The sequence below is a fragment of the Oncorhynchus masou genome, unplaced genomic scaffold (assembly GCF_036934945.1).
Source record: "Oncorhynchus masou masou isolate Uvic2021 unplaced genomic scaffold, UVic_Omas_1.1 unplaced_scaffold_1051, whole genome shotgun sequence".
Lineage (NCBI taxonomy): Eukaryota > Metazoa > Chordata > Actinopteri > Salmoniformes > Salmonidae > Oncorhynchus > Oncorhynchus masou.
The window spans coordinates 152,223-224,311 of NW_027000215.1; the positions used below are offsets into that span (position 1 = coordinate 152,223).

Below are 72,089 nucleotides of genomic sequence, written 5' to 3' on the forward strand. Positions count from 1 at the left end.
CCCCACTATGTGGTGTGGTATTATGTGGTGTGGTACCACCACTGCAGAAACACAGGGATAAGGCGATCCTTCTCTACCACACCCACAGAAATAAAGGGATAAGCCACCAACAGTTCTGAGATTTCCATACCCAGCTACAACATTTTCCGTCAAGATAGAACTGCCAAGGGGGAGGAGTTGCAATCTACTGCAGAGAGAGTCTGGCCATGCCTTCCGCCTGGCTACTCCAACCTCTGCCAACAGCTCCGCCCCCCCGCAGCTACTCGCCCAAGCCTCTCCAGGTTCTCCTTTACCCAAATCCAGATAGCAGATGTTCTGAAAGAGCTGCAAAACCTGGACCCGTACAAATCAGCTGGGCTTGACAATCTGGACCCTCTATTTCTGAAACTATCCGCCGCCATTGTCGCAACCCCTATTACCAGCCTGTTCAACCTCTCTTTCATATCGTCTGAGATTCCCAAGGATTGGAAAGCTGCCGCAGTCATCCCCCTCTTCAAAGGGGGAGACACCCTGGACCCAAACTGCTACAGACCGATATCCATCCTGCCCTGCCTATCTAAGGTCTTTGAAAGCTCAGTAAACAAACAGGTCACTGACCATCTCGAATCCCACCATACCTTCTCCGCTGTGCAATCCGGTTTCCGAGCAGGTCACAGGTGCACCTCAGCCACGCTCAAGGTACTAAACGATATCATAACCACCATCGATAAAAAACTACTGTGCAGCCGTCTTCATCGACCTGGCCAAGGCTTTCGATTCTGTCAATCACCATATTCTTATCGGCAGACTCAGGAGCCTCGGTTTTTCTGATGACTGTCTTGCCTGGTTCACCAACTACTTTGCAGACAGAGTTCAGTGTGTCAAATTGGAGGGCATGCTGTCCGGTCCTCTGGCAGTCTCTATGGGGGTGCCACAAGGTTCAATTCTCGGGCCGACTCTTTTCTCTGTATATATCAATGATGTTGCTCTTGCTGCGGGTGATTCCCTGATCCACCTCTATGCAGACGACACCATTCTATATACTTCCGGCCCATCCTTGGACACTGTGCAGTCAAACCTCCAAACAAGCTTCAATGCCATACAACACTCCTTCCGTGGCCTCCACCTGCTCTTAAACGCTAGTAAAACCAAATGCATGCTTTTCAACCGTTCGCTGACTGCACCCGCCCGCCTGACTAGCATCACCACCCTGGATGGTTCCGACCTTGAATATGTGAACATCTATAAGTACCTAGGTGTCTGGCTAGACTGTAAACTCTCCTTCCAGACTCATATTAAACATCTCCAATCGAAAATCAAACCTAGAGTCGGCTTTCTATTCCGCAACAAAGCCTCCTTCACTCATGCCGCCAAACTTACTCTAGTAAAACTGACTATCCTACCTATCCTCGACTTCGGCGATGTCATCTACAACATAGCTTCCAACACTCTACTCAGACTGCATCCAATTTGCTATCACAGTGCCATCCGTTTTGTCACCAAATCACCTTATACCACCCACCACTGCGACCTGTATGCTCTAGTCGGCTGGCCCTCGCTACATATTCGTCGCCACACCCACTGGCTCCAGGTCAACTACAAGTCCATGCTAGGTAAAGCTCCGCCTTATCTCAGTTCATTGGTCACGATGGCAACACCCACCCGTTGCACACGTTCCAGCAGGTATATCTCACTGACCATCCCCAAAGCCAACACCTCATTTGGCCGGCTTTCCTTCCAGTTCTCTGCTGCCAGAGACTGGAACGAATTGCAAAAATCGCTGAAGTTGGAGACTTTTATTTCCCTCACCAACTTTAAACATCAACTATCTGAGCAGCTAACCGATCGCTGCAGATGTACATAGTCCATCTGTAAATAGGCCACCCAATCTACCTACCTCATCCCCATACTGTTTTTATTTTATTTACTTTTCTGCTCTTTTGCACGCCAGTATCTCTACTTGCACATCATCATCTGCTCATTTATCACTCCAGTGTTAATCTGCTAAATTGTAATTATTCGCTCCTATCTCATGCCTTTTGCACACACTGTATATAGACTTTATTTTTTCTACTGTGTCATTGACTTGTTTGTGTTATTGTCTTGTTAATTGTTTACTCCATGTGTAACTCTGTCACACTGCTTTGCTTTATCTTGGTCAGGTCGCAGTTGCAAATGAGAACTTGTTCTCAACTGGCCTACCTGGTTAAATTAAAACAATCTTACCCAAATGCATGATGGGGGTCTGCCACGACTTCTGGACCCAGCACCCCCCACCTGACGCCCATGATGCCCAGCCCCTCATCGCTAAACAATGGTGAGCCACAGAGGTAGAGGGGGGGGACTTCTCTTCTAAACATCGAACATTCAAATAAAATCTAGTGCATGATGTTGATTGATTGTATATAGTATGATGAAGTGAACATAGTTCATATGTAAAAAGAAAAACCATCTTATATCTTACTAACTATAAAATATATTAACTTCCATTGTGAATTTAAACCAACGTAAGGAGTAATGAATCAAATAGAGAAACAGTGGTCAGACACTGACAGTAGATGTATTTTTCTCAACCTTGTGTTTCAGCAGTACTGATGATAGCCAGAAGGGGGCAGACAGAACACAGCTCAAAAAGAGACGCTGGTGTCGCAACAGCTGCCTTGGCCTGTTTCTGTTCCTGGTCGTGATGATGACTGTGGTCATCCTGGAAGTTGACCTCAAAGAACAGATCTCACCTTCAACAACCAAGCCAGCAGCAAACATGTCCCGAGGACCGTACCATGTACAATACCCACATGAGTACTCCTTCATCCTGGATGAGCCAGAGAAATGCCGGGAGCAGAACCCCTTCCTGGTTCTGATGGTGCCAGTGGCGCCCTATAACAGGGAGGCCCGTGAGGCCGTCCGCAGGACTTGGGGCAGTGAGAGGCAGGTACTGGGCAAAGAGGTCCGTCTGTTCTTCCTGCTGGGACTGCCCAGTGGAGAGGAGACAGAGCAGCTCCAGGAGAAGGTGCTGCAGGAGAGCAAAGAGCACCAGGATCTGCTGCAGAGCAACTTCATAGACAGCTACAAAAACCTGACCATCAAGACCATGGTGATGATGGAGTGGCTGAGCTCTCGCTGCCCCAACGCCTCCTACGCCATGAAGATCGACTCAGACATGTTCCTCAACGTGAACACCTTGGTCAACATGCTGCTTCACGCTCCAACGCAAAACTACATGACTGGACTAGTGGCCCGATGGGGAGCTGTTCTAAGAGACCGTAACTCCAAATGGTACCTTCCAAAGGATGTGTTTCCTGAACCAGTATACCCACCTTATGCTCTGGGTCTGGGCTATGTCTTCACCTTAGACCTCCCCAGGAAGCTGGTGGAGGCGTCCAGGCATGTTAAAGCCGTCTACATAGAGGATGTGTATCTGGGACTGTGTATGAGACACCTGGGCATCCGGCCTACTGACCCCCCCAGTGGAAACCTTTTTCAGGGGTATGCAGGAGCCCAGGACCGCTGTCACTACATGGCTGTTATCACGACCATCCTCGACACTCCTCAGGAGCTTCTGGACATATGGAGAAACTTGCACCAACCTGGGCCTGTCTGTTATTGAAAACAACACTCTGGGAAAGACAAATAGCCTTGAGGTTAGAGCGTTGGGCCAATAACCCAAAAGGGTGATGGTTCCAATCCCAGAGCTGACAAAATGGCAAATCTGTCACTGTGTCTTTGAGCAAGCACTTAACCCCAGTGCTCCATGGGAGCTGGACAATGGTGTCCCTCACCGGGACCTCGCTCCCTGTGGTTGTCTTGTTTGAGCTGTGACTTTCTCTTGGATGCTTTTCTCTGGGTGTGGTAGAGAGGGATTATCTCTGTGTTTCTGTGGGTGTGGTAGAGAAGGGTCACATTATCTCTGTGTTTCTGTGGGTGTGGTAGAGAAGGGTCACATTATCTCTGTGTTTCTGTGGGTGTGGTAGAGAAGGGTCACCTTATCTCTGTGTTTCTGTGGGTGTGGTAGAGAAGGGTCACCTTATCTCTGTCTTTCTGTGGGTGTGTAGAGAAGGGTCACATTTTCTGTGTTTCTGTGGGTGTGGTAGAGAAGGGTCACATTATCTCTTGTGTTTCTGCAGTGGTGGAAAAGGTACTCAATCATCATACTTGAGTAAAAGTAAAGATACCTTAATAGAAAATGACTCAAGTAAATGTGAAAGTCCCCCAGTAAAATATGACTTGAGTAAATGTCTAAATGTATTTGGATATAAATGTACTTTTTACTTTTGATAGCAAAGCATAAGTATAAATCAATTCAAATTCCTTATATTAAGCAAACCAGACGGCACTGTTTTCTAGTTTGTTTTAATTTTTCCAACACTGAGACATCATTTACAGATAGCCAGGGGCACACTCAACACTGAGACATCATTTACAGATGCACACTCCAACACTGAGACATCATTTACAGATAGCCAGGGGCACACTCCAACACTGAGACATCATTTACAGATAGCCAGGGGCACACTCCAACACTGAGACATCATTTACAGATAGCCAGGGGGACATCACAGATAGCCAGGGCACACTCCAACACTGAGACATCATTTACAGATACACACACTCCAACACTGAGACATCATTTACAGATAGCCAGGGACACACTCCAACACTCAGACATCATTTACAGATAGCCAGGCACACGCCAACACTCAGACATCATTTACAGATAGCCAGGGTCACACTCCAACACTCAGACATCATTTACAGATAGCCAGGGACACACTCCAACACTGAGACATCATTTACAGATAGCCAGGGACACACTCCAACACTGAGACATCATTTACAGATAGGGACACACTCCAACACTGAGACATCATTTACAGATAGAGGGACACACCCCAACACTGAGACATCATTTACAAACAAAGCATTTTTCAAGTGAGTCCTCCAGATTTGGGATGTTCTCTTGATAGTTGTGTGAATTGGACCATTTTCATTTTGGGTGTCAGGGGGAAATGTATGGAGTCAAAATAACATTATTTTCTTTAGGAATGTGGTGAAGTAAAAGTAAAAGTTGTCAAAAATGACCATATTAGAGACACATATTTCCCTCAGATTACACAGACCCACAAAGAATTTGAAAACAAATCCAATTTTTGGTGATGGAGGTAAACCCAGGCCCCGCGTGTCCCCAGGCACCCTCATTTGTTGACGTCTGTGATCGAAAAAACCTTGGTTTCATGTCAACATCAGAAGCCTCCTCCCTAAGTTTTTTTTTTACTCACTACTTTAGCACACTCTGCCAACCCTGATGTCCTTGCCGTGTCTGAATCCTGGCTTAGGAAGGCCACCAACAATTCTGAGATTTCCATACCCAGCTGCAACATTTTCCATCAAGATAGAACTGCCAAAGGGGGAGGAGTTTCAATCTACTGCAGAGAGAGTCTGCAAAGTTCTCATACTTTCCAGGTCTATACCCAAACAATTTGAACTTCTAATTTTAAAAATTAACCTCTCCAGAAATAAGTCTCTCACTGTTGCCGCCTGCTATCGACCCCCATCCGCTCCCAGCTGTGCCCTGGACACCATTTGTGAATTGATCGCGCCCCATCCAGCTTCAGAGTTCGTTCTGTTAGGTGACCTAAACTGGGATATGCTTAACACGCCGTCAGTCCTCCAATCTAAGTTAGATGCCCTCCAATCTCACACAAATCATCAAGGAACCCACCAGGTACAACCCTAAATCCATAAACATGGGCTCCCTCATAGACATTATCCTGACCAATTTGCCCTCCAAATACACCTCCGCTGTTTTCAATCAGGATCTCAGCAATCCCTGCCTCATTGCCTGTACCCGCTATGGGTCCGCGGTCAAACGACCACCCCTCATCACTGTCAAACGCTCCCTAAAACACTTCTGCGAGCAGGCCTTTCTAATTGACCTGGCCCGGGTATCCTGGAAGGATATTGACCTCATCCCGTCAGTCGAGGATGCCTGGTCGTTCTTTAAAAGTAATTTCCTCGCCATCTTAGATAAACATGCCCTGTTCAAAAAATGCAGAACTAAGAACCGAGATAGCACTTGGTTCCCCCAGACCTGACTGCCCTTGACCAGCACAAAAACATCCTGTGGCGGACTGCCATAGCATCGAATAGTCCCCACGATATGCAACTGTTCAGGGAAGTCAGGAACCAATACACGCAGTCAGTCAGGAGAGCAAAGGCCAGCTTTTTCAAGCAAAAATTCGCACCCTGTAGCTCTAACTCCAAAAGGTTTTGGGACACTGTAAAGTCCATGGAGAACAAGAGCACCTCCTCCCAGCTGCCCACTGCACTGAGGCTAGGTAACACGGTCACCACTGATAAATCCATGATAATCAAAAATGTCAATAAGCATTTCTCAACAGCTGGCCATGCCTTCCTCCTGGCTCCTCCAACCCCGGCCAACAGCTCCGCCCCCCGCAGCTACTCGCCCAAGCGAGACAGCAGATGTTCTGAAAGCGCTGCAAAACCTGGACCCATACAAATCAGCTGGGCTAGACAATCTGGACCCTCTTTTTCTAAAACTATCCACTGCCATTGTTGCAACCCCTATTACCAGCCTGTTCAATCACCTTCGTTTCGTCTGAGATCCCTAAAGATTAGAAAGCTGCCGTGGTCATCCCCCTCTTCAAAGGGGTGACACCCTAGACCCAAACTGCTACAGACCTATATCCATCCTGCCTTGCCTATCTAAAGTCTTCGAAAGCCAAGTTAATAAACAGATCACTGACCATTTCGAATCCCACCGTACCTTCTCTGCTGTGCAATCTGGCTTCCGAGACGGTTACAGGTGCACCTCAACCACGCTCAAGGTACTAAACGATATCATAACCGCCATCGAGAAAAGACAGTACTGTGCAGCCGGTGATCGACTCTGTCTATCACCGTATTCTTATAGGCAGACTCAATAGCCTTGGTTTTTCTAATTACTGCCTCGCCTGGTTCACCAACTACTTTGCAGACAGAGGTCAGTGTGTCAAATCGGAGGGCATGTTGTCCGGACCTCTGGCAGTCTCTATGGGGGTACCACAGGGTTCAATTCTCGGGCCGACTCTTTTCTCTGTATATATCAATGATGTCGCTCTTGCTGCGGGTGATTCCCTGTTCCACCTCTACACAGACGACACCATTCTGTATACTTCTGGCCCTTCCTTGGACACTGTGCTAACTAACCTCCAAACGAGCTTCAATGCCATACAACACTCCTTCCGTGGCCTCCAACTGCTCTAAAACGCTAGTAAAACCAAATGCATGCTTTTTCAACCGTTCGCTGCCCACACCCGCCCGACTAGCATCACCATCCTGGATGGTTCCGACCTAGAATATGTGAACCACTATAAATACCTAGGTGTCTGGCTAGACTGTAAACTCTCCTTCCAGACTCATATTAAACATCTCCAATCCAAAATCAAATTGAGAATTGGCTATCTAATTCGCAAAAAAGCCTCCTTCACTCACGCCGCCAAACTTACCCTAGTAAAACTGACTATCCTACCGATCCTCGACTTCGGCGATGTCATCTACAAAATAGCTTCCAACACTCTACTCAGCAAATTGGATGCAGTCTATCACAGTGCCATCCGTTTTGTCACCAAATCACCTTATACCACCCACCACTGCAACCTGTATGCTCTAGTCGGCTGGCCCTCGCTACATATTCGTCGCCAGACCCACTGGCTCCAGGTCATCTATAAGTCTATGCTAGGTAAAGCCCAGCCTTATCTCAGTTCACTGGTCATGATAACAACACCCACCCGTAGCACACGCTCCAGCAGGTTTATCTCACTGATCATCCCCAAAGCCAACACCTCATTTGGCCAGCTTTCCTTCCAGTTCTCTGCTGCCAGAGACTGGAACGAATTGCAAAAATCGCTGAAGTTGGAGACTTTTATTTCCCTCACCAACTTTAAGCATCAACTATCTGAGCAGCTAACCGATCGCTGCAGCTGTACATAGTCCATCTGTAAATAGGCCACCCAATCTACCTACCTCATCCCCATACTGTTTTTATTTTATTTACTTTTCTGCTCTTTTGCACGCCAGTATCTCTACTTGCACATCATCATCTGCTCATTTATCACTCCAGTGTTAATCTACTAAATTGTAATGATTTGCTCCTATCTCATGCCTTTTGCACACACTGTATATAGACTTTCTTTTTTCTACTGTGTCATTGACTTGTTTGTGTTATTGTCTTGTTTATTGTTTACTCCATGTGTAACTCTGTCACACTGCTTTGCTTTATCTTGATCAGGTCGCAGTTGCAAATGAGAACTTGTTCTCAACTGGCCTACCTGGTTAAATAAAGGTGATCTGGTCTACCTGGTTAAATAAAGGTGATCTGGTCTACCTGGTTAAATAAAGGTGATCTGGCCTACCTGGTTAAATAAAGGTGATCTGGTTTACCTGGTTAAATAAAGGTGATCTGGCCTACCTGGTTAAATAAAGGTGATCTGGTCTACCTGGTTAAATAAAGGTGATCTGGCCTACCTGGTTAAATAAAGGTGATCTGGTCTACCTGCTTAAATAACGGTCATCTGGTCTACCTCTTAAATAAAGGTATCTGGTCTACCTGGTTAAATAAAGGTGATCTGGTCTACCTGGTTAAATAAAGGTGATCTGGCCTACCTGGTTAAATAAAGGTGATCTGGTCTACCTGGTTAAATAAAGGTCATCTGGTCTACCTGCTTAAATAAAGGTCATCTGGTCTACCTGGTTAAATAAAGGTGATCTGGTCTACCTGGTTAAATAAAGGTGATCTGGCCTACCTGGTTAAATAAAGGTGATCTGGTCTACCTGGTTAAATAAAGGTGATCTGGTCTACCTGGTTAAATAAAGTTGATCTGGTCTACCTGGTTTCAATAAAGTTGATCTGGTCTACCTGGTTAAATAAAGGTGATCTGGTCTACCTGGTTAAATAAAGGTGAAATAAAACAATTAATACAAATACCTGGTTAAATATGAAATAAACAATTATACAAATATATATATAGTCTCTGGTCAAAAACAGTGTCCTATATAGTTTATATAATTTGTACTACCATTAAATGTCAGTTATTGTGAAAAACGGAGTTTAAAATGCTCTTGGCTGAGGTGTATGTAAACTGTACATTTGAGCAGCATACAGGACAAACAAACTGGTTCAATGTTGGTTTAGTGGAAAAATATTAAAACGGACTACAGGCAATGTATTGGAAAACTTCTAACAGATTTTTTCTTAAAATACCAGAAAAGTAAGATTGCTAATATTTCTAAAATCATAATATGTACGTCTTCATGACAGAAGTTAAAAGATATTATATCCCAGTATCTTCTGTGATCTCTTTTTCTCTCTCAGACACACACAGGTGATATAGGAGGTTGTAAATGTTGACATTGACGGTGATAAGTACTATTGTTGATATTTAGTTCAAGGTCTTAAAAGTCCGGCTTGTGTTCTGTTTGTAACACTCAATGACACATCACTGACAGAAGGAAACGGTTACCATGAGAGTGAAGCCAACAACACAGGAAGCCACAGAGAAAGCAGCTGTGCTACTGACATGCTGAGACCCATAAAGTCAGACAGCAGCCCTCCCACCGATGCTCCGCCCAATGCCAATCAACCTTCAGAGACGGAAGAGAAAGTGATAAATCTCACTGGCTCTTTTTCCTGGCTCATTTGAAGTCAACGAAATGAGCAGAACAGACCCAGCTACTATCGCAATTGGTGTTTATGGGAGAACTACCCCTTAAGCAGAGCCTGGAACGGTGACCAACGTAAATGGACAACGGTAAACAGCGTCTTCATTTACCTGAAACGTAATAAAGCCCTTTTTTTTTTAACATAGTCGTTGACATTCAGAGAGCTGACATTCTGAGCCTCAGGTTGTTAGAATAACTTATCTCTGTCAGACTTTTATACACCCTCTTTGATACAATCTTACCCAAATGCATGATGGGGTCTGCCACAACTTCTGGACCCAGCGCCCCCACCTGATGCCCATGATGCCCAGCCCCTCATCGCTAAACAATGGTGAGCCACAGAGGGAGAGGGGTGGGAGGGGGGGGACTTCTCTTCTAAACATCGAACATTCAAATAAAATCTAGTGCATGATGTTGATTGATTGTATATAGTATGATGAAGTGAACATAGTTCATATGTAAAAAGAAAAACCATCTTATATCTTACTAACTATAAAATATATTAACTTCCATTGTGAATTTAAACCAACGTAAGGAGTAATGAATCAAATAGAGAAACAGTGGTCAGACACTGACAGTAGATGTATTTTTCTCAACCTTGTGTTTCAGCAGTACTGATGATAGCCAGAAGGGGGCAGACAGAACACAGCTCAAAAAGAGACGCTGGTGTCGCAACAGCTGCCTTGGCCTGTTTCTGTTCCTGGTCGTGATGATGACTGTGGTCATCCTGGAAGTTGACCTCAAAGAACAGATCTCACCTTCAACAACCAAGCCAGCAGCAAACATGTCCCGAGGACCGTACCATGTACAATACCCACATGAGTACTCCTTCATCCTGGATGAGCCAGAGAAATGCCGGGAGCAGAACCCCTTCCTGGTTCTGATGGTGCCAGTGGCGCCCTATAACAGGGAGGCCCGTGAGGCCGTCCGCAGGACTTGGGGCAGTGAGAGGCAGGTACTGGGCAGAGAGGTCCGTCTGTTCTTCCTGCTGGGACTGCCCAGTGGAGAGGAGACAGAGCAGCTCCAGGAGAAGGTGCTGCAGGAGAGCAAAGAGCACCAGGATCTGCTGCAGAGCAACTTCATAGACAGCTACAAAAACCTGACCATCAAGACCATGGTGATGATGGAGTGGCTGAGCTCTCGATGCCCCAACGCCTCCTACGCCATGAAGATCGACTCAGACATGTTCCTCAACGTGAACACCTTGGTCAACATGCTTCTTCACGCTCCAACGCAAAACTACATGACTGGACTAGTGGCCCGATGGGGAGCTGTTCTAAGAGACCGTAACTCCAAATGGTACCTTCCAAAGGAGGTGTTTCCTGAACCAGTATACCCACCTTATGCTCTGGGCCTGGGCTATGTCTTCACCTTAGACCTCCCCAGGAAGCTGGTGGAGGCGTCCAGGCATGTTAAAGCCGTCTACATAGAGGATGTGTATCTGGGACTGTGTATGAGACACCTGGGCATCCGGCCTACTGACCCCCCAGTGGAAACCTTTTTCAGGGGTATGCAGGAGCCCAGGACCGCTGTCACTACATGGCTGTTATCACGACCATCCTCGACACTCCTCAGGAGCTTCTGGACATATGGAGAAACTTGCACCAACCTGGGCCTGTCTGTTATTGAAAACAACACTCTGGGAAAGACAAATAGCCTTGAGGTTAGAGCGTTGGGCCAATAACCCAAAAGGGTGATGGTTCCAATCCCAGAGCTGACAAAATGGCAAATCTGTCACTGTGCCTTTGAGCAAGCACTTAACCCCAGTGCTCCATGGGAGCTGGACAATGGTGTCCCTCACCGGGACCTCGCTCCCTGTGGGTGTCTTGTTTGAGCTGTGACTTTCTATTGGATGCTTTTCTCTGGGTGTGGTAGAGAGGGATTGCCTTATCTCTGTGTTTCTGTGGGTGTGGTAGAGAAGGGTCACCTTATCTCTGTGTTTCTGGGGGTGTGGAGAAGGGTCACCTTATCCCTGTGTTTCTGTGGGTGTGGTAGAGAAGGGTCACCTTATCTCTGTGTTTCTGTAAATGTGTAGAGAAGGGTCCCCTTATCTCTGTGTTTCTGTGGGTGTGGTAAAGGGTCTAAATTATTCTGTGTTTCTGTGGGTTTTCACATTATCTCTGTGTTTCTTGGGTGTGCAGAAGGGTCACCTTATCCCTGTGTTTCTGTGGGTGTGGTAAGAAGGGTCACCTTACCAGAAGGGTCACATTATCTCTGTGTTTCTGTGGGTGTGGTAGAGAAGGGTCACATTATCTCTGTGTTTCTGGGGGTGTGGTAGAGAAGGGTCACCTTATCTCTGTCCAACTGGGGGTGTACAGTAGAAGGGTCACACTCCTTATCTCTGTGTTTACAGAGAAGGGTCACATTATCTCTGTGTTTCAACACTTATCTCTGTGTTTCAGATGGGTGTGGACACACTCCAAGGGTCACATTATCTCTGTTTACAGATAGAGAAGGGTCACACTCAACACTGAGACATCATTTACAGATAGCCAGTGGTGGCAGGTACTAATCAATACTGAGAAATAAAGATTCCTTAATAGAAAATGACTCAGGTGAAAGTCCCCCAGTAAAATATGACTTGAGTAAATGTCTAAAAGTATTTGGATATAAATGTACTTTTTACTTTTGATAGCAAAGCATAAGTATAAATCAATTCAAATTCCTTATATTAAGCAAACCAGACGGCACTGTTTTCTAGTTTGTTTTAATTTACAGATAGCCAGGGACACACTCCAACACTGAGACATCATTTACAGATAGCCAGGGGCACACTCCAACACTGAGACATCATTTACAGATAGCCAGGGACACACTCCAACACTGAGACATCATTTACAGATAGCCAGGGACACACTCCAACACTGAGACATCATTTACAGATAGCCAGGGTCACACTCCAACACTGAGACATCATTTACAGATAGCCAGGGGCACACTCCAACACTGAGACATCATTTACAAACAAAGCATTTGTGTCAAGTGAGTCCTCCAGATCAGAGGCAGTAGGAATGACCAGGGATGTTCTCTTGATAGTTGTGTGAATTGGACCATTTTCCTTTTGGGTGTCAGGGGGAAATGTATGGAGTCAAAATAGCATTATTTTCTTTAGGAATGTGGTGAAGTAAAAGTAAAAGTTGTCAAAAATGACCATATTAGAGACACATATTTCCCTCAGATTACACAGACCCACAAAGAATTTGAAAACAAATCCAATTTTTGGTGATGGAGGTAAACCCAGGCCCCGCGTGTCCCCAGGAACCCTCATTTGTTGACGTCTGTGATCGAAAAAACCTTGGTTTCATGTCAACATCAGAAGCCTCCTCCCTAAGTTATTTTTTTACTCACTACTTTAGCACACTCTGCCAACCCTGATGTCCTTGCCGTGTCTGAATCCTGGCTTAGGAAGGCCACCAACAATTCTGAGATTTCCATACCCAGCTACAACATTTTCCATCAAGATAGAACTGCCAAAGGGGGAGGAGTTTCAATCTACTGCAGAGAGAGTCTGCAAAGTTCTCATACTTTCCAGGTCTATACCCAAACAGTTTGAACTTCTAATTTTAAAAATTAACCTCTCCAGAAATAAGTCTCTCACTGTTGCCGCCTGCTATCGACCCCCATCCGCTCCCAGCTGTGCCCTGGACACCATTTGTGAATTGATCGCGCCCCATCCAGCTTCAGAGTTCATTCTGTTAGGTGACCTAAACTGGGATATGCTTAACACGCCGTCAGTCCTCCAATCTAAGTTAGATGCCCTCCAATCTCACACAAATCATCAAGGAACCCACCAGGTACAACCCTAAATCCATAAACATGGGCTCCCTCATAGACATTATCCTGACCAATTTGCCCTCCAAATACACCTCCGCTGTTTTCAATCAGGATCTCAGCAATCCCTGCCTCATTGCCTGTACCCGCTATGGGTCCGCGGTCAAACGACCACCCCTCATCACTGTCAAACGCTCCCTAAAACACTTCTGCGAGCAGGCCTTTCTAATTGACCTGGCCCGGGTATCCTGGAAGGATATTGACCTCATCCCGTCAGTCGAGGATGCCTGGTCGTTCTTTAAAAGTAATTTCTTACCATCTTAGATAAACATGCCCTGTTCAAAAAATGCAGAACTAAGAACCGAGATAGCACTTGGTTCCCTCCAGACCTGACTGCCCTTGACCAGCACAAAAACATCCTGTGGCGGACTGCCATAGCATCGAATAGTCCCCACGATATGCAACTGTTCAGGGAAGTCAGGAACCAATACACGCAGTCAGTCAGGAGAGCAAAGGCCAGCTTTTTCAAGCAAAAATCGCACCCTGTAGCTCTAACTCCAAAAGGTTTTGGGACACTGTAAAGTCCATGGAGAACAAGAGCACCTCCTCCCAGCTGCCCACTGCACTGAGGCTAGGTAACACGAGATCCACTGATAAATCCATGATAATCAAAAATGTCAATAAGCATTTCTCAACAGCTGGCCATGCCTTCCTCCTGGCTCCTCCAACCCCGGCCAACAGCTCCGGGGCCCAAGCGAGACAGATGTTCTGAAAGCGCTGCAAAACCTGGACCCGTACAAATCAGCTGGGCTAGACAAGACCCTTTATCTAAAACATCCACTGCCATTGTTGCAACCCCTATACCAGCCTGTTATCAAGTCTGAGATCCCTAAAGATTAGAAAGCTGCCGTGGTCATCCCCCTCTTCAAAGGGGGTTAGACCCAAATACAGAAATCCATCCTGCCTTGATCACTGACCATTAATAAACAGATCACTGACCCCATCCCCGTACCTTCTCTGCTGTGCAATCTGGCTTCCGAGACGGTTACAGGTGCACCTCAACCACGCTCAAGGTACTAAACGATATCATAACCGCCATCGAGAAAAGACAGTACTGTGCAGCGGTGAACTCTGTCAATCACCGTATTCTTATAGGCAGACTCAATAGCCTTGGTTTTTCTAATTACTGCCTCGCCTGGTTCACCAACTACTTTGCAGACAGAGGTCAGTGTGTCAAATCGGAGGGCATGTTGTCCGGACCTCTGGCAGTCTCTATGGGGGTACCACAGGGTTCAATTCTCGGGCCGACTCTTTTCTCTGTATATATCAATGATGTCGCTCTTGCTGCGGGTGATTCCCTGTTCCACCTCTACACAGACGACACCATTCTGTATACTTCTGGCCCTTCCTTGGACACTGTGCTAACTAACCTCCAAACGAGCTTCAATGCCATACAACACTCCTTCCGTGGCCTCCAACTGCTCTAAAACGCTAGTAAAACCAAATGCATGCTTTTTCAACCGTTCGCTGCCCACACCCGCCCGACTAGCATCACCATCCTGGATGGTTCCGACCTAGAATATGTGAACCACTATAAATACCTAGGTGTCTGGCTAGACTGTAAACTCTCCTTCCAGACTCATATTAAACATCTCCAATCCAAAATCAAATTGAGAATTGGCTATCTAATTCGCAAAAAAGCCTCCTTCACTCACGCCGCCAAACTTACCCTAGTAAAACTGACTATCCTACCGATCCTCGACTTCGGCGATGTCATCTACAAAATAGCTTCCAACACTCTACTCAGGAAATTGGATGCAGTCTATCACAGTGCCATCCGTTTTGTCACCAAATCACCTTATACCACCCACCACTGCAACCTGTATGCTCTAGTCGGCTGGCCCTCGCTACATATTCGTCGCCAGACCCACTGGCTCCAGGTCATCTATAAGTCTATGCTAGGTAAAGCCCAGCCTTATCTCAGTTCACTGGTCATGATAACAACACCCACCCGTAGCACACGCTCCAGCAGGTTTATCTCACTGATCATCCCCAAAGCCAACACCTCATTTGGCCAGCTTTCCTTCCAGTTCTCTGCTGCCAGAGACTGGAACGAATTGCAAAAATCGCTGAAGTTGGAGACTTTTATTTCCCTCACCAACTTTAAGCATCAACTATCTGAGCAGCTAACCGATCGCTGCAGCTGTACATAGTCCATCTGTAAATAGGCCACCCAATCTACCTACCTCATCCCCATACTGTTTTTATTTTATTTACTTTTCTGCTCTTTTGCACGCCAGTATCTCTACTTGCACATCATCATCTGCTCATTTATCACTCCAGTGTTAATCTACTAAATTGTAATTATTCGCTCCTATCTCATGCCTTTTGCACACACTGTATATAGACTTTCTTTTTTCTACTGTGTCATTGACTTGTTTGTGTTATTGTCTTGTTTATTGTTTACTCCATGTGTAACTCTGTCACACTGCTTTGCTTTATCTTGATCAGGTCGCAGTTGCAAATGAGAACTTGTTCTCAACTGGCCTACATGGTTAAATAAAGGTGATCTGGTCTACCTGGTTAAATAAAGGTGATCTGGTCTACCTGGTTAAATAAAGGTGATCTGGCCTACCTGGTCTACCTGGTTAAATAAAGGTGATCTGGTTTAAACCTGGTTAAATAAAGGTGATCTGGCCTACCTGGTTAAATAAAGGTGATCTGGTCTACCTGGTTAAATAAAGGTGATCTGGCCTACCTGGTTAAATAAAGGTGATCTGGTCTACCTGGTTAAATAAAGGTCATCTGGTCTACCTGCTTAAATAAAGGTCATCTGGTCTACCTGGTTAAATAAAGGTGATCTGGTCTACCTGGTTAAATAAAGGTGATCTGGCCTACCTGGTTAAATAAAGGTGATCTGGTCTACCTGGTTAAATAAAGGTGATCTGGTCTACCTGGTTAAATAAAGTTGATCTGGTCTACCTGGTTTCAATAAAGTTGATCTGGTCTACCTGGTTAAATAAAGGTGATCTGGTCTACCTGGTTAAATAAAGGTGAAATAAAAAATTAATACAAATATATATACCTGGTTAAATAAAGGTGATATATATATATAGTCTCTGGTCAAAAACAGTGTCCTATATAGTTTATATAATTTGTACTATCTGGTCTACCTGGTTAAATAAAGGTGACCATTAAATGTCAGTTATTGTGTTAAAAACGGAGTTTAAAATGCTCTTGGCTGAGGTGTATGTAAACTGTACATTTGAGCAGCATACAGGACAAACAAACTGGTTCAACGTTGGTTTAGTGGTTAAAAAAATATTAAAACGGACCTGGTTAAATAAAGGTGATCTGGTCTACAGGCAATGTATTGGAAAACTTCTAACAGATTTTGTTCTTAAAATACCAGAAAAGTAAGATTGCTAATATTTCTAAAATCATAATATGTACGCTAATATTTCTTCATGACAGAAGTTAAAAGATATTATATCCCAGTATCTTCTGTGATCTCTTTCTCTCTCTCAGACACACACAGGTGATATAGGAGGTTGTAAATGTTGACATTGACGGTGATAAGTACTATTGTTGATATTTAGTTCAAGGTCTTAAAAGTCCGGCTTGTGTTCTGTTTGTAACACTCAATGACACATCACTGACAGAAGGAAACGGTTACCATGAGAGTGAAGCCAACAACACAGGAAGCCACAGAGAAAGCAGCTGTGATCTCTTTCTCTCAGACACACAGGTGATATAGGAGGTTGTAAATGTTGACATTGACTACTGACATGCTGAGACCCATAAAGTCAGACAGCAGCCCTCCCACCGATGCTCCGCCCAATGCCAATCAACCTTCAGAGACGGAAGAGAAAGTGATAAATCTCACTGGCTCTTTTTCCTGGCTCATTTGAAGTCAACGAAATGAGCAGAACAGACCCAGCTACTATCGCAATTGGTGTTTATGGGAGAACTACCCCTTAAGCAGAGCCTGGAACGGTGACCAACGTAAATGGACAACGGTAAACAGCGTCTTCATTTACCTGGAACGTAATAAAGCCCTTTTTTTTGAACATAGTCGTTGACATTCAGAGAGCTGACATTCTGAGCCTCAGGTTGTTAGAGTAACTTATCTCTGTCAGACTTTTATACACCCTCTTTGATACAATCTTACCCAAATGCATGATGGGGGTCTGCCACAACTTCTGGACCCAGCGCCCCCCACCTGATGCCCATGATGCCCAGCCCCTCATCGCTAAACAATGGTGAGCCACAGAGGGAGAGGGGTGGGAGGGGGGGGACTTCTCTTCTAAACATCGAACATTCAAATAAAATCTAGTGCATGATGTTGATTGATTGTATATAGTATGATGAAGTGAACATAGTTCATATGTAAAAAGAAAAACCATCTTATATCTTACTAACTATAAAATATATTAGCTTCCATTGTGAATTTAAACCAACGTAAGGAGTAATGAATCAAATGGAGAAACAGTGGTCAGACACTGACAGTAGATGTATTTTTCTCAACCTTGTGTTTCAGCAGTACTGATGATAGCCAGAAGGGGGCAGACAGAACACAGCTCAAAAAGAGACGCTGGTGTCGCAACAGCTGCCTTGGCCTGTTTCTGTTCCTGGTCGTGATGATGACTGTGGTCATCCTGGAAGTTGACCTCAAAGAACAGATCTCACCTTCAACAACCAAGCCAGCAGCAAACATGTCCCGAGGACCGTACCATGTACAATACCCACATGAGTACTCCTTCATCCTGGATGAGCCAGAGAAATGCCGGGAGCAGAACCCCTTCCTGGTTCTGATGGTGCCAGTGGCGCCCTATAACAGGGAGGCCCGTGAGGCCGTCCGCAGGACTTGGGGCAGTGAGAGGCAGGTACTGGGCAAAGAGGTTTGTCTGTTCTTCCTGCTGGGACTGCTCAGTGGAGAGGAGACAGAGCAGCTCCAGGAGAAGGTGCTGCAGGAGAGCAAAGAGCACCAGGATCTGCTGCAGAGCGACTTCATAGACAGCTACAAAAACCTGACCATCAAGACCATGGTGATGATGGAGTGGCTGAGCTCTCGCTGCCCCAACGCCTCCTACGCCATGAAGATCGACTCAGACATGTTCCTCAACGTGAACACCTTGGTCAACATGCTGCTTCACGCTCCAACGCAAAACTACCAGACTGGACTAGTGGCCCAATTGGCCGCCGTTCTAAGAGACCATAACTCCAAATGGTACCTTCCAAAGGAGGTGTTTCCTGAACCAGTATACCCACCTTATGCTCTGGGCCTGGGCTATGTCTTCACCTTAGACCTCCCCAGGAAGCTGGTGGAGGCGTCCAGGCATGTTAAAGCCGTCTACATAGAGGATGTGTATCTGGGACTGTGTATGAGACACCTGGGCATCCGGCCTACTGACCCCCCCAGTGGAAACCTTTTTCAGGGGTATGCAGGAGCCCAGGACCGCTGTCACTACATGGCTGTTATCACGACCATCCTCGACACTCCTCAGGAGCTTCTGGACATATGGAGAAACTTGCACCAACCTGGGCCTGTCTGTTATTGAAAACAACACTCTGGGAAAGACAAATAGCCTTGAGGTTAGAGCGTTGGGCCAATAACCCAAAAGGGTGATGGTTCCAATCCCAGAGCTGACAAAATGGCAAATCTGTCACTGTGCCTTTGAGCAAGCACTTAACCCCAGTGCTCCATGGGAGCTGGACAATGGTGTCCCTCACCGGGACCTCGCTCCCTGTGGTTGTCTTGTTTGAGCTGTGACTTTCTCTTGGATGCTTTTCTCTGGGTGTGGTAGAGAGGGATTGCCTTATCTCTGTGTTTCTGTGGGTGTGGTAGAGAAGGGTCACCTTATCCCTGTGTTTCTGTGGGTGTGGTAGAGAAGGGTCACCTTATCTCTGTGTTTCTGTGGGTGTGGTAGAGAAGGGTCACCTTATCTCTGTGTTTCTGTGGGTGTGGTAGAGAAGGGTCACCTTATCCCTGTGTTTCTGTGGGTGTGGTAGAGAAGGGTCACCTTATCCCTGTGTTTGTGGGGGTGTGGTAGAGAAGGGTCACCTTATCTCTGTGTTTATGGGGGTGTGGTAGAGAAGGGTCACCTTATCCCTGTGTTTCTGGGGGTGTGGTAGAGAAGGGTCACCTTATCCCTGTGTTTCTGGGGGTGTGGTAGAGAAGGGTCACCTTATCTCTGTGTTTCTGTGGGTGTGGTAGAGAAGGGTCACCTTATCTCTGTGTTTCTGTGGGTGTGGTAGAGAAGGGTCACCTTATCCCTGTGTTTCTGGGGGTGTGGTAGAGAAGGGTCACCTTATCTCTGTGTTTCTGTGGGTGTGGTAGAGAAGGGTCACATTATCTCTGTGTTTCTGTGGGTGTGGTAGAGAAGGGTCACCTTATCTCTGTGTTTCTGCAGTGGTGGAAAAGGTACTTAATCATCATACTGTAGTAGATGGCACTATTCTCTAGTTTTTCTCACTATTCTCTAGTTTTTCTCACTATTCTCTAGTTTTTTTAAATATTTTTTTTCAGATAGCCAGGGGCACACTCCAACACTGAGACATAATTTACAAACAAAGCATTTGTGTTTAGTGAGTCCTCCAGATCAGAGTCAGTAGGGATGACCAGGGATGTTCTCTTTTTAGTGAGTCCGCTAGATCAGAGGCAGTAGGGATGACCAGGGAAGTTCTCTGTTTAGTGAGTCCTCCAGATCAGAGTCAGTAGGGATGACCAGGGATGTTCTCTTTTTAGTGAGTCCGCTAGATCAGAGGCAGTAGGGATGACCAGGGAAGTTCTCTGTTTAGTGAGTCCTCCAGATCAAATGCAATTCCACAGTGTGACATCACAGCAGCAAGACGAGTGACTTTTAAACACAAGAAAAGGGCAAACCAGTGAAGAACAAACACCATTGTAAATACGACCCATATTTATGCTTATTTATTTTCCCTTTTGTACTTGAACTATTTCCACATCATTACAACACTGTATATAGACATAATATGAGCTGACAATATGGAAAATCTGTCGCTGTGCCCTTGAGCAAGGCACTTAACCCCAGTGCTCCATGGGTGCTGGACAACGGTGTCCCTATCCGTGACCCCGCCCCCTTTGGGTGTCCTGGGGGCAGTTGGGATATGAAGAAACACATTACCATTACACACCTGTGAGTAACAGGACAAATATATCCCCCCCCCCCATTCTATTTCAACTCCTGTGTTTTATCTTACTGACGTTCAGTGTCCAGAAACCAAGACAACAGTCACAGCTCAAACAACACACCAGTCACAGCTCAAACAACACACCAGTCACAGCTCAAACAACACAACAGTCACAGCTCAAACAACACACCAGTCACAGCTCAAACAACACACCAGTCACAGCTCAAACAACACACCAGTCACAGCTCAAACAACACAACAGTCACAGCTCAAACAACACAACAGTCACAGCTCAAACAACACACCAGTCACAGCTCAAACAACACACCAGTCACAGCTCAAACAACACACCAGTCACAGCTCAAACAACACAACAGTCACAGCTCAAACAACACAACAGCACAAACTACACAACCAAATCAAATTTTATTTGTCACATACACATGGTTAGCAGATGTTAATGCGAGTGTAGCGAAATGCTTGTGCTCCTAGTTCCGACAATGCAGTAATAACCAACAAGTAATCTAACTAACAATTCCCCAACTACTACCTTATACACACACACAAGTGTAAAGGGATGAAGAATATGTACATAAAGATGAATGCAGTCTCAGAGGTTTGAAGTGACTAAACGCCGCAGACAGGAAGGGGTGTAGACAGAGACAGTGTGACAGTTCAATCGTTACTTCCCCTATCATTTACTGTAAAAGGAAGTCAGCGTTTGGGAGACTGAGACGCACGATGCTGAGGAGGAATTCCGAATGGCATCTTGTCCTCTATATATAGTCTCTGGTCAACAAAATAGTGTTCTATATAGGGGATAAATTACATCTTGTCCTCTATATATAGTCTCTGGTCAACAAAATAGTGTTCTATATAGTGGATAAATTACATCTTGTCCTCTATATATAGTCTCTGGTCAACAAAATAGTGTTCTATATAGGGGATAAATTACACCTTGTCCTCTATATATAGTCTCAGGTCAACAAAATAGTGTTCTATATATGGGATAAAAAGTAGTGTATTATATAGGGAATAGGGTGCCACTGAGACAATAGTGCACAAGGATGAGAACGATAAACGACACTGATCATTTGGTTCACAGTAGTTTACCGACAGATCAGGATCACTCTGGTTTGAGAGAACTTCAGGATTTAATTTATTTACCAGGCAAGTCAGTTCAGAACAAATTCTTATTTTCAACGGCAGCCTAGGAACAGTGGGTAAACTTCCTTGTTCAGGGGAACAATGGGTTAACTGCCTTGTTCAGGGGAACAGTGGGTGAACTGCCTTGTACAGGGGAACAGTGGGTGAACTGCCTTGTTCAGGGGAACAGTGGGTTAACTGCCTTGTTCAGGGGAACAGTGGGTTAACTGCCTTGTTCAGGGGGCAAAACGACAGATTTTAACCTTGTCAGCTCAGGGATTCGATCTTGCAACCTTTCGGTTACTAGTCCAATGCTATAACCACTAGGCTACCTGCCGCCCCAGAATGGTGTATGTACTCTGAAATAAAGTTATTTTTTTATACAACTGGACATGAATAATTGTAGATGTAAGGCCTACATCAAATATGATTCTATGTTGCCTATTTGTTTACCACTGTCAACAATGGAAAGCAATTTTCGTTGAATATATTGACTTGGTTTTCATCCTGTATTTGAATATATACGTGGTTTGTTGTCCACATCCATGTGCTCTTTATTAAAATGTTGGCTAGATGTCTACTCTCTCCTTGATCAACAGGGCTTGGTTTGGCCTGGCCCAACTGTCCTGTTCCAAGTTCCCTGTCTAAATCCACCAAGACACATTCAGCCGGGCGGTTGCCCGGAAACACAGCCTGGTCTCATAGACTGGACATGACATAGTAAAGGTAAAAACACCAAGACATATTCAGCCGGGCGGTTGCCCGGAAACACAGCCTGGTCTCATAGACTGGACGTGACATAGTAAAGGTAAAAACACCAAGACACATTCAGCCAGGCGGTTGCTCGGAAACACAGCCTGGTCTCATAGACTGGACATGACATAGTAAAGGTAAAAACACCAAGACATATTCAGCCGGGCGGTTGCCCGGAAACACAGCCTGGTCTCATAGACTGGACGTGACATAGTAAATGTAAAAACACCAAGACACATTCAGCCAGGCGGTTGCCCGGAAACACAGCCTGGTCTCATAGACTGGACGTGACATAGTGAATGTAAAAAAAAACAGACATTCAAATTAGAATGATATGTTATGTTTGGTATGGTTACATAAGACAGAAGGTTAGTCAAGTCAGAAACGAGAGGAGGGTGGCTGGTCGGGGTGGATGTGCAACGTGAACCGCTAGCAACCGAAAGGTTATGTGTTTGAATGTCATCACGGATTAGCACCTTTTCAACCACTTACTACTTTTTAGCTACATGCACAGTCTTTCCAGAAATGGATCACTCAGATAGATATTTAGTGTAAAATCGACTCAATGGTTATAAATGAGGCCCATGATCCCCCACTGAACACTGTCTCATCATCATGTCCCTTAGCTTATCTCCCCTTCAGAAGAGTCCTGATGGACTGACTCATGAGATTATTAGTTTATCTCCCCTTCAGTGTGTGTGAGAAAGAGAGAGAGAGAGAAATAGATACATACACACAGTTGAAGATGTTGCCGTTCTACCTGTGCACACATGAAAATAATAAAACACTCCATTCACTGCCTCTGCCAGACTGTGGCCCGTGCTGATGGACGACAACAGAGAGCTACATGAGCCTTTGCCACTCAACCTGAGCCAACCTGATGATATGGCTCAAAGGTGGAAGCATAGCTCAAACATTAACTAGACAGGCCCAGGTGGAAGCATAGCTCAAACATTAACTAGACAGGCCCAGGTGGAAGCATAGCTCAAACATTAACTAGACAGGCCCAGGTGGAAGCATAGCTCAAACATTAACTAGACAGGCCCAGGTGGAAGCATAGCTCAAACATTAACTAGACAGGCCCAGGTGGAAGCATAGCTCAAACATTAACTAGACAGGCCCAGGTGGAAGCATAGCTCAAACATTAACTAGACAGGCCCAGGTGGAAGCATAGCTCAAACATTAACTAGACAGGCCCAGGTGGAAGCATAGCTCAAACATTAACAAGCCAGGCCCAGGTGGAAGCATAGCTCAAACATTAACTAGACAGGCCCAGGTGGAAGCATAGCTCAAACATTAACTAGACAGGCCCAGGTGGAAGCATAGCTCAAACATTAACTAGACAGGCCCAGGTGGAAGCATAGCTCAAACATTAATTAGACAGGCCCAGGTGTTGTGCAGACAGGTGCTTTGCTTTCACTCGTGGTTTTACACACAGACGGTATAACTCACTTCATACGGGACAATCTGGAAGAAAGAAAGGAATCCACAAACACAGGTACATAATAATATGTAAAACAGACTTGTCTGGGCAGGAAGGGGAGGGGAGGTACATTACATTTACATTTAAGTCATTTAGCAGACGCTCTTATCCAGAGCGACTTACAAATTGGTGAATTCACCTTCTGACATCCAGTGGAACAGCCACTTTACAATAGTGCATCTAAATCATTAAGGGGGGGGGGTGGTGAGAAGGATTACTTATCCTATCGTAGGTATTCCTTGAAGAGGTGGGGTTTCAGGTGTCTCCGGAAGGTGGTGATTGACTCCGCTGTCCTGGCATCGTGAGGGAGTTTGTTCCAACAGTTTTGAACAGTTTTGACTGGGCTGAGCGGGAACTGTACTTCCTCAATGGTAGGGAGGCGAGCAGGCCAGAGGTGGATGAACGCAGTGCCCTTGCTTGGGTGTAGGGCCTGATCAGAGCCTGGAGGTACTGCGGTGCCGTTCCCCTCACAGCTCCGTAGGCAAGCACCATGGTCTTGTAGCGGATGCGAGCTTCAACTGGAAGCCAGTGGAGAGAGCGGAGGAGCGGGGTGACGTGAGAGAACTTGGGAAGGTTGAACACCAGACGGGCTGCGGCGTTCTGGATGAGTTGTAGGGGTTTAATGGCACAGGCAGGGAGCCCAGCCAACAGCGAGTTGCAGTAATCCAGACGGGAGATGACAAGTGCCTGGATTAGGACCAGGCACTTTTACATAATGATATGTAAAACAGACTTGTCTGGGCAGGAAGGGGAGGTACATAATGATATGTAAAACAGACTTGTCTGGGCAGGAAGGGGAGGTACATAATGATATGTAAAACAGACTTGTCTGGGCAGGAAGGGGAGCTACGTAATGATATGTAAAACAGACTTGTCTGGGCAGGAAGGGGAGGGGAGGTACATAATGATATGTAAAACAGATTTGTCTGGGCAGGAAGGGGAGGGGAGGTACGTAATGATATGTAAAACAGACTTGTCTGGGCAGGAAGGGGAGGTACGTAATGATATGTAAAACAGACTTGTCTGGGCAGGAAGGGGAGGGGAGGTACGTAATGATATGTAAAACAGACTTGTCTGGGCAGGAAGGGGAGGGGAGGTACGTAATGATATGTAAAACAGACTTGTCTGGGCAGGAAGGGGAGGTACGTAATGATATGTAAAACAGACTTGTCTGGGCAGGAAGGGGAGGGGAGGTACGTAATGATATGTAAAACAGACTTGTCTGGGCAGGAAGGGGAGGTACATAATGATATGTAAAACAGACTTGTCTGGGCAGGAAGGGGAGGGGAGGTACGTAATGATATGTAAAACAGACTTGTCTGGGCAGGAAGGGGAGGTGCATAATGGTATGTAAAACAGACTTGTCTGGGCAGGAAGGGGAGCGGAGGTCCATCATGATATGTAAAGGTGGAAGAAATGCTCACCAATTTAAGCGAGGTGCCGGCTAGCGGAGTAGAACACCTACAAAAATTAAGGACAGCCGCACACTCCAGGAGCTCAGATGCAAAAAATGTCCATCGTTTTCGACAGACAAGCTGTCTTCATCAGCGTATAATGGCAAACACTGCGGGGTGACTCGTTTATATAGTGTCAAAACACACAGGTGTCTGTAATCATGGCCAGGTGTGGCCTGATCTCATTGGTTCATTCTCATATATTAAAATAGCATACAAAAAAACGGATAGCGTACGATCATAGATACAATTCGCCTTCAAGCATTTACGATGAAACGCAAAAACACACTAATCACATGAATGGCTTCAGATCAAAGTCTACGTTGAGACCGGAGGGAGCAAGGGTCTATATATTAAAGATCCAGGCAGCCTCTCGTTTTAATAATAAATCGTCGAGGTCACACCCTCTCCTGGGGAGGGTGACATGTTCGATGCCAATATAACGTAGAGACGAAATCGAGTGGTTTTGCTTCCAAAAAGTGGGCAGCACCTGGGTAAGTCGAGTTTTTGCACCTCATGGTGCTACGATGCTCTGAGATACATACTTTTAACTTGAGCTTTGAGGTCTGCTTAATATAGAGGAAAGAATGTTGCCTCCAATGTAATTGTCTGCATCATTTCCAATCACCCATATCTTCATACACGCATGCATACATATACACATATATACATACCTACACCTATATATACACATACATACCTATATATACACATACATACCTACACCTATATATACACATACATACCTACACCTATATATACACATATATACATACACATACCTATATAGATAAATATACACATATATACCTACACATACCTATATATACCTACACATACCTATATAGACATACATAAACACATATATACATACACATACCTATATAGACATATATATACACATATATACATACACATATATACATACACATACCTATATAGACATACATATACACATATATACATACACATAAATATATAGATAAATATACACATATATACCTACACATACCTATATATACCTACACATACCTATATAGACATACATATACACATATATACATACACATACCTGTATAGACATACATATACACATATATACCTATATATACCTACACATACCTATATAGACATACATATACACATATATACCTACACATACCTACAGTGCGTTGCGGAAGTATTCGGCCCCCTTGAACTTGAACCCCTGAACATATCCAGGTGTTAGAATGGCCAAGTCAAAGTCCAGACCTGAATCAAATCGAGAATCTGTGGAAAGAACTGAAAACTGCTGTTCACAAATGCTCTCCATCCAACCTCACTGAGCTTGAGCTGTTTTGCAAGGAGGAATGGGAAAAAATTCAGTCTCTCGATGTGCAAAACTGATAGAGACATACCCCAAGCGACTTACAGCTGTAATCGCAGCAAAAGGTGGCGCTACAAAGTATTAACTTAAGGGGGCTGAATAATTTTGCACGCCCAATTTTTCAGTTTTTGATTTGTTAAAAAAGTTTGAAATGTCCAATAAATGTCGTTCCACTTCATGATTGTGTCCCACAATTGTTGTTGATTCTTCACAAAAAAATACAGTTTTATATCTTTATGTTTGAAGCCTGAAATGTGGCAAAAGGTCGCAAAGTTCAAGGGGGCCGAATACCTTCGCAAGGCACTGTACCTATATAGACATATATATACACATATATACATACACATACCTATATAGATATACATATACACATATATGCATACACATACCTATATAGATAAATATACACATATATACCTATATAGACATACATATAGACATATACATACCTATATAGATATACATACACATACCTATATAGATATACATATACACATATATGCATACACATACCTATATAGACAAATATACACATATATACATACACATACCTATATACATACCTATATAGACATACATATAGACATATACAATATACATACACATTACAATTTGTAAGTCGCTCTGGATAAGAGCGTCTGCTAAATGACTTAAATGTAAATGTAATATACATACCTATATAGATATACATACACATACCTATATACATATACAAATATATACATACACATACCTACAGTGGGGCAAAAAAGTATTTAGTCAGCCACCAATTGTGCAAGTTCTCCCACTTAAAAAGATGAGAGAGGCCTGTAATTTTCATCATAGGTACACTTCAACTATGACAGACAAAATGGGGGAAAAAAATCCAGAAAATCACATTGTAGGATTTTTAATGAATTTATTTGCAAATTATGATGGAAAAGGCTCAGATTATTGAGGGGGCAGTGCTGCTCTTGGTCTCTGACCATCATTTTGGCTGCATACAGACCAGTTACAGCAGGCACATAAAACAGTTAGGGACTTCTCCTTAGTATCTGGGTTATTCAGGTGGGTATAGGGTCATGGACCGTACCATTAAAATAGGATCATAAATAAATTATTAGATATAAATTATTTTAAAAATGTAGTTCCCCATGATAGGACAATAACAAATCAAACGTATCATCTATTTTAAAACTGTTCCACCATGATAGGACAATAAATAAACAAGACGTATAATTCATTATAAAAGTATATCCGTCATCTGAACAGCATTGAAAGCCCTCTCATACCCCGACCCACAGCAATATATTGGCTCTGGGATATGCAACCATTTCATTACTCAATCACTCAACTTACAAACATAAATAAAAATAAACACACACCACACATTATGTGCTTTCTGTTTACTTCGTTTTTATCTTCACTATGTTGAATTAGTGCTTGTGTGTTCAGTTAGTTATATGTGAAGATATATAGAAAATCTATATTTGTTATTGTATTGTTACAATCCATAACTGGGCTAGAATTGTGTTTATTTTCCTCATCTATGAGAACTTTGTAATTTTTAAAATAACAATGGAGTGGTCTTTGTGTCTCTGAACAACTGGTTATCAATATATAGTTTATCGACGACGAGAGCTACTCGTTTCGCTTTTAATCGATTTTCTTTGAAAATTGGATACATAACTTTGCGCCGTTCTGCAATTTCCTTCGGAAACTGATCATTCAGCCAATTTTGGTCCCAGCAAGTCTTTTATCAAGGCTTTTAACCATTGTTTTATATTTCAATTAAGCAACTTTGGCAACGATTGGGCGGTCATACCTTTGGCCTCTCTGTCCGAAGCGGTGTACACGTTCAAATTGGATTTTGTCGATAACTTCGCGTGGGATCTGAAGCGCTGTACTGTAAGGAGGAACTCTCTAACTACAGATTGAGGAACTTCCCCTTCTTTCTCCTCGATACCTGTAAGTACCCGATTCTCTCTCATGGATCTAGTTTGTATGTCCAGTAAGGCTTCCCTCAGAACGGTGTTCTCCTTTTTAATTTAATTCATTTCGGTTTCAATCTTATTGAGTGTCCCTTTCAGCTTGTGTGTTTCCTTCTCCAATGTCCCAGCTTTTTCATCACTCATCTCGAGGCTTGCCTTCAACTCTTTTATATCCTTACGAACTAATTCAAGTATACCCAGGTTTATTGATTTTAACAGATCGATTTTGACCTTTACCATTCCCGGTGGTGAAAATATTAAGTCGTCTGTGTCTGTAGAAGTCACGTTTCCGTATTGAAATCGGTTCCCCTGTCTTACTCTTCGTCATGTTTGGGTGTTGCTTGTTTTCGTAATCTTTTTCGATAATATCTTTGTTTTGTGTTATTATCCAGATTGAAGGTTATCACCCACCAGATTTTGTAGTGCTAATATTTTAGTCTAACTTGCCAATATTGAATATTACGTTTTATCTTCAGGTGCTCTACATAACTTCGTTCAGTCCGCCATTACCTTTGCGTAATTGGCATTCTATCCACATTATTTTTTTACCACAAGGACAAGTTAAAAGATAAATATTTGCTTTAGTGGAGCAAGTGATAACACCTTTGATTGGGATATGTTTCACTGTTTGGGCGCTATATTCATTCATGTTTTTCATGTTATATTTATATCTGAATATTAACCAATGAGATCAGGCCACACCCGGCCATGATTACAGACACCTGAGTGTGTTTTTTAACACTTTATAAACGAGTCACCCCGCAGTGTTTGTCATTATACCCGGATGAAGACAGCTTGTCTGTCGAAAACGGTGGACATTTTTTTTTTTTGCATCTGAGCTCCTAGTCTGCAGCTCTTCTTTGTTTGTTTACAGAATTATATGTAAAACAGACTTGTCTGGGCAAGAAGGAGGGTAGAGATGAGATACATTCACACATGGATCCATGTGTCATTGTTAATGTAGTAACAGGAAGTGAATTGAGCCTGATCCAGGTAGACGCTACAGCAGCCACACTCAATAGGGGTATCGCGGAACGGACCCAGAACGGGGTCAATACGGTCCCCACTGTAATTATTTTAATGATTATTATTATTATTTTTAATGAAGTTAGTCGAGCTTTCAACTTTCTGTTGTAGAGAGTTATAGCAACACAATGCACAAGGTCCAGTGACACAGTGTAGAATTGCACAAGTTGTTGTCCTCTTGTTACGCCACCGAGTAGTTGTCCTCTTGTTACGCCACCGAGTAGTTGTCCTCTTGTTACGCCACCGAGTAGTTGTCCTCTTGTTACGCCACCGAGTAGTTTTCCTCTTGTTACGCCACCGAGTAGTTTTCCTCTTGTTACGCCACCGAGTAGTTTTCCTCTTGTTACGCCACCGAGTAGTTTTCCTCTTGTTACGCCACCGAGTAGTTTTCCTCTTGTTACGCCACCGAGTAGTTGTCCTCTTGTTACGCCACCGAGTAGTTGTCCTCTTGTTATGCCACCGAGTAGTTGTCCTCTTGTTACGCCACCGAGTAGTTGTCCTCTTGTTACGCCACCGAGTAGTTGTCCTCTTGTTACGCCACCGAGTAGTTGTCCTCTTGTTACGCCACCGATAGACGTTAGAGAGGTATTTATAACCTGTCAAACTTCACGTTGATCAACCACAGGTCAAAGTTATCTATGCAGGTAAGTTAGGCTAACCAGTTAGCCAAATCTGGTAGTTATCGCGTCCAGATTACGTCCACAGGGGCCTCGAAGGTGTGGTGCTATCTTTTATTTATTTTATCTTTTATTTAAACTAGGCAAGTTAGTTAAAGAACAAATTCTTATTTTCAATGCTGGCCTAAAAACCTTTGGTTAACTGCCTTGTTCAGGATTAGAACGGCAGATTCTTTTTACCTTGTCAGCTCAGGGATTCAATCTTGCAAACTTTCGGTGACTAGTCCAATGCTCTAACCACTAGGCTAGCTGCCACCCCACTATGTGGTGTGGTATTATGTGGTGTGGTACCACCACTGCAGAAACACAGGGATAAGGCGATCCTTCTCTACCACACCCACAGAAATAAAGGGATAAGGCCACCAACAGTTCTGAGATTTCCATACCCAGCTACAACATTTTCCGTCAAGATAGAACTGCCACAGGGGGAGGAGTTGCAATCTACTGCAGAGAGAGTCTGGCCATGCCTTCCGCCTGGCTACTCCAACCTCTGCCAACAGCTCCGCCCCCCGCAGCTACTCGCCCAAGCCTCTCCAGGTTCTCCTTTACCCAAATCCAGATAGCAGATGTTCTGAAAGAGCTGCAAAAACTGGACCCGTACAAATCAGCTGGGCTTGACAATCTGGACCCTCTATTTCTGAAACTATCCGCCGCCATTGTCGCAACCCCTATTACCAGCCTGTTCAACCTTTCTTTCATATCGTCTGAGATTCCCAAGGATTGGAAAGCTGCCGCAGTCATCCCCCTCTTCAAAGGGGGAGACACCCTGGACCCAAACTGCTACAGACTGATATCCATCCTGCCCTGCCTATCTAAGGTCTTTGAAAGCTCAGTCAACAAACAGGTCACTGACCATCTCGAATCCCACCATACCTTCTCCGCTGTGCAATCTGGTTTCCGAGCAGGTCACGGGTGCACCTCAGCCACACTCAAGGTACTAAACGATATCATAACCGCCATCGATAAAAGACAGTACTGTGCAGCCGTCTTCATCGACCTGGCCAAGGCTTTCGACTCTGTCAATCACCATATTCTTATCGGCAGACTCAGGAGCCTCGGTTTTTCTGATGACTGCCTTGCCTGGTTCACCAACTACTTTGCAGACAGAGTTCAGTGTGTCAAATTGGAGGGCATGCTGTCCGGTCCTCTGGCAGTCTCTATGGGGGTGCCACAAGGTTCAATTCTCGGGCCGACTCTTTTCTCTGTATATATCAATGATGTTGCTCTTGCTGCGGGTGATTCCCTGATCCACCTCTATGCAGACGACACCATTCTATATACTTCCGGCCCATCCTTGGACACTGTGCAGTCAAACCTCCAAACAAGCTTCAATGCCATACAACACTCCTTCCGTGGCCTCCAACTGCTCTTAAACGCTAGTAAAACCAAATGCATGCTTTTCAACCGTTCGCTGACTGCACCCGCCCGCCTGACTAGCATCACCACCCTGGATGGTTCCGACCTTGAATATGTGAACATCTATAAGTACCTAGGTGTCTGGCTAGACTGTAAACTCTCCTTCCAGACTCATATTAAACATCTCCAATCGAAAATCAAACCTAGAGTCGGCTTTCTATTCCGCAACAAAGCCTCCTTCACTCATGCCGCCAAACTTACTCTAGTAAAACTGACTATCCTACCCGATCCTCGACTTCGGCGATGTCATCTACAACATAGCTTCCAACACTCTACTCAGACTGCATCCAATTTGCTATCACAGTGCCATCCGTTTTGTCACCAAATCACCTTATACCACCCACCACTGCGACCTGTATGCTCTAGTCGGCTGGCCCTCGCTACATATTCGTCGCCAGACCCACTGGCTCCAGGTCATCTACAAGTCCATGCTAGGTAAAGCTCCGCCTTATCTCAGTTCATTGGTCACGATGGCAACACCCACCCGTTGCACACGTTCCAGCAGGTATATCTCACTGACCATCCCCAAAGCCAACACCTCATTTGGCCGGCTTTCCTTCCAGTTCTCTGCTGCCAGAGACTGGAACAATTGCAAAATCGCTGAAGTTGGAGACTTTTATTTCCCTCACCAACTTTAAACATCAACTATCTGAGCAGCTAACCGATCGCTGCAGATGTACATAGTCCATCTGTAAATAGGCCACCCAATCTACCTACCTCATCCCCATACTGTTTTTATTTTATTTACTTTTCTGCTCTTTTGCACGCCAGTATCTCTACTTGCACATCATCATCTGCTCATTTATCACTCCAGTGTTAATCTGCTAAATTGTAATTATTCGCTCCTATCTCATGCCTTTTGCACACACTGTATATAGACTTTCTTTTTTCTACTGTGTCATTGACTTGTTTGTGTTATTGTCTTGTTAATTGTTTACTCCATGTGTAACTCTGTCACACTGCTTTGCTTTATCTTGGTCAGGTCGCAGTTGCAAATGAGAACTTGTTCTCAACTGGCCTACCTGGTTAAATTAAAACAATCTTACCCAAATGCATGATGGGGGTCTGCCACGACTTCTGGACCCAGCACCCCCCACCTGATGCCCATGATGCCCAGCCCCTCATCGCTAAACAATGGTGAGCCACAGAGGGAGAGGGGTGGGAGGGGGGGGACTTCTCTTCTAAACATCGAACATTCAAATAAAATCTAGTGCATGATGTTGATTGATTGTATATAGTATGATGAAGTGAACATAGTTCATATGTAAAAAGAAAAACCATCTTATATCTTACTAACTATAAAATATATTAACTTCCATTGTGAATTTAAACCAACGTAAGGAGTAATGAATCAAATAGAGAAACAGTGGTCAGACACTGACAGTAGATGTATTTTTCTCAACCTTGTGTTTCAGCAGTACTGATGATAGCCAGAAGGGGGCAGACAGAACACAGCTCAAAAAGAGACGCTGGTGTCGCAACAGCTGCCTTGGCCTGTTTCTGTTCCTGGTCGTGATGATGACTGTGGTCATCCTGGAAGTTGACCTCAAAGAACAGATCTCACCTTCAACAACCAAGCCAGCAGCAAACATGTCCCGAGGACCGTACCATGTACAATACCCACATGAGTACTCCTTCATCCTGGATGAGCCAGAGAAATGCCGGGAGCAGAACCCTTCCTGGTTCTGATGGTGCCAGTGGCGCCCTATAACAGGGAGGCCCGTGAGGCCGTCCGCAGGACTTGGGGCAGTGAGAGGCAGGTACTGGGCAGAGAGGTTTGTCTGTTCTTCCTGCTGGGACTGCCCAGTGGAGAGGAGACAGAGCAGCTCCAGGAGAAGGTGCTGCAGGAGAGCAAAGAGCACCAGGATCTGCTGCAGAGCAACTTCATAGACAGCTACAAAAACCTGACCATCAAGACCATGGTGATGATGGAGTGGCTGAGCTCTCGATGCCCCAACGCCTCCTACGCCATGAAGATCGACTCAGACATGTTCCTCAACGTGAACACCTTGGTCAACATGCTTCTTCACGCTCCAACGCAAAACTACATGACTGGACTAGTGGCCCGATGGGGAGCTGTTCTAAGAGACCGTAACTCCAAATGGTACCTTCCAAAGGATGTGTTTCCTGAACCAGTATACCCACCTTATGCTCTGGGCCTGGGCTATGTCTTCACCTTAGACCTCCCCAGGAAGCTGGTGGAGGCGTCCAGGCATGTTAAAGCCGTCTACATAGAGGATGTGTATCTGGGACTGTGTATGAGACACCTGGGCATCCGGCCTACTGACCCCCCAGTGGAAACCTTTTTCAGGGGTATGCAGGAGCCCAGGACCGCTGTCACTACATGGCTGTTATCACGACCATCCTCGACACTCCTCAGGAGCTTCTGGACATATGGAGAAACTTGCACCAACCTGGGCCTGTCTGTTATTGAAAACAACACTCTGGGAAAGACAAATAGCCTTGAGGTTAGAGCGTTGGGCCAATAACCCAAAAGGGTGATGGTTCCAATCCCAGAGCTGACAAAATGGCAAATCTGTCACTGTGCCTTTGAGCAAGCACTTAACCCCAGTGCTCCATGGGAGCTGGACAATGGTGTCCCTCACCGGGACCTCGCTCCCTGTGGGTGTCTTGTTTGAGCTGTGACTTTCTATTGGATGCTTTTCTCTGGGTGTGGTAGAGAGGGATTGCCTTATCTCTGTGTTTCTGTGGGTGTGGTAGAGAAGGGTCACCATTATCTCTGTGTTTCTGTGGGTGTGGTAGAGAAGGGTCATCATACTTGAGTAATCCCTGTGTTTCTGAAAATGGGTGTAAATGAGAAGGGTCACAGTAAAATATGACTCTGTGTAAATTTCTAAATGTATTTGGATATAAATGTACTTTTTACTTTTGATCAAAGCATAAGTATAAATCAATTCAAATTCTGTGGGTATATTAAGAAACCACATTATCTCTTGTTTTCTAGTTTGTTTTAATTCATACAGATAAAAGTAAAGACACTCCAACACTGAAAATGACTTACAGTAAATGAAAGTCCCCCAGTAAAATATGACTTCCAAATGTCTAAATCATTTACAGATATAGGGGCACACTTTCCAACACTGAGACATCATTTACAGATTCCAACACTGAGACATCATTTACAGATAGCCAGGGTCACACTCCAACACTGAGACATCATTTACAGATAGCCAGGGGCACACTCCAACACTGAGACATCATTTACAGATAGCCAGGGACACACTCCAACACTGAGACATCATTTACAGATAGCCAGGGTCACACTCCAACACTGAGACATCATTTACAGATAGCCAGGGTCACACTCCAACACTGAGACATCATTTACAGATAGCCAGGGGCACACTCCAACACTGAGACATCATTTACAGATAGCCAGGGACACACTCCAACACTGAGACATCATTTACAGATAGCCAGGGGCACACTCCAACACTGAGACCTCATTTACAGATAGCCAGGGGCACACTCCAACACTGAGACATCATTTACAGATAGCCAGGGACACACTCCAACACTGAGACATCATTTACAAACAAAGCATTTGTGTCAAGTGAGTCCTCCAGATCAGAGTCAGTAGGAATGACCAGGGATGTTCTCTTGATAGTTGTGTGAATTGGACCATTTTCATTTTGGGTGTCGGGGAAAATGTATGGAGTCAAAATAACATTATTTTCTTTAGGAATGTGGTGAAGTAAAAGTACAAGTTGTCAAAAATGACCATATTAGAGACACATATTTCCCTCAGATTACACAGACCCACAAAGAATTTGAAAACAAATCCAATTTTTGGTGATGGAGGTAAAACCCAGGCCCCGCGTGTCCCCAGGCACCCTCATTTGTTGACGTCTGTGATCGAAAAAAACCTTGGTTTCATGTCAACATCAGAAGCCTCCTCCCTAAGTTATTTTTTTACTCACTACTTTAGCACACTCTGCCAACCCTGATGTCCTTGCCGTGTCTGAATCCTGGCTTAGGAAGGCCACCAACAATTCTGAGATTTCCATACCCAGCTACAACATTTTCCATCAAGATAGAACTGCCAAAGGGGGAGGAGTTTCAATCTACTGCAGAGAGAGTCTGCAAAGTTCTCATACTTTCCAGGTCTATACCCAAACAGTTTGAACTTCTAATTTTAAAAATTAACCTCTCCAGAAATAAGTCTCTCACTGTTGCCGCCTGCTATCGACCCCCATCCGCTCCCAGCTGTGCCCTGGACACCATTTGTGAATTGATCGCGCCCCATCCAGCTTCAGAGTTCATTCTGTTAGGTGACCTAAACTGGGATATGCTTAACACGCCGTCAGTCCTCCAATCTAAGTTAGATGCCCTCCAATCTCACACAAATCATCAAGGAACCCACCAGGTACAACCCTAAATCCATAAACATGGGCTCCCTCATAGACATTATCCTGACCAATTTGCCCTCCAAATACACCTCCGCTGTTTTCAATCAGGATCTCAGCAATCCCTGCCTCATTGCCTGTACCCGCTATGGGTACGCGGTCAAACGACCACCCCTCATCACTGTCAAACGCTCCCTAAAACACTTCTGCGAGCAGGCCTTTCTAATCGACCTGGCCCGGGTATCCTGGAAGGATATTGACCTCATCCCGTCAGTCGAGGATGCCTGGTCGTTCTTTAAAAGTAATTTTCTTACCATCTTAGATAAACATGCCCTGTTCAAAAAATGCAGAACTAAGAACCGAGATAGCACTTGGTTCCCTCCAGACCTGACTGCCCTTGACCAGCCCAAAAACATCCTGTGGCGGACTGCCATAGCATCGAATAGTCCCCACGATATGCAACTGTTCAGGGAAGTCAGGAACCAATACACGCAGTCAGTCAGGAGAGCAAAGGCCAGCTTTTTCAAGCAGAAAATCGCACCCTGTAGTTCTAACTCCAAAAGGTTTTGGGACACTGTAAAGTCCATGGAGAACGAGCACCTCCTCCCAGCTGCCCACTGCACTGATGCTAGGTAACACGGTCACCACTGATAAATCCATGATAATCAAAAATGTCAATAAGCATTTCTCAACAGCTGGCCATGCCTTCCTCCTGGCTCCTCCAACCCCGGCCAACAGCTCCGCCCCCCGCAGCTACTCGCCCAAGCGAGACAGCAGATGTTCTGAAAGCGCTGCAAAACCTGGACCCGTACAAATCAGCTGGGCTAGACAATCTGGACCCTCTTTTTCTAAAACAATCCACTGCCATTGTTGCAACCCCTATTACCAGCCTGTTCGATCACCTTCATTTCGTCTGAGATCCCTAAAGATTAGAAAGCTGCCGTGGTCATCCCCCTCTTCAAAGGGGGTGACACCCTAGACCCAAACTGCTACAGACCTATATCCATCCTGCCTTGCCTATCTAAAGTCTTCGAAAGCCAAGTTAATAAACAGATCACTGACCATTTCGAATCCCACCGTACCTTCTCCGCTGTGCAATCTGGCTTCCGAGACGGTTACAGGTGCACCTCAACCACGCTCAAGGTACTAAACGATATCATAACCGCCATCGAGTAAAGACAGTACTGTGCAGCAACTCTGTCAATCACCGTATTCTTATAGGCAGACTCAATAGCCTTGGTTTTTCTAATTACTGCCTCGCCTGGTTCACCAACTACTTTGCAGACAGAGGTCAGTGTGTCAAATCGGAGGGCATGTTGTCCGGACCTCTGGCAGTCTCTATGGGGGTACCAAAGGGTTCAATTCTCGGGCCGACTCTTTTCTCTGTATATATCAATGATGTCGCTCTTGCTGCGGGTGATTCCCTGTTCCACCTCTACGCAGACGACACCATTCTGTATACTTCTGGCCCTTCCTTGGACACTGTGCTAACTAACCTCCAAACAAGCTTCAATGCCATACAACACTCCTTCTGTGGCATCCAACTGCTCTAAAACGCTAGTAAAACCAAATGCATGCTTTTTCAACCATTCGCTGCCCACACCCGCCCGACTAGCATCACCATCCTGGATGGTTCCGACCTAGAATATGTGAACCACTATAAATACCTAGGTGTCTGGCTAGACTGTAAACTCTCCTTCCAGACTCATATTAAACATCTCCAATCCAAAATCAAATTGAGAATTGGCTATCTAATTCGCAAAAAAGCCTCCTTCACTCACGCTGCCAAACTTACCCTAGTAAAACTGACTTTCCTACCGATCCTCGACTTCGGCGATGTCATCTACAAAATAGCTTCCAACACTCTACTCAGCAAATTGGATGCAGTCTATCACAGTGCCATCCGTTTTGTCACCAAATCACCTTATACCACCCACCACTGCGACCTGTATGCTCTAGTCGGCTGGCCCTCGCTACATATTCGTCGCCAGACCCACTGGCTCCAGGTCATCTATAAGTCTATGCTAGGTAAAGCCCAGCCTTATCTCAGTTCACTGGTCATGATAACAACACCCACCCGTAGCACACGTTCCAGCAGGTTTATCTCACTGATCATCCCCAAAGCCAACACCTCATTTGGCCGGCTTTCCTTCCAGTTCTCTGCTGCCAGAGACTGGAAGGAATTGCAAAAATCGCTGAAGTTGGAGACTTTTATTTCCCTCACCAACTTTAAACATCAACTATCTGAGCAGCTAACCGATCGCTGCAGCTGTACATAGTCCATCTGTAAATAGGCCACCCAATCTACCTACCTCATCCCCATACTGTTTTTATTTTATTTACTTTTCTGCTCTTTTGCACGCCAGTATCTCTACTTGCACATCATCATCTGCTCATTTATCACTCCAGTGTTAATCTACTAAATTGTAATGATTTGCTCCTATCTCATGCCTTTTGCATACACTGTATATAGACTTTCTTTTTTCTACTGTGTCATTGACTTGTTTGTGTTATTGTCTTGTTTATTGTTTACTCCATGTGTAACTCTGTCACACTGCTTTGCTTTATCTTGATCAGGTCGCAGTTGCAAATGAGAACTTGTTCTCAACTGGCCTACCTGGTTAAATAAAGGTGATCTGGTCTACCTGGTTAAATAAAAAGGTGATCTGGTCTACCTGGTTAAATAAAGGTGATCTGGTCTACCTGGTTAAATAAAGGTGATCTGGTCTACCTGGTTAAATAAAGGTGATCTGGCCTACCTGGTTAAATAAAGGTGATCTGGTTTAAATACCTGGTTAAATAAAGGTGATCTGGCCTACCTGGTTAAATAAAGGTGATCTGGTCTACCTGGTTAAATAAAGGTGATCTGGTCTACCTGGTTAAATAAAGGTGATCTGGTCTACCCTGTCTACCTGGTTAAATAACCTGGTTCATCTGGTCTACCTGGTTAAATAAAGGTGATCTGGTCTACCTGGTTAAATAAAGGTGATCTGGTCTACCTGGTTAAATAAAGGTGATCTGGTTAAATAAAGGTGATCTGGTCAACCTGGTTAAATAAAGGTCATGCTTAAATGGTCTACCTGATCTGGTTAAATAAAGGTCATCTGGTCTACCTGGTTAAATAAAGGTGATCTGGTCTACCTGGTTAAATAAAGGTGATCTGGCCTACCTGGTTAAATAAAGGTGATCTGGTCTACCTGGTTAAATAAAGGTGATCTGGTCTACCTGGTTAAATAAAGTTGATCTGGTCTACCTGGTTTCAATAAAGTTGATCTGGTCTACCTGGTTAAATAAAGGTGATCTGGTCTACCTGGTTAAATAAAGGTGAAATAAAACAATTAACCTGGTTAAATAAAGGTGATCTGGTCTACCTGGTTAAATAAAGGTATCTGGTCTACCTGGTTAAATAAAGGTGATCTACCTGGTTAAATAAAGGTGATCTGGTCTACTTGGTTAAATAAAGGTGATCTGGTCTATATATATAGTCTCTGGTCAAAAACAGTGTCCTATATAGTTTATAAATAAAGGTGATCTGGTACTACCATTAAATGTCAGTTATTTAAATAAAGGTGAGTTTAAAATGCTCTTGGCTGAGGTGTATGTAAAACTGTACATTTGAGCAGCATACAGGACAAACAAACTGGTTCAATGTTGGTTTAGTGGAAAAAATATTAAAACGGACGACAGGCAATGTATTGGAAAACTTCTAACAGATTTTGTTCTTAAAATACCAGAAAAGTAAGATTGCTAATATTTCTAAAATCATAATAGGTACGTCTTCATGACAGAAGTTAAAAGATATTATATCCCAGTATCTTCTGTGATCTCTTTCTCTCTCTCAGACACACACAGGTGATATAGGAGGTTGTAAATGTTGACATTGACGGTGATAAGTACTATTGTTGATATTTAGTTCAAGGTCTTAAAAGTCCGGCTTGTGTTCTGTTTGTAACACTAAATGACACATCACTGACAGAAGGAAACGGTTACCATGAGAGTGAAGCCAACAACACAGGAAGCCACAGAGAAAGCAGCTGTGCTACTGACATGCTGAGACCCATAAAGTCAGACAGCAGCCCTCCCACCGATGCTCCGCCCAATGCCAATCAACCTTCAGAGACGGAAGAGAAAGTGATAAATCTCACTGGCTCTTTTTCCTGGCTCATTTGAAGTCAACGAAATGAGCAGAACAGACCCAGCTACTATCGCAATTGGTGTTTATGGGAGAACTACCCCTTAAGCAGAGCCTGGAACGGTGACCAACGTAAATGGACAACGGTAAACAGCGTCTTCATTTACCTGAAACGTAATAAAGCCCTTTTTTTTAACATAGTCTTTGACATTCAGAGAGCTGACATTCTGAGCCTCAGGTTGTTAGAGTAACTTATCTCTGTCAGACTTTTATACACCCTCTTTGATACAATCTTACCCAAATGCATGATGGGGGTCTGCCACAACTTCTGGACCCAGCGCCCCCCACCTGACGCCCATGATGCCCAGCCCCTCATCGCTAAACAATGGTGAGCCACAGAGGGAGAGGGGTGGGGGGGGGGACTTCTCTTCTAAACATCGAACATTCAAATAAAATCTAGTGCATGATGTTGATTGATTGTATATAGTATGATGAAGTGAACATAGTTTATATGTAAAAAGAAAAAACATCTTATATCTTACTAACTATAAAATATATTAGCTTCCATTGTGAATTTAAACCAACGTAAGGAGTAATGAATCAAATGGAGAAACAGTGGTCAGACACTGACAGTAGATGTATTTTTCTCAACCTTGTGTTTCAGCAGTACTGATGATAGCCAGAAGGGGGCAGACAGAACACAGCTCAAAAAGAGACGCTGGTGTCACAACAGCTGCCTTGGCCTGTTTCTGTTCCTGGTCGTGATGATGACTGTGGTCATCCTGGAAGTTGACCTCAAAGAACAGATCTCACCTTCAACAACCAAGCCAGCAGCAAACATGTCCCGAGGACCGTACCATGTACAATACCCACATGAGTACTCCTTCATCCTGGATGAGCCAGAGAAATGCCGGGAGCAGAACCCCTTCCTGGTTCTGATGGTGCCAGTGGCGCCCTATAACAGGGAGGCCCGTGAGGCCGTCCGCAGGACTTGGGGCAGTGAGAGGCAGGTACTGGGCAGAGAGGTGTCTGTTCTTCCTGCTGGGACTGCCCAGTGGAGAGGAGACAGAGCAGCTCCAGGAGAAGGTGCTGCAGGAGAGCAAAGAGCACCAGGATCTGCTGCAGAGCAACTTCATAGACAGCTACAAAAACCTGACCATCAAGACCATGGTGATGATGGAGTGGCTGAGCTCTCTGCCCCAACGCCTCCTACGCCATGAAGATCGACTCAGACATGTTCCTCAACGTGAACACCTTGGTCAACATGCTGCTTCACGCTCCAACGCAAAACTACCAGACTGGACTAGTGGCCCAATTGGCCGCCGTTCTAAGAGACCGTAACTCCAAATGGTACCTTCCAAAGGAGGTGTTTCCTGAACCAGTATACCCACCTTATGCTCTGGGCCTGGGCTATGTCTTCACCTTAGACCTCCCCAGGAAGCTGGTGGAGGCGTCCAGGCATGTTAAAGCCGTCTACATAGAGGATGTGTATCTGGGACTGTGTATGAGACACCTGGGCATCCGGCCTACTGACCCCCCCAGTGGAAACCTTTTTCAGGGGTATGCAGGAGCCCAGGACCGCTGTCACTACATGGCTGTTATCACGACCATCCTCGACACTCCTCAGGAGCTTCTGGACATATGGAGAAACTTGCACCAACCTGGGCCTGTCTGTTATTGAAAACAACACTCTGGGAAAGACAAATAGCCTTGAGGTTAGAGCGTTGGGCCAATAACCCAAAAGGGTGATGGTTCCAATCCCAGAGCTGACAAAATGGCAAATCTGTCACTGTGCCTTTGAGCAAGCACTTAACCCCAGTGCTCCATGGGAGCTGGACAATGGTGTCCCTCACCGGGACCTCGCTCCCTGTGGGTGTCTTGTTTGAGCTGTGACTTTCTATTGGATGCTTTTCTCTGGGTGTGGTAGAGAGGGATTGCCTTATCTCTGTGTTTCTGGGGGTGTGGTAGAGAAGGGTCACCTTGTTTCTCTGTGTTTCTGTGGATGTGGTAGAGAAGGGTCACCTTATCTCTGTGTTTCTGTGGTGTGTGGTAGAGAAGGGTCACATTATCTCTGTGTTTCAGGTGTGGTAGAAAAGGTCACCTTATCCCTGTGTTTCTTGTGTGGTAGAGAAGGGTCACATTATCTCTGTGTTTCTGCAGTGGTGGAAAAGGTACTCAATCATCATACTTGAGTAAAAGTAAAGATACCTTAATAGAAAATGACTCAAGTAAATGTGAAAGTCCCCCAGTAAAATATGACTTGAGTAAATGTCTAAATGTATTTGGATATAAATGTACTTTTTACTTTTGATAGCAAAGCATAAGTATAAATCAATTCAAATTCCTTATATTAAGCAAACCAGACGGCACTGTTTTCTAGTTTGTTTAGCCAGGGGCACACTCCAACACTGAGACATCATTTACAGATAGCCAGGGTCACACTCCAACACTGAGACATCATTTACAGATAGCCAGGGGCACACTCCAACACTGAGACATCATTTACAGATAGCCAGGGACACATTCCAACACTGAGACATCATTTACAAACAAAGCATTTGTGTCAAGTGAGTCCTCCAGATCAGAGGCAGTAGGAATGACCAGGGATGTTCTCTTGATAGTTGTGTGAATTGGACCATTTTCATTTTGGGTGTCGGGGAAAATGTATGGAGTCAAAATAACATTATTTTCTTTAGGAATGTGGTGAAGTAAAAGTACAAGTTGTCAAAAATGACCATATTAGAGACACATATTTCCCTCAGATTACACAGACCCACAAAGAAATTGAAAACAAATCCAATTTTTGGTGATGGAGGTAAAACCCAGGCCCCGCGTGTCCCCAGGCACCCTCATTTGTTGACGTCTGTGATCGAAAAAACCTTGGTTTCATGTCAACATCAGAAGCCTCCTCCCTAAGTTATTTTTTTACTCACTACTTTAGCACACTCTGCCAACCCTGATGTCCTTGCCGTGTCTGAATCCTGGCTTAGGAAGGCCACCAACAATTCTGAGATTTCCATACCCAGCTACAACATTTTCCGTCAAGATAGAACTGCCAAAGGGGGAGGAGTTTCAATCTACTGCAGAGAGAGTCTGGAAAGTTCTCATACTTTCCAGGTCTATACCCAAACAGTTTGAACTTCTAATTTTAAAAATTAACCTCTCCAGAAATAAGTCTCTCACTGTTGCCGCCTGCTATCGACCCCATCCGCTCCCAGCTGTGCCCTGGACACCATTTGTGAATTGATCGCGCCCCATCCAGCTTCAGAGTTCATTCTGTTAGGTGACCTAAACTGGGATATGCTTAACACTGTCAGTCCTCCAATCTAAGTTAGATGCCCTCCAATCTCACACAAATCATCAAGGAAGCCACCAGGTACAACCCTAAATCCATAAACATGGGCTCCCTCATAGACATTATCCTGACCAATTTGCCCTCCAAATACACCTCCGCTGTTTTCAATCAGGATCTCAGCAATCCCTGCCTCATTGCCTGTACCCGCTATGGGTACGCGGTCAAACGACCACCCCTCATCACTGTCAAACGCTCCCTAAAACACTTCTGCGAGCAGGCCTTTCTAATCGACCTGGCCCGGGTATCCTGGAAGGATATTGACCTCATCCCGTCAGTCGAGGATGCCTGGTCGTTCTTTAAAAGTAATTTCCTTACCATCTTAGATAAACATGCCCTGTTCAAAAAATGCAGAACTAAGAACCGAGATAGCACTTGGTTCCCTCCAGACCTGACTGCCCTTGACCAGCACAAAAACATCCTGTGGCGGACTGCCATAGCATCGAATAGTCCCCACGATATGCAACTGTTCAGGGAAGTCAGGAACCAATACACGCAGTCAGTCAGGAGAGCAAAGGCCAGCTTTTTCAAGCAGAAAATCGCACCCTGTAGTTCTAACTCCAAAAGGTTTTGGGACACTGTAAAGTCCATGGAGAACAAGAGCACCTCCTCCCAGCTGCCCACTGCACTGATGCTAGGTAACACGGTCACCACTGATAAATCCATGATAATCAAAAATGTCAATAAGCATTTCTCAACAGCTGGCCATGCCTTCCTCCTGGCTCCTCCAACCCCGGCCAACAGCTCCGCCCCCCGCAGCTACTCGCCCAAGCGAGACAGCAGATGTTCTGAAAGCGCTGCAAAACCTGGACCCGTACAAATCAGCTGGGCTAGACAATCTGGACCCTCTTTTTCTAAAACAATCCACTGCCATTGTTGCAACCCCTATTACCAGCCTGTTCAATCACCTTCATTTCGTCTGAGATCCCAAAAGATTAGAAAGCTGCCGTGGTCATCCCCCTCTTCAAAGGGGGTGACACCCTAGACCCAAACTGCTACAGACCTATATCCATCCTGCCTTGCCTATCTAAAGCCAAGTTAATAAACAGATCACTGACCATTTCGAATCCCACCGTACCTTCTCCGCTGTGCAATCTGGCTTCCGAGACGGTTTCAGGTGCACCTCAACCACGCTCAAGGTACTAAACGATATCATAACCGCCATCGAGTAAAGACAGTACTGTGCAGCAACTCTGTCAATCACCGTATTCTTATAGGCAGACTCAATAGCCTTGGTTTTTCTAATTACTGCCTCGCCTGGTTCACCAACTACTTTGCAGACAGAGGTCAGTGTGTCAAATCGGAGGGCATGTTGTCCGGACCTCTGGCAGTCTCTATGGGGGTACCAAAGGGTTCAATTCTCGGGCCGACTCTTTTCTCTGTATATATCAATGATGTCGCTCTTGCTGCGGGTGATTCCCTGTTCCACCTCTACGCAGACGACACCATTCTGTATACTTCTGGCCCTTCCTTGGACACTGTGCTAACTAACCTCCAAACAAGCTTCAATGCCATACAACACTCCTTCTGTGGCATCCAACTGCTCTAAAACGCTAGTAAAACCAAATGCATGCTTTTTCAACCGTTCGCTGCCCACACCCGCCCGACTAGCATCACCATCCTGGATGGTTCCGACCTAGAATGTGTGAACCACTATAAATACCTAGGTGTCTGGCTAGACTGTAAACTCTCCTTCCAGACTCATATTAAACATCTCCAATCCAAAATCAAATTGAGAATTGGCTATCTAATTCGCAAAAAAGCCTCCTTCACTCACGCCGCCAAACTTACCCTAGTAAAACTGACTTTCCTACCGATCCTCGACTTCGGCGATGTCATCTACAAAATAGCTTCCAACACTCTACTCAGCAAATTGGATGCAGTCTATCACAGTGCCATCCGTTTTGTCACCAAATCACCTTATACCACCCACCACTGCGACCTGTATGCTCTAGTCGGCTGGCCCTCGCTACATATTCGTCGCCAGACCCACTGGCTCCAGGTCATCTATAAGTCTATGCTAGGTAAAGCCCAGCCTTATCTCAGTTCACTGGTCATGATAACAACACCCACCCGTAGCACACGCTCCAGCAGGTTTATCTCACTGATCATCCCCAAAGCCAACACTTCATTTGGCCGGCTTTCCTTCCAGTTCTCTGCTGCCAGAGACTGGAAGGAATTGCAAAAATCGCTGAAGTTGGAGACTTTTATTTTCCTCACCAACTTTAAACATCAACTATCTGAGCAGCTAACCGATCGCTGCAGCTGTACATAGTCCATCTGTAAATAGGCCACCCAATCTACCTACCTCATCCCCATACTGTTTTTATTTTATTTACTTTTCTGCTCTTTTGCATGCCAGTATCTCTACTTGCACATCATCATCTGCTCATTTATCACTCCAGTGTTAATCTACTAAATTGTAATGATTTGCTCCTATCTCATGCCTTTTGCATACACTGTATATAGACTTTCTTTTTTCTACTGTGTCATTGACTTGTTTGTGTTATTGTCTTGTTTATTGTTTACTCCATGTGTAACTCTGTCACACTGCTTTGCTTTATCTTGATCAGGTCGCAGTTGCAAATGAGAACTTGTTCTCAACTGGCCTACCTGGTTAAATAAAGGTGATCTTGTCTACCTGGTTAAATAAAGGTGATCTGGTCTACCTGGTTAAATAAAGGTGATCTGGCCTACCTGGTTAAATAAAGGTGATCTGGTCTACCTGGTTAAATAAAGGTGATCTGGCCTACCTGGTTAAATAAAGGTGATCTGGTCTACCTGGTTAAATAAAGGTGATCTGGCCTACCTGGTTAAATAAAGGTGATCTGGTCTACCTGGTTAAATAAAGGTCATCTGGTCTACCTGGTTAAATAAAGGTCATCTGGTCTACCTGGTTAAATAAAGGTGATCTGGTCTACCTGGTTAAATAAAGGTGATCTGGTCTACCTGGTTAAATAAAGGTGATCTGGCCTACCTGGTTAAATAAAGGTGATCTGGTCTACCTGGTTAAATAAAGGTGATCTGGTCAACTTGGTTAAATAAAGGTGATCTTGTCTACCTGGTTAAATAAAGGTGATCTGGCCTACCTGGTTAAATAAAGGTGATCTGGTCTACCTGGTTAAATAAAGGTGATCTGGTCTACCTGGTTAAATAAAGGTGATCTGGTCTACCTGGTTAAATAAAGGTGATCTGGTCTACCTGGTTAAATAAAGGTGATCTGGTCTACCTGGTTAAATAAAGGTGATCTGGTCTACCTGGTTAAATAAAGGTCATCTGGTCTACCTGGTTAAATAAAGGTGATCTGGTCTACCTGGTTAAATAAAGGTGATCTGGTCTACCTGGTTAAATAAAGGTGATCTGGTCTACCTGGTTAAATAAAGGTCATCTGGTCTACCTGCTTAAATAAAGGTCATCTGGTCTACCTGGTTAAATAAAGGTGATCTGGCCTACCTGGTTAAATAAAGGTGATCTGGTCTACCTGGTTAAATAAAGGTCATCTGGTCTACCTGGTTAAATAAAGGTCATCTGGTCTACCTGCTTAAATAAAGGTCATCTGGTCTACCTGGTTAAATAAAGGTGATCTGGTCTACCTGGTTAAATAAAGGTGATCTGGTCTACCTGGTTAAATAAAGGTGATCTGGTCTACCTGGTTAAATAAAGGTGATCTGGCCTACCTGGTTAAATAAAGGTCATCTGGTCTACCTGCTTAAATAAAGGTAATCTGGTCTACCTGGTTAAATAAAGGTGATCTGGTCTACCTGGTTAAATAAAGGTGATCTGGTCTACCTGGTTAAATAAAGGTGATCTGGTCTACCTGGTTAAATAAAGGTGATCTGGTCTGCCTGGTTAAATAAAGGTGATCTGGTCTACCTGGTTAAATAAAGGTGATCTGGTCTACCTGGTTAAATAAAGGTCATCTGGTCTACCTGCTTAAATAAAGGTCATCTGGCCTACCTGGTTAAATAAAGGTGATCTGGTCTACCTGGTTAAATAAAGATGATCTGGTCTACCTTGTTAAATAAAGGTCATCTGGTCTACCTGCTTAAATAAAGGTCATCTGGTCTACCTGCTTAAATAAAGGTCATCTGGTCTACCTGGTTAAATAAAGGTGATCTGGTCTACCTGGTTAAATAAAGGTGATCTGGTCTACCTGGTTAAATAAAGGTCATCTGGTCTACCTGCTTAAATAAAGGTCATCTGGTCTACCAGGTTAAATAAAGGTGATCTGGTCTACCTGGTTAAATATAGGTGATATGGCCTACCTGGTTAAATAAAGGTGATCTGGTCTACCTGGTTAAATAAAGGTGATCTGGTCTACCTGGTTAAATAAAGGTGATCTGGCCTACCTGGTTAAATAAAGGTGATCTGGTCTACCTGGTTAAATAAAGGTGATCTGGTCTACCTGGTTAAATAAAGGTGATCTGGTCTACCTGGTTAAATAAAGGTGATCTGGCCTACCTGGTTAAATAAAGGTGATCTGGTCTAACTGGTTAAATGATCTGGTCTACCTGTTAAATAAAGGTGATCTGGTCTAAATGGTTAAATAAAGGTGATCTGGTTAAATATAGGTGATATGGCCTACCTGGTTAAATAAAGGTGATCTGGTCTACCTGGTTAAATAAAGGTCATCTGGTCTACCTGGTTAAATAAAGGTCATCTGGTCTACCTGCTTAAATAAAGGTCATCTGGTCTACCTGGTTAAATAAAGGTGATCTGGTCTACCTGGTTAAATAAAGGTGATCTGGCCTACCTGGTTAAATAAAGGTGATCTGGTCTACCTGGTTAAATAAAGGTGATCTGGTATACTTGGTTAAATAAAGGTGATCTTGTCTACCTGGTTAAATAAAGGTGATCTGGCCTACCTGGTTAAATAAAGGTGATCTGGTCTACCTGGTTAAATAAAGGTGATCTGGTCTACCTGGTTAAATAAAGGTGATCTGGTCTACCTGGTTAAATAAAGGTGATCTGGTCTGGCCTACCTGGTTAAATAAAGGTGATCTGGTCTACCTGGTTAAATAAAGGTCATCTGGTTAAATAAAGGTCATCTGGTCTACCTGGTTAAATAAAGGTGATCTGGTCTACCTGGTTAAATAGGTGATCTGGTCTACCTGGTTAAATAAAGGTGATCTGGTCTACCTGGGATCTGGTCTACCTGGTTAAATAAAGATCTGGTCTACCTGGTAAAGGTGATCTGGTCTACCTGGTTAAATAAAGGTCATCTGGTCTACCTGCTTAAATAAAGGTCATCTGGTCTACCTGGTTAAATAAAGGTGATCTGGTCTACCTGGTTAAATAAAGGTGATCTGGTCTACCTGGTTAAATAAAGGTCATCTGGTCTACCTGCTTAAATAAAGGTCATCTGGTCTACCTGGTTAAATAAAGGTGATCTGGTCTACCTGGTTAAATAAAGGTGATCTGGTCTACCTGGTTAAATAAAGGTCATCTGGTCTACCTGGTTAAATATAGGTCATCCTACCTGCTTAAATAAAGGTGATCTGGTCTACCTGGTTAAATAAAAGGCCTACCTGTTAAATAAAGGTGATCTGGTCTACCTGGTTAAATAAAGGTGATCTGGTCTACCTGGTTAAATAAAGGTGATCTGGTCTACTTGGTTAAATAAAGGTGATCTGGTCTACCTGGTTAAATAAAGGTGATCTGGTCTACCTGGTTAAATAAAGGTGATCTGGTTTACCTGGTTAAATAAAGGTGATCTGGTCTTTACGGTGATCTGGTTAAATAAAGTGATCTGTCTACCTGGTTAAATAAAGGTGATCTGGCCTACCTGGTTAAATAAAGGTGATCTGGTCTACCTGGTTAAATAAAGGTCATCTGGTCTACCTGCTTAAATAAAGGTGATCTGGTCTACCTGGTTAAATAAAGGTGATCTGGTCTACCTGGTTAAATAAAGGTGATCTGGCCTACCTGGTTAAATAAAGGTGATCTGGTCTACCTGGTTAAATAAAGGTGATCTGGTCTACCTGGTTAAATAAAGGTGATCTGGTCTACCTGGTTAAATAAAGGTGATCTGGCCTACCTGGTTAAATAAAGGTGATCTGGTCTACCTGGTTAAATAAAGGTGATCTGGTCTACCTGGTTAAATAAAGGTGATCTGGCCTACCTGGTTAAATGAAGGTGATCTGGTCTACCTGGTTAAATAAAGGTGATCTGGTCTACTTGGTTAAATAAAGGTGATCTGACCTACCTGGTTAAATATAGGTGATCTGGTCTACCTAGTTAAATAAAGGTGATCTGGCCTACCTGGTTAAATAAAGGTGATCTGGTCTACCTGGTTAAATAAAGGTCCTCTGGTCTACCTGCTTAAATAAAGGTGATCTGGTCTACCTGGTTAAATAAAGGTGATCTGGTCTACCTGGTTAAATAAAGGTGATCTGGCCTACCTGGTTAAATAAAGGTGATCTGGTCTACCTGGTTAAATAAAGGTGAACTGGTCTACCTGGTTAAATAAAGGTGATCTGGTCTACCTGGTTAAATAAAGGTGATCTGGTCTACCTGGTTAAATAAAGGTGATCTGGTCTACCTGGTTAAATAAAACCTGGTTAAATAAAGGTGATCTGGCCTACCTGGTTAAATAAAGGTGATCTGGTCTACCAGGTTAAATAATGGTCATATGGCCTACCTGCTTAAATAAAGGTCATCTGGTCTACCTGGTTAAATAAAGGTGATCTGGCCTACCTGGTTAAATAAAGGTGATCTGGTCTACCTGGTTAAATAAAGGTGATCTGGTCTACCTGGTTAAATAAAGGTGATCTGGACCTACCTGGTTAAATATAGGTGATCTGGTCTACCTGGTTAAATAAAGGTGATCTGGCCTACCTAGTTAAATAAAGGTGATCTGGTCTACCTGGTTAAATAAAGGTGATCTGATCTACTTGGTTAAATAAAGGTGATCTTGTCTACCTGGTTAAATAAAGGTGATCTGGCCTACCTGGTTAAATAAAGTTGATCTGGTCTACCTGGTTAAATAAAGGTGATCTGGTCTACCTGGTTAAATAAAGGTGATCTGGTCTACATGGTAAAATAAAGGTGATCTGGTCTACCTGGTTAAATAAAGGTGATCTGGTCTACCTGGTTAAATAAAGGTGATCTGGTCTACCTGGTTAAATAAAGGTGATCTGGTCTACCTGGTTAAATAAAGGTGATCTGGTCTACCTGGTTAAATAAAGGTGATCTGGTCTACTTGGTTAAATAAAGGTCATCTGGTCTACCTGGTTAAATAAAGGTGATCTGGCCTACCTGGTTAAATAAAGGTCATCTGGTCTACCTGCTTAAATGAAGGTACTCTGGTCTACCTGGTTAAATAAAGGTGATCTGGTCTACCTGGTTAAATAAAGGTGATCTGGTCTACCTGCTTAAATAAAGGTCATCTGGTCTACCTGGTTAAATAAAGGTGATCTGGTCTACCTGGTTAAATAAAGGTGATCTGGCCTACCTGGTTAAATAAAGGTGATCTGGTCTACCTGGTTAAATAAAGGTCATCTGGTCTACCTGGTTAAATAAAGGTCATCTGGTCTACCTGCTTAAATGAAGGTCATCTGGTCTACCTGGTTAAATAAAGGTGATCTGGTCTACCTGGTTAAATAAAGGTGATCTGGCCTACCTGGTTAAATGAAGGTGATCTGGTCTACCTGGTTAAATAAAGGTGATCTGGTCTACTTGGTTAAATAAAGGTGATCTGACCTACCTGGTTAAATATAGGTGATCTGGTCTACCTGGTTAAATAAAGGTGATCTGGCCTACCTGGTTAAATAAAGGTGATCTGGTCTACCTGGTTAAATAAAGGTCATCTGGTCTACCTGCTTAAATAAAGGTGATCTGGTCTACCTGGTTAAATAAAGGTGATCTGGTCTACCTGGTTAAATAAAGGTGATCTGGCCTACCTGGTTAAATAAAGGTGATCTGGTCTACCTGGTTAAATAAAGGTGAACTGGTCTACCTGGTTAAATAAAGGTGATCTGGTCTACCTGGTTAAATAAAGGTGATCTGGCCTACCTGGTTAAATAAAGGTGATCTGGTCTACCTGGTTAAATAAAGGTGATCTGGTCTACCTGGTTAAATAAAGGTGATCTGGCCTACCTGGTTAAATAAAGGTGATCTGGTCTACCAGGTTAAATAATGGTCATATGGCCTACCTGCTTAAATAAAGGTCATCTGGTCTACCTGGTTAAATAAAGGTGATCTGGCCTACCTGGTTAAATGAAGGTGATCTGGTCTACCTGGTTAAATAAAGGTGATCTGGTCTACTTGGTTAAATAAAGGTGATCTGACCTACCTGGTTAAATATAGGTGATCTGGTCTACCTGGTTAAATAAAGGTGATCTGGCCTACCTAGTTAAATAAAGGTGATCTGGTCTACCTGGTTAAATAAAGGTGATCTGATCTACTTGGTTAAATAAAGGTGATCTTGTCTACCTGGTTAAATAAAGGTGATCTGGCCTACCTGGTTAAATAAAGATGATCTGGTCTACCTGGTTAAATAAAGGTGATCTGGTCTACCTGGTTAAATAAAGGTGATCTGGTCTACATGGTAAAATAAAGGTGATCTGGTCTACCTGGTTAAATAAAGGTGATCTGGTCTACCTGGTTAAATAAAGGTGATCTGGTCTGCCTGGTTAAATAAAGGTGATCTGGTCTACCTGGTTAAATAAAGGTGATCTGGTCTACCTGGTTAAATAAAGGTGATCTGGTCTACTTGGTTAAATAAAGGTCATCTGGTCTACCTGGTTAAATAAAGGTGATCTGGCCTACCTGGTTAAATAAAGGTCATCTGGTCTACCTGCTTAAATGAAGGTACTCTGGTCTACCTGGTTAAATAAAGGTGATCTGGTCTACCTGGTTAAATAAAGGTGATCTGGTCTACCTGCTTAAATAAAGGTCATCTGGTCTACCTGGTTAAATAAAGGTGATCTGGTCTACCTGGTTAAATAAAGGTGATCTGGCCTACCTGGTTAAATAAAGGTGATCTGGTCTACCTGGTTAAATAAAGGTCATCTGGTCTACCTGGTTAAATAAAGGTCATCTGGTCTACCTGCTTAAATAAAGGTCATCTGGTCTACCTGGTTAAATAAAGGTGATCTGGTCTACCTGGTTAAATAAAGGTGATCTGGTCTACCTGGTTAAATAAAGGTGATCTGGTCTACCTGGTTAAATAAAGGTGATCTGGTCTACTTGGTTAAATAAAGGTGATCTTGTCTACCTGGTTAAATAAAGGTGATCTGGTCTACCTGGTTAAATAAAGGTCATCTGGTCTACCTGCTTAAATAAATGTCATCTGGTCTACCTGGTTAAATAAAGGTGATCTGGTCTACCTGGTTAAATAAAGGTGATCTGGTCTACCTGGTTAAATAAAGGTGATCTGGTCTACCTGGTTAAATAAAGGTGATCTGGTCTACCTGGTTAAATAAAGGTGATCTGGTCTACCTGGTTAAATAAAGGTGATCTGGTCTACCTGGTTAAATAAAGGTCATCTGGTCTACCTGGTTAAATAAAGGTGATCTGGTCTACCTGGTTAAATAAATGTGATCTGGTCTACCTGGTTAAATAAAGGTCATCTGGTCTACCTGCTTAAATAAAGGTCATCTGGTCAACCTGGTTAAATAAAGGTGATCTGGTCTACCTGGTTAAATAAAGGTGATCTGGTCTACCTGGTTAAATAAAGGTCATCTGGTCTACCTGCTTAAATAAAGGTCATCTGGTCTACCTGGTTAAATAAAGGTGATCTGGTCTACCTGGTTAAATAAAGGTGATCTGGTCTACCTGGTTAAATAAAGGTGATCTGGCCTACCTGGTTAAATAAAGGTGATCTGGTCTACCTGGTTAAATAAAGGTGATCTGGTCTACCTGGTTAAATAAAGGTGATCTGGCCTACCTGGTTAAATAAAGGTGATCTGGTCTACCTGGTTAAATAAAGGTCATCTGGTCTACCTAATTAAATAAAGGTCATCTGGTCTACCAGGTTAAATAAAGGTGATCTGGTCTACCTGGTTAAATATAGGTGATATGGCCTACCTGGTTAAATAAAGGTGATCTGGTCTACCTGGTTAAATAAAGGTGATCTGGTCTACCTGGTTAAATAAAGGTCATCTGGTCCTGGTTAAATAAAGGTGATCTGGTCTACCTGGTTAAATAAAGGTGATCTGGTCTACTTGGTTAAATAAAGGTGATCTGGCCTACCTGGTTAAATAAAGGTGATCTGGTCTACCTGGTTAAATAAAGGTGATTTGGCCTACCTGGTTAAATAAAGGTGATCTGGTCTACCTGGTTAAATAAAGGTGATCTGGCCTACCTGGTTAAATAAAGGTGATCTGGTCTACCTGGTTAAATAAAGGTGATCTGGCCTACCTGGTTAAATAAAGGTGATCTGGTCTACCTGCTGAAATAACGGTCATCTGGTCTTAAATAAAGGTGAGTCTACCTGATTAAATAAAGGTGATCTGGCCTACCTGGTTAAATAAAGGTGATCTGGTCTACCTGGTTAAATAAAGGTCATCTGGTCTACCTGCTTAAATAAAGGTGATCTGGTCTACCTGTTTAAATAAAGGTGATCTGGTCTACCTGGTTAAATAAAGGTGATCTGGCCTACCTGGTTAAATAAAGGTGATCTGGTCTACCTGGTTAAATAAAGGTTAACTGGTCTACCTGGTTAAATAAAGGTGATCTGGTCTACCTGGTTAAATAAAGGTGATCTGTTCTACCTGGTTAAATAAAGGTGATCTGGCCTACCTGGTTAAATAAAGGTGATCTGGCCTACCTGGTTAAATAAAGGTGATCTGGTCTACCTGGTTAAATAAAGGTGATCTGGTCTACCTGGTTAAATAAAGGTGATCTGGTCTACCTGGTTAAATAAAGGTGATCTGGCCTACCTGGTTAAATAAAGGTGATCTGGTCTACCTGGTTAAATAAAGGTGATCTCTACCTGGTTAAATAAAGTTGATCTGGTCTACCTGCTGAAATAAGGTCATCTGGTCTACCTGGAAATAACGGTGATCTAGTCTACCTGGTTAAATAAAGGTGATCTGGCCTACCTGGTTAAATAAAGGTGATCTGGTCTACCTGGTTAAATAAAGGTCATCTGGTCTACCTGCTTAAATAAAGGTGATCTGGTCTACCTGTTTAAATAAAGGTGATCTGGTCTACCTGGTTAAATAAAGGTGATCTGGCCTACCTGGTTAAATAAAGGTGATCTGGTCTACCTGGTTAAATAAAGGTGATCTGGTCTACCTGGTTAAATAAAGGTGATCTGGTCTACCTGGTTAAATAAAGGTGATCTGTTCTACCTGGTTAAATAAAGGTGATCTGGCCTACCTGGTTAAATAAAGGTGATCTGGTCTAACTGGTTAAATAAAGGTGATCTGGTCTACCTGCTTAAATAAAGGTCATCTGGTCTACCTAGTTAAATGAAGGTGATCTGGCCTACCTGGTTAAATAAAGGTGATCTGGCCTACCTGGTTAAATAAAGGTGATCTGGTCTAACTGGTTAAATAAAGGTGATCTGGTCTACCTGCTTAAATAAAGGTCATCTGGTCTACCAGGTTAAATAAAGGTGATCTGGTCTACCTGGTTAAATAAAGGTGACCTGGTCTACCTGGTTAAATAAAGGTCATCTGGTCTACCTGGTTAAATAAAGGTCATCTGGTCTACCTGGTTAAATAAAGGTGATCTGGTCTACCTGGTTAAATAAAGGTGATCTGGTCTACCTGGTTAAATAAAGGTCATCTGGTCTACCTGCTTAAATAAAGGTCATCTGGTCTACCTGGTTAAATAAAGGTGATCTGGCCTACCTGGTTAAATAAAGGTGATCTGGTCTACCTGGTTAAATAAAGGTCATCTGGTCTACCTGGTTAAATATAGGTCATCTGGTCTACCTGCTTAAATAAAGGTCATCTGGTCTACCTGGTTAAATAAAGGTGATCTGGTCTACCTGGTTAAATAAAGGTGATCTGGTCTACCTGGTTAAATAAAGGTGATCTGGTCTACCTGGTTAAATAAAGGTGATCTGGTCTACCTGGTTAAATAAAGGTGATCTGGTCTACCTGGTTAAATAAAGGTCATCTGGTCTACTGGTTAAATAAAGGTGATCTGGCCTACCTGGTTAAATAAAGGTGATCTGGTCTACCTGGTTAAATAAAGGTGATTTGGCCTACCTGGTTAAATAAAGGTGATCTGGTCTACCTGGTTAAATGAAGGTGATCTGGTCTACCTGGTTAAATAAAGGTGATCTGGTCTACCTGGTTAAATAAAGGTGATCTGGCCTACCTGGTTAAATATAGGTGATCTGGTCTACCTGGTTAAATAAAGGTGATCTGGTCTACCTGGTTAAATATAGGTGATCTGGTCTACCTGGTTAAATAAAGGTGATCTGGTCTACCTGGTTAAATAAAGGTGATCTGGTCTACCTGCTAAATAACGGTCATCTGGTCTACCTGCTTAAATAACGGTGATCTAGTCTACCTGGTTAAATAAAGGTGATCTGGCCTACCTGGTTAAATAAAGGTGATCTGGTCTACCTGGTTAAATAAAGGTCATCTGGTCTACCTGCTTAAATAAAGGTGATCTGGTCTACCTGTTTAAATAAAGGTGATCTGGTCTACCTGGTTAAATAAAGGTGATCTGGCCTACCTGGTTAAATAAAGGTGATCTGGTCTACCTGGTTAAATAAAGGTGAACTGGTCTACCTGGTTAAATAAAGGTGATCTGGTCTACCTGGTTAAATAAAGGTGATCTGTTCTACCTGGTTAAATAAAGGTGATCTGGCCTACCTAGTTAAATAAAAGTGATCTGGTCTACCTGGTTAAATAAAGGTGATCTGGCCTACCTGGTTAAATAAAGGTGATCTGGTCTACCTGGTTAAATAAAGGTGATCTGGTCTACCTAGTTAAATGAAGGTGATCTGGCCTACCTGGTTAAATAAAGGTGATCTGGCCTACCTGGTTAAATAAAGGTGACCTGGTCTACCTGGTTAAATAAAGGTCATCTGGTCTACCTGCTTAAATAAAGGTCATCTGGTCTACCTGGTTAAATAAAGGTGATCTGGTCTACCTGGTTAAATAAAGGTGATCTGGTCTACCTGGTTAAATAAAGGTCATCTGGTCTACCTGCTTAAATAAAGGTCATCTGGTCTACCTGGTTAAATAAAGGTGATCTGGCCTACCTGGTTAAATAAAGGTGATCTGGTCTACCTGGTTAAATAAAGGTCATCTGGTCTACCTGGTTAAATAAAGGTCATCTGGTCTACCTGCTTAAATAAAGGTCATCTGGTCTACCTGGTTAAATAAAGGTGATCTGGTCTACCTGGTTAAATAAAGGTGATCTGGTCTACCTGGTTAAATAAAGGTGATCTGGTCTACCTGGTTAAATAAAGGTGATCTGGTCTACCTGGTTAAATAAAGGTGATCTTGTCTACCTGGTTAAATAAAGGTGATCTGGCCTACCTGGTTAAATAAAGGTGATCTGGTCTACCTGGTTAAATAAAGGTGATCTGGTCTACCTGGTTAAATAAAGGTGATCTGGTCTACCTGGTTAAATAAAGGTGATCTGGTCTACCTGGTTAAATAAAGGTGATCTGGTCTACCTGGTTAAATAAAGGTCATCTGGTCTACCTGCTTAAATAAAGGTCATCTGGTCTACCTGGTTAAATAAAGGTGATCTGGTCTACCTGGTTAAATAAAGGTCATCTGGTCTACCTGCTTAAATAAAGGTCATCTGGTCTACCTGGTTAAATAAAGGTGATCTGGTCTACCTGGTTAAATAAAGGTGATCTGGTCTACCTGGTTAAATAAAGGTCATCTGGTCTACCTGCTTAAATAAAGGTCATCTGGTCTACCTGGTTAAATAAAGGTGATCTGGTCTACCTGGTTAAATAAAGGTGATCTGGTCTACCTGGTTAAATAAAGGTGATCTGGTCTACCTGGTTAAATAAAGGTGATCTGGTCTACCTGGTTAAATAAAGGTGATCTGGTCTACCTGGTTAAATAAAGGTCATCTGGTCTACCTGCTTAAATAAAGGTCATCTGGTCTACCTGGTTAAATAAAGGTGATCTGGTCTACCTGGTTAAATAAAGGTGATCTGGTCTACCTGGTTAAATAAAGGTCATCTGGTCTACCTGCTTAAATAAAGGTCATCTGGTCTACCTGGTTAAATAAAGGTGATCTGGTCTACCTGGTTAAATAAAGGTGATCTGGTCTACCTGGTTAAATAAAGGTGATCTGGTCTACCTGGTTAAATAAAGGTGATCTGGTCTACCTGGTTAAATAAAGGTGATCTGGTCTACCTGGTTAAATAAAGGTGATCTGGTCTACCTGGTTAAATAAAGGTGATCTGGTCTACCTGGTTAAATAAAGGTGATCTGGTCTACCTGGTTAAATAAAGGTGATCTGGCCTACCTGGTTAAATAAAGGTGATCTGGTCTACCTGGTTAAATAAAGGTGATCTGGTCTACCTGGTTAAATAAAGGTCATCTGGTCTACCTGGTTAAATAAAGGTGATCTGGTCTACCTGGTTAAATAAAGGTGATCTGGCCTACCTGGTTAAATAAAGGTGATCTGGTCTACCTGGTTAAATGTGATCTGGTCTACCTGGTTAAATAAAGGTCATCTGGTCTACCTGCTTAAATAAAGGTCATCTGGTCTACCTGGTTAAATAAAGGTGATCTGGTCTACCTGGTTAAATAAAGGTCATCTGGTCTACCTGCTTAAATAAAGGTCATCTGGTCTACCTGGTTAAATAAAGGTGATCTGGTCTACCTGGTTAAATAAAGGTCATCTGGTCTACCTGGTTAAATAAAGGTCATCTGGTCTACCTGGTTAAATAAAGGTGATCTGGTCTACCTGGTTAAATAAAGGTCATCTGGTCTACCTGCTTAAATAAAGGTCATCTGGTCTACCTGGTTAAATAAAGGTGATCTGGTCTACCTGGTTAAATAAAGGTGATCTGGTCTACCTGGTTAAATAAAGGTGATCTGGTCTACCTGGTTAAATAAAGGTGATCTGGCCTACCTGGTTAAATAAAGGTGATCTGGTCTACCTGGTTAAATAAAGGTCATCTGGTCTACCTGCTTAAATAAAGGTCATCTGGTCTACCAGGTTAAATAAAGGTGATCTGGTCTACCTGGTTAAATATAGGTGATATGGCCTACCTGGTTAAATAAAGGTGATCTGGTCTACCTGGTTAAATAAAGGTGATCTGGTCTACCTGGTTAAATAAAGGTCATCTGGTCTACCTGCTTAAATAAAGGTCATCTGGTCTACCTGGTTAAATAAAGGTGATCTGGTCTACCTGGTTAAATAAAGGTCATCTGGTCTACCTGCTTAAATAAAGGTCATCTGGTCTACCTGGTTAAATAAAGGTGATCTGGTCTACCTGGTTAAATAAAGGTGATCTGGTCTACCTGGTTAAATAAAGGTCATCTGGTCTACCTGCTTAAATAAAGGTCATCTGGTCTACCTGGTTAAATAAAGGTGATCTGGTCTACCTGGTTAAATAAAGGTCATCTGGTCTACCTGCTTAAATAAAGGTCATCTGGTCTACCTGGTTAAATAAAGGTGATCTGGTCTACCTGGTTAAATAAAGGTGATTTGGTCTACCTGGTTAAATAAAGGTCATCTGGTCTACCTGCTTAAATAAAGGTCATCTGGTCTACCTGGTTAAATAAAGGTGATCTTGTCTACCTGGTTAAATAAAGGTGATCTGGTCTACCTGGTTAAATAAAGGTGATCTGGTCTACCTGGTTAAATAAAGGTGATCTGGTCTACCTGGTTAAATAAAGGTGATCTGGTCTACCTGGTTAAATAAAGGTCATCTGGTCTACCTGCTTAAATAAAGGTCATCTGGTCTACCTGGTTAAATAAAGGTGATCTGGTCTACCTGGTTAAATAAAGGTGATCTGGTCTACCTGGTTAAATAAAGGTCATCTGGTCTACCTGCTTAAATAAAGGTCATCTGGTCTACCTGGTTAAATAAAGGTGATCTGGTCTACCTGGTTAAATAAAGGTGATCTGGTCTACCTGGTTAAATAAAGGTGATCTGGTCTACCTGGTTAAATAAATGTGATCTGGTCTACCTGGTTAAATAAAGGTGATCTGGCCTACCTGGTTAAATAAAGGTGATCTGGTCTACCTGGTTAAATAAAGGTGATCTGGTCTACCTGGTTAAATAAAGGTGATCTGGTCTACCTGGTTAAATAAAGGTGATCTGGCCTACCTGGTTAAATAAAGGTGATCTGGTCTACCTGGTTAAATAAAGGTCATCTGGTCTACCTGCTTAAATAAAGGTCATCTGGTCTACCAGGTTAAATAAAGGTGATCTGGTCTACCTGGTTAAATATAGGTGATATGGCCTACCTGGTTAAATAAAGGTGATCTGGTCTACCTGGTTAAATAAAGGTGATCTGGTCTACCTGGTTAAATAAAGGTCATCTGGTCTACTTGGTTAAATAAAGGTGATCTGGCCTACCTGGTTAAATAAAGGTGATCTGGTCTACCTGGTTAAATAAAGGTGATTTGGCCTACCTGGTTAAATAAAGGTGATCTGGTCTACCTGGTTGAATGAAGGTGATCTGGTCTACCTGGTTAAATAAAGGTGATCTGGTCTACCTGGTTAAATGAAGGTGATCTGGTCTACCTGGTTAAATAAAGGTGATCTGGTCTACCTGGTTAAATAAAGGTGATCTGGCCTACCTGGTTAAATAAAGGTGATCTGGTCTACTTGGTTAAATAAAGGTGATCTGGCCTACCTGGTTAAATATAGGTGATCTGGTCTACCTGGTTAAATAAAGGTGATCTGGCCTACCTGGTTAAATAAAGGTGATCTGGTCTACCTGCTGAAATAACGGTCATCTGGTCTACCTGCTGAAATAACGGTGATCTGGTCTACCTGGTTAAATAAAGGTGATCTGGCCTACCTGGTTAAATAAAGGTGATCTGGTCTACCTGGTTAAATAAAGGTCATCTGGTCTACCTGCTTAAATAAAGGTGATCTGGTCTACCTGTTTAAATAAAGGTGATCTGGTCTACCTGGTTAAATAAAGGTGATCTGGCCTACCTGGTTAAATAAAGGTGATCTGGTCTACCTGGTTAAATAAAGGTGAACTGGTCTACCTGGTTAAATAAAGGTGATCTGGTCTACCTGGTTAAATAAAGGTGATCTGTTCTACCTGGTTAAATAAAGGTGATCTGGCCTACCTGGTTAAATAAAAGTGATCTGGTCTACCTGGTTAAATAAAGGTGATCTGGCCTACCTGGTTAAATGAAGGTGATCTGGTCTACCTGGTTAAATAAAGGTGATCTGGTCTACCTAGTTAAATGAAGGTGATCTGGCCTACCTGGTTAAATAAAGGTGATCTGGCCTACCTGGTTAAATAAAGGTGATCTGGTCTACTTGGTTAAATAAAGGTGATCTGGCCTACCTGCTTAAATAAAGGTCATCTGGTCTACCTGGTTAAATAAAGGTCATCTGGTCTACCTGGTTAAATAAAGGTGACCTGGTCTACCTGGTTAAATAAAGGTCATCTGGTCTACCTGCTTAAATAAAGGTCATCTGGTCTACCTGGTTAAATAAAGGTGATCTGGTCTACCTGGTTAAATAAAGGTGATCTGGTCTACCTGGTTAAATAAAGGTCATCTGGTCTACCTGCTTAAATAAAGGTCATCTGGTCTACCTGGTTAAATAAAGGTGATCTGGCCTACCTGGTTAAATAAAGGTGATCTGGTCTACCTGGTTAAATAAAGGTCATCTGGTCTACCTGGTTAAATAAAGGTCATCTGGTCTACCTGCTTAAATGAAGGTCATCTGGTCTACCTGGTTAAATAAAGGTGATCTGGTCTACCTGGTTAAATAAAGGTGATCTGGTCTACCTGGTTAAATAAAGGTGATCTGGTCTACCTGGTTAAATAAAGGTGATCTGGTCTACTTGGTTAAATAAAGGTGATCTTGTCTACCTGGTTAAATAAAGGTGATCTGGCCTACCTGGTTAAATAAAGGTGATCTGGTCTACCTGGTTAAATAAAGGTGATCTGGTCTACCTGGTTAAATAAAGGTGATCTGGTCTGCCTGGTTAAATAAAGGTGATCTGGTCTACCTGGTTAAATAAAAGTGATCTGGTCTACCTGGTTAAATAAAGGTCATCTGGTCTACCTGCTTAAATAAAGGTCATCTGGTCTACCTGGTTAAATAAAGGTGATCTGGTCTACCTGGTTAAATAAAGGTCATCTGGTCTACCTGCTTAAATAAAGGTCATCTGGTCTACCTGGTTAAATAAAGGTGATCTGGTCTACCTGGTTAAATAAAGGTGATCTGGTCTACCTGGTTAAATAAAGGTCATCTGGTCTACCTGCTTAAATAAATGTCATCTGGTCTACCTGGTTAAATAAAGGTGATCTTGTCTACCTGGTTAAATAAAGGTGATCTGGTCTACCTGGTTAAATAAAGGTGATCTGGTCTACCTGGTTAAATAAAGGTGATCTGGTCTACCTGGTTAAATAAAGGTGATCTGGTCTACCTGGTTAAATAAAGGTCATCTGGTCTACCTGCTTAAATAAAGGTCATCTGGTCTACCTGGTTAAATAAAGGTGATCTGGTCTACCTGGTTATATAAAGGTGATCTGGTCTACCTGGTTAAATAAAGGTCATCTGGTCTACCTGCTTAAATAAAGGTCATCTGGTCTACCTGGTTAAATAAAGGTGATCTGGTCTACCTGGTTAAATAAAGGTGATCTGGTCTACCTGGTTAAATAAAGGTCATCTGGTCTACCTGCTTAAATAAATGTCATCTGGTCTACCTGGTTAAATAAAGGTGATCTGGTCTACCTGGTTAAATAAAGGTGATCTGGTCTACCTGGTTAAATAAAGGTGATCTGGCCTACCTGGTTAAATAAAGGTGATCTGGTCTACCTGGTTAAATAAAGGTGATCTGGTCTACCTGGTTAAATAAAGGTGATCTGGTCTACCTGGTTAAATAAAGGTGATCTGGCCTACCTGGTTAAATAAAGGTGATCTGGTCTACCTGGTTAAATAAAGGTCATCTGGTCTACCTGCTTAAATAAAGGTCATCTGGTCTACCAGGTTAAATAAAGGTGATCTGGTCTACCTGGTTAAATATAGGTGATATGGCCTACCTGGTTAAATAAAGGTGATCTGGTCTACCTGGTTAAATAAAGGTGATCTGGTCTACCTGGTTAAATAAAGGTCATCTGGTCTACTTGGTTAAATAAAGGTGATCTGGCCTACCTGGTTAAATAAAGGTGATCTGGTCTACCTGGTTAAATAAAGGTGATTTGGCCTACCTGGTTAAATAAAGGTGATCTGGTCTACCTGGTTAAATGAAGGAAATCTGGTCTACCTGGTTAAATAAAGGTGATCTGGCCTACCTGGTTAAATAAAGGTGATCTGGTCTACCTGCTGAAATAACGGTCATCTGGTCTACCTGCTGAAATAACGGTGATCTAGTCTACCTGGTTAAATAAAGGTGATCTGGCCTACCTGGTTAAATAAAGGTGATCTGGTCTACCTGGTTAAATGAAGGTGATCTGGTCTACCTGGTTAAATAAAGGTGATCTGGCCTACCTGGTTAAATAAAGGTGATCTGGTCTACCTGCTGAAATAACGGTCATCTGGTCTACCTGCTGAAATAACGGTGATCTAGTCTACCTGGTTAAATAAAGGTGATCTGGCCTACCTGGTTAAATAAAGGTGATCTGGTCTACCTGGTTAAATAAAGGTCATCTGGTCTACCTGCTTAAATAAAGGTGATCTGGTCTACCTGTTTAAATAAAGGTGATCTGGTCTACCTGGTTAAATAAAGGTGATCTGGCCTACCTGGTTAAATAAAGGTGATCTGGTCTACCTGGTTAAATAAAGGTGAACTGGTCTACCTGGTTAAATAAAGGTGATCTGGTCTACCTGGTTAAATAAAGGTGATCTGTTCTACCTGGTTAAATAAAGGTGATCTGGCCTACCTGGTTAAATAAAAGTGATCTGGTCTACCTGGTTAAATAAAGGTGATCTGGCCTACCAGGTTAAATAAAGGTGATCTGGTCTACCTGGTTAAATAAAGGTGATCTGGTCTACCTAGTTAAATGAAGGTGATCTGGCCTACCTGGTTAAATAAAGGTGAAATAAAACAATTAATACAAATATATATATATATATATAGTCTCTGGTCAAAAACAGTGTCCTATATAGTTTATATAATTTGTACTACCATTAAATGTCAGTTATTGTGAAAAACGGAGTTTAAAATGCTCTTGGCTGAGGTGTATGTAAACTGTACATTTGAGCAGCATACAGGACAAACAAACTGGTTCAATGTTGGTTTAGTGGGAAAAATATTCAAACGGACTACAGGCAATGTATTGGAAAACTTCTAACAGATTTTGTTCTTAAATACCAGAAAAGTAAGATTGCTAATATTTCTAAAATCATAATATGTACGTCTTCATGACAGAAGTTAAAAGATATTATATCCCAGTATCTTTTGTGATCTCTTTCTCTCTCTCAGACACACACAGGTGATATAGGAGGTTGTAAATGTTGACATTGACGGTGATAAGTACTATTGTTGATATTTAGTTCAAGGTCTTAAAAGTCCGGCTTGTGTTCTGTTTGTAACACTAAATGACACATCACTGACAGAAGGAAACGGTTACCATGAGAGTGAAGCCAACAACACAGGAAGCCACAGAGAAAGCAGCTGTGCTACTGACATGCTGAGACCCATAAAGTCAGACAGCAGCCCTCCCACCGATGCTCCGCCCAATGCCAATCAACCTTCAGAGACGGAAGAGAAAGTGATAAATCTCACTGGCTCTTTTTCCTGGCTCATTTGAAGTCAACGAAATTAGCAGAACAGACCCAGCTACTATCGCAATTGGTGTTTATGGGAGAACTACCCCTTAAGCAGAGCCTGGAACGGTGACCAACGTAAATGGACAACGGTAAACAGCGTCTTCATTTACCTGGAACGTAATAAAGCCCTTTTTTTTTAACATAGTCGTTGACATTCAGAGAGCTGACATTCTGAGCCTCAGGTTGTTAGAGTAACTTATCTCTGTCAGACTTTTATACACCCTCTTTGATACAATCTTACCCAAATGCATGATGGGGGTCTGCCACAACTTCTGGACCCAGCGCCCCCCACCTGATGCCCATGATGCCCAGCCCCTCATCGCTAAACAATGGTGAGCCACAGAGGGAGAGGGGTGGGAGGGGGGGACTTCTCTTCTAAACATCGAACATTCAAATAAAATCTAGTGCATGATGTTGATTGATTGTATATAGTATGATGAAGTGAACATAGTTCATATGTAAAAAGAAAAACCATCTTATATCTTACTAACTATAAAATATATTAACTTCCATTGTGAATTTAAACCAACGTAAGGAGTAATGAATCAAATGGAGAAACAGTGGTCAGACACTGACAGTAGATGTATTTTCTCAACCTTGTGTTTCAGCAGTACTGATGATAGCCAGAAGGGGGCAGACAGAACACAGCTCAAAAAGAGACGCTGGTGTCGCAACAGCTGCCTTGGCCTGTTTCTGTTCCTGGTCGTGATGATGATTGTGGTCATCCTGGAAGTTGACCTCAAAGAACAGATCTCACCTTCAACAACCAAGCCAGCAGCAAACATGTCCCGAGGACCGTACCATGTACAATACCCACATGAGTACTCCTTCATCCTGGATGAGCCAGAGAAATGCCGGGAGCAGAACCCCTTCCTGGTTCTGATGGTGCCAGTGGCGCCCTATAACAGGGAGGCCCGTGAGGCCGTCCGCAGGACTTGGGGCAGTGAGAGGCAGGTACTGGGCAGAGAGGTCTGTCTGTTCTTCCTGCTGGGACTGCCCAGTGGAGAGGAGACAGAGCAGCTCCAGGAGAAGGTGCTGCAGGAGAGCAAAGAGCACCAGGATCTGCTGCAGAGCGACTTCATAGACAGCTACAAAAACCTGACCATCAAGACCATGGTGATGATGGAGTGGCTGAGCTCTCGATGCCCCAACGCCTCCTACGCCATGAAGATCGACTCAGACATGTTCCTCAACGTGAACACCTTGGTCAACATGCTGCTTCACGCTCCAAGGCAGAACTACCAGACTGGACTAGTGGCCCGATGGGGAGCCGTTCTAAGAGACCGTAACTCCAAATGGTACCTTCCAAAGGAGGTGTTTCCTGAACCAGTATACCCACCTTATGCTCTGGGCCTGGGCTATGTCTTCACCTTAGACCTCCCCAGGAAGCTGGTGGAGGCGTCCAGGCATGTTAAAGCCGTCTACATAGAGGATGTGTATCTGGGACTGTGTATGAGACACCTGGGCATCCGGCCTACTGACCCCCCCAGTGGAAACCTCTTCCAGGTTTTCCCTGTGGCTTATGACCGCTGCACCTACTCACGGCTGATAGCCACCACCACACACAGTATCACTCACCAGGTCAACGCATGGACAGACCTACACAAACCTGGTCCTCCCTGCTGATCTCATACAGTAACAGACTGACTGATGTACCAATCACTTCCTCGTTGTTTGTTCATACACTAACTAACTAACAAACCAAAAACAAAGAAGGCAACGCCTCCAGGGGATGGGGGAAAGGATATACAACATTTCTGACAGTGCATTCGGAAAGTATTCAGACCCCTCTACTTTTTACACATTTTGTTACAGACTTATTCTAAAATGGATTAAATCAATGTAAAAAAAACTCAGTAGCCCCCATAATGACACAATACTATATAACAATATATAATATAATATATAACAATTATATAATATATAATGACAAAGCAAAAAAAGCATTTTTTAAATGTTGGCAAATTTACTAAATTTACTAAATTTTCTATGAGACTCAAAATTGAGCTCATGTGCATCTTGTTTCCATTGATCATCCTTGAGATGTTTTTACAACTTGATTGGAGTCCAACTGTGGTAAATTCAATTGATTGGACATGATTTGGAAAGGCAACACACCTGTCTATATAAGGTCCCACAGTTTACAGTGCATGTCAGAGCAAAAACCAAGCCATGAGGTCAAAGGAATTGTCGGTAGAACTCAGAGACATGATTGTGTCGAGGGACAGACCTGGGGAAGGGTACCAAGAAACATCTGCAGCATTGAAGGTCCCCAAGAACACAGAGGCCTCCATCTATCTTAAATAGAAGAAGTTTGGAACCACCAAGACTCTTCCTAGAGCTGGCCGCCAAGCCAAACTGAGCAATCTGTGGAGAAGGTCCTTGGTCAGGGAGGTGACCAAGAACGCAATGGTCATTCTGACAGAGCTCTAGAGTTCCTCTGTGGAAGGACAATGATCTCTGCAGCACTCCACCAATCAGGCCTTTATGGTATACTGTGGGGATGTTTTTTCAATACCAGTGACTGGGAGACTAGTCATGATTGAGGCAAAGATGAACGGAGCAAAGTACAGAGAGATCATTAATGAAAACCTGCTCCAGAGCGCTCAGGACCTCAGACTGGGGTTACGGTTCACCTTCCAACAGGACAACGACCCTAAGCACCCCGCCAAGACAACGCAGGAGGGGCTTTGGGACAAGTCTCTGAATGTCCTTGACTGGCCCAGCCAGAGCCCAGACTTGAACCCGATCAAACATTTCTTGATAGATCTAAAAATAGCTGTGCAGCAACGCTCCCCTATCCAACCGGACAGAGCTTGAGAGGCTCTGTAGAGAGGAATGGGAGAAACTCCCCAAATACAGGTGTGCCAAGCTTGTTGCGTTATACCCAAGACGATTCAAGGCTGTAATCACTGCCAAAGGTGCTTCAACAAAGTACTGAGTGAAGGGTCTGAATACTTTCCAAAGGCACTGTATACCTTGGTGAAGAACATTAACACCCTGAATGACCAGTTTCTTCACGTTACGTCCTTTGGGAGAATGTTGTTTTGCTCTGAACCGAGGCAGACACCTTGCTACACCGGTTTTTGATTCCTAAGGCTTTTTTTAAGCATAGACTGAGAGCAGCAGTTATCTGTCTAACGTGGACATGGTGATGGACTGGACAGGACTAACAAATGGATGCAATGGGTTGGATCTGTCTGTGGTGAATGTGTGTACAGCACTGAAGCAGCAGAAACCCAGAACAAGTTAAACAGGTTTATCGTAATGGAGACGAGTTGGCTGTGTTTAGACAGGCAGCCCAATTCTGATATATTTTTCCACTAATTGTTCATTTGACCAATCACATCTCTTTCAGAGCTGATGTGATGGTGACAAGTCTAAACACAGCCAACTAGTCTCTACGGCCTGCAACGAAAACATGCGGACTCTCCTTCACTGCAGCCGAGGTGAGTAAAACATTTAAACGTGTTAACCCTCGCAAGGCTGCAGGCCCAGACGGCATCCCCAGCCGCGCCCTCAGACCATGCGCAGACCAGCTGGCTGGTGTGTTTACGGACATATTCAATCAATCCCTATACCAGTCTGCTGTTCCCACATGCTTCAAGAGGGCCACCATTGTTCCCGTTCCCAAGAAAGCTAAGGTAACTGAGCTAAACGACTACCGCCCGTAGCACTCACTTCCGTCATCATGAAGTGCTTTGAGAGACTAGTCAAGGACCATATCACCTCCACCCTACCTGACACCCTAGACCCACTCCAATTTGCTTACCGCCCAAATAGGTCCACAGACGATGCAATCTCAACCACACTGCACACTGCCCTAACCCATCTGGACAAGAGGAATACCTATGTGAGAATGCTGTTCATCGACTACAGCTCGGCATTCAACACCATAGTACCCTCCAAGCTCGTCATCAAGCTCGAGACCCTGGGTCTCGACCCCGCCCTGTGCAACTGGGTACTGGACTTCCTGACGGGCCGCCCCCAGGTGGTGAGGGTAGGCAACAACATCTCCACCCCGCTGATGGGGCGCCACAAGGGTGCATTCTGAGCCCTCTCCTGTACTCCCTGTTCACCCACGACTGCGTGGCCACACACGCCTCCAACTCAATCATCAAGTTTGCGGACGACACAACAGTGGTAGGCTTGATTACCAACAACGACGAGACGGCCTACAGGGAGGAGGTGAGGTCCCTCGGAGTGTGGTGTCAGGAAAATAACCTCACACTCAACGTCAACAAAACTAAGGAGATGATTGTGGACTTCAGGAAACAGCAGAGGGAACACCCCCCTATCCACATCGATGGAACAGTAGTGGAGAGGGTAGTAAGTTTTAAGTTCCTCGGCATACACATCACAGACAAACTGAATTGGTCCACTCACACAGACAGCATCGTGAAGAAGGCGCAGTAGCGCCTCTTCAACCTCAGGTGGCTGAAGAAATTCGGCTTGTCACCAAAAGCACTCACAAACTTCTACAGATGCACAATCGAGAGCATCCTGGCGGGCTGTATCACCGCCTGGTACGGCAACTGCTCCGCCCACAACCGTAAGGCTCTCCAGAGGGTAGTGAGGTCTGCACAACGCATCACCGGGGGCAAACTACCTGCCCTCCAGGACACCTACACCACCCGATGTTACAGGAAGGCCATAAAGATCATCAAGGACAACAACCACCCGAGCCACTGCCTGTTCACCCCGCTATCATCCAGAAGGCGAGGTCAGTAGAGGTGCATCAAAGCTGGGACCGAGAGACTGAAAAACAGCTTCTATCTCAAGGCCATCAGACTGTTAAACAGCCACCACTAACATTGAGTGGCTGCTGCCAACACACTGACTCAACTCCAGCCACTTTAATAATGGGAATTGATGGGAAATGATGTAAAATATATCAATATATCACTAGCCACTTTAAACAATGCTACCTAATATAATGTTTACATACCCTACATTATTCATCTCATATGTATACGTATATACTGTACTCTATATCATCTACTGCATCCTTATGTAATACATGTATCATTAGCCACTTTAACTATGCCACTTTGTTTACATACTCATCTCATATGTATATACTGTACTCGATACCATCTACTGTATCTTGTCTATGCTGCTCTGTACCATCACTCATTCATATATCTTTATGTACATATTCTTTATCCCCTTACACTGTGTCTAAGACAGTAGTTTTGGAATTGTTAGTTAGATTACTTGTTGGTTATTACTGCATTGTCGGAACTAGAAGCACAAGCATTTTGCTACACTCGCATTAACATCTGCTAACCATGTGTATGTGACAAATAACATTTGATTTGATTTATTACGATAAACCTGTTTAACTTGTTCTGGGTTTCTGCTGCTTCAGTGCTGTACACACATTCACCACAGACAGATCCAACCCATTGCATCCATTTGTTAGTCCTGTCCAGTCCATCACCATGTCCACGTTAGACAGATAACTGCTGCTCTCAGCTGTGCCCCTTCTCCCAGAGCAAACTGGAACAGGTTCATTTGACACAGCTTCTCACAACAGGAAAAAGAATACTGGAGCAACAGGACATGTAGATTATAACTTGTTTGGTTGTTGTAGGGGTTGATATAGTTTTCGTGAGGGAAAATCAAGTTTGAAATGTTAAACTGGAAATGACAAACTTCAGAAGCCTGTTGTGTAGTGGGGCTAGATAGTAGATGGTTGATGGTTGTGTAGTGGGGCTAGATGGTAGATGGTTGATGGTTGTGTAGTGGGGCTAGATGGTAGATGGTTGATGGTTGTGTAGTGGGGCTAGATGGTAGATGGTTGTGTAGTGGGGCTAGATGGTAGATGGTTGTGTAGTAGGGCTAGATGGTAGATGGTTGTGTAGTGGGGCTAGATGGTAGATGGTAGATGGTTGTGTAGTAGGGCTAGATGGTAGATGGTAGATGGTTGTGTAGTGGGGATAGATGGTAGATGGTTGTGTAGTGGGGCTAGATGGTAGATGGTAGATGGTAGATGGTTGTGTAGTAGGGCTAGATGGTAGATGGTTGTGTAGTGGGGCTAGATGGTAGATGGTTGTGTAGTAGGGCTAGATGGTAGATGGTTGTGTAGTGGGGCTAGATGGTAGATGGTAGATGGTTGTGTTGTGGGGCTAGATGGTAGCTGGTTGTGTAGTAGGGTTAGATGGTAGATGGTTGTGTAGTGGGGCTAGATGGTAGATGGTAGATGGTTGTGAAGTGGGGCTAGATGGTAGATGGTTGTGTAGTGGGGCTAGATGGTAGATGGTAGATGGTTGTGAAGTGGGGCTAGATGGTAGATGGTTGTGTAGTGGGGCTAGATGGTAGATGATAGATGGTTGTGTTGTGGGGCTAGATGGTAGCTGGTTGTGTAGTGGGGCTAGATGGTAGATGGTTGTGTAGTGGGGCTAGATGGTAGATGGTTGTGTAGTAGGGCTAGATGGTAGATGGTTGTGTAGTGGGGCTAGATGGTAGATGGTTGTGTAGTGGGGCTAGATGGTAGCTGGTTGTGTAGTAGGGCTAGATGGTAGATGGTTGTGTAGTAGGGCTAGATGGTAGATGGTTGTGTAGTGGGGCTAGATGGTAGATGGTTGTGTAGTGGGGCTAGATGGTAGATGGTTGTGTAGTAGGGCTAGATGGTAGATGGTTGTGTAGTAGGGCTAGATGGTAGATGGTTGTGTAGTGGGGCTAGATGGTAGATGGTTGTGTAGTAGGGCTAGATGGTAGATGGTTGTGTAGTAGGGCTAGATGGTAGATGGTTGTGTAGTGGGGCTAGATGGTAGATGGTAGATGGTTGTGAAGTGGGGCTAGATGGTAGATGGTTGTGTAGTGGGGCTAGATGGTAGATGGTTGTGTAGTGGGGCTAGATGGTAGGTGGTTGTGTAGTGGGGCTAGATGGTAGCTGGTTGTGTAGTAGGGCTAGATGGTAGATGGTTGTGTAGTAGGGCTAGATGGTAGATGGTAGATGGTTGTGTAGTAGGGCTAGATGGTAGATGGTTGTGTAGTGGGGCTAGATGGTAGATTGTAGATGGTTGTGTAGTAGGGCTAGATGGTAGATGGTTGTGTAGTAGGGCTAGATGGTAGATGGTAGATGGTTGTGTAGTAGGGCTAGATGGTAGATGGTTGTGTAGTGGGGCTAGATGGTAGATGGTAGATGGTTGTGTAGTGGGGATAGATGGTAGATGGTTGTGTAGTGGGGCTAGATGGTAGATGGTAGATGGTTGTGTAGTGGGGCTAGATGGTAGATGGTTGTGTAGTAGGGCTAGATGGTAGATGGTTGTGTAGTAGGGCTAGATGGTAGATGGTAGATGGTTGTGTAGTGGGGCTAGATGGTAGATGGTAGATGGTTGTGTTGTGGGGCTAGATGGTAGATGGTTGTGTAGTGGGGCTAGATGGTAGATGGTAGATGGTTGTGTAGTGGGGCTAGATGGTAGATGGTAGATGGTTGTGTTGTGGGGCTAGATGGTAG

At 43.7% G+C, this 72,089-nt stretch overlaps 3 protein-coding genes and 3 pseudogenes across 6 annotated transcripts in view; all 6 read left to right on the forward strand.

Moving 5' to 3' along the window:
• The window catches only part of LOC135528863 (beta-1,3-galactosyltransferase 1-like), a 5,887-nt gene extending 2,053 nt beyond the window's left edge, over positions 1-3,834 (forward strand). Inside the window, exons 2-3 of one of the 2 annotated variants that reach the window (XM_064957904.1) lie at positions 2,142-2,296; positions 2,566-3,834. In XM_064957904.1, coding sequence (XP_064813976.1) covers positions 2,214-2,296; positions 2,566-3,586 — 1,104 coding nt within the window. In that variant the 5' untranslated portion in view covers positions 2,142-2,213 and the 3' untranslated portion in view covers positions 3,587-3,834. The remainder of the gene's footprint in view (positions 1-2,141; positions 2,297-2,565) is intronic. The other variant, XM_064957905.1, reaches the window with a different exon arrangement.
• A 6,153-nt stretch (positions 3,835-9,987) lies between these two features.
• LOC135528855 (beta-1,3-galactosyltransferase 2-like) lies at positions 9,988-11,627 on the forward strand (annotated as a pseudogene).
• Positions 11,628-17,334: 5,707 nt separating this feature from the next.
• Positions 17,335-22,342, forward strand: LOC135528864 (beta-1,3-galactosyltransferase 1-like). 2 transcript variants are annotated; one of them, XM_064957906.1, is made up of 2 exons: positions 17,335-17,729; positions 18,008-22,342. In XM_064957906.1, exons 1-2 carry the CDS (start codon positions 17,647-17,649, stop codon positions 19,026-19,028), a joined length of 1,104 nt encoding a protein of 367 aa, XP_064813978.1. In that variant the 5' UTR covers positions 17,335-17,646; the 3' UTR covers positions 19,029-22,342. The 2 variants fall into 2 exon arrangements, with proteins under 2 accessions (XP_064813978.1, XP_064813979.1); XM_064957907.1 differs by having other exon boundaries at positions 18,011-22,342.
• Positions 22,343-28,671: 6,329 nt separating this feature from the next.
• LOC135528865 (beta-1,3-galactosyltransferase 1-like) lies at positions 28,672-34,639 on the forward strand (annotated as a pseudogene).
• Positions 34,640-40,270: 5,631 nt separating this feature from the next.
• Positions 40,271-42,400, forward strand: LOC135528856 (beta-1,3-galactosyltransferase 1-like; annotated as a pseudogene).
• A 22,027-nt stretch (positions 42,401-64,427) lies between these two features.
• Positions 64,428-69,975, forward strand: LOC135528867 (beta-1,3-galactosyltransferase 1-like). Of its 2 annotated transcripts, none has more exons than XM_064957909.1 (2): positions 64,428-64,956; positions 65,236-69,975. In XM_064957909.1, the coding sequence occupies exons 1-2, from the start codon at positions 64,874-64,876 to the stop codon at positions 66,248-66,250; spliced, it is 1,098 nt and encodes a 365-aa protein (XP_064813981.1). In that variant the 5' UTR covers positions 64,428-64,873; the 3' UTR covers positions 66,251-69,975. The 2 variants fall into 2 exon arrangements, with proteins under 2 accessions (XP_064813981.1, XP_064813980.1); XM_064957908.1 differs by having other exon boundaries at positions 64,429-64,956; positions 65,233-69,975.
• The last annotated feature ends 2,114 nt before the right edge of the window (positions 69,976-72,089 follow it).

What these genes read in the sequence shown, in the direction of transcription:
- LOC135528867 (XM_064957908.1), top strand. Translation starts at nt 64,874, where the DNA reads ATGATGGGGGTCTGCCACAACTTCTGGACCCAGCGCCCCCCACCTGAT. An exon ending in CCCCTCATCGCTAAACAATG is followed by an intron (nt 64,957 to 65,232) that starts GTGAGCCACAGA and finishes CTTGTGTTTCAG; the next exon opens with CAGTACTGATGATAGCCAGA.
- LOC135528864 (XM_064957906.1), top strand. Translation starts at nt 17,647, where the DNA reads ATGATGGGGGTCTGCCACAACTTCTGGACCCAGCGCCCCCCACCTGAT. An exon ending in CCCCTCATCGCTAAACAATG is followed by an intron (nt 17,730 to 18,007) that starts GTGAGCCACAGA and finishes CTTGTGTTTCAG; the next exon opens with CAGTACTGATGATAGCCAGA.